Source organism: Sarcophilus harrisii, chromosome 2 (assembly GCF_902635505.1).
Source record: "Sarcophilus harrisii chromosome 2, mSarHar1.11, whole genome shotgun sequence".
Lineage (NCBI taxonomy): Eukaryota > Metazoa > Chordata > Mammalia > Dasyuromorphia > Dasyuridae > Sarcophilus > Sarcophilus harrisii.
This window is the reverse complement of record NC_045427.1, coordinates 36,964,822-37,036,910: the sequence shown is the minus strand read 5'-3', so window position 1 is coordinate 37,036,910 and position 72,089 is coordinate 36,964,822. Positions and strand designations below refer to the sequence as shown.

At 39.7% G+C, this 72,089-nt stretch overlaps 2 protein-coding genes across 4 annotated transcripts; one reads left to right on the top strand and one right to left on the bottom strand.

The window, feature by feature from the left end:
- The first annotated feature begins 13,740 nt into the window (after positions 1-13,740).
- On the top strand, positions 13,741-31,726 carry PRSS54 (serine protease 54). 3 transcript variants are annotated; one of them, XM_031949938.1, is made up of 7 exons: positions 13,741-13,861; positions 14,617-14,719; positions 21,845-22,025; positions 24,122-24,377; positions 25,372-25,503; positions 30,809-31,455; positions 31,644-31,726. In XM_031949938.1, the coding sequence occupies exons 2-6, from the start codon at positions 14,662-14,664 to the stop codon at positions 31,355-31,357; spliced, it is 1,176 nt and encodes a 391-aa protein (XP_031805798.1). In that variant the 5' UTR covers positions 13,741-13,861; positions 14,617-14,661; the 3' UTR covers positions 31,358-31,455; positions 31,644-31,726. The 3 variants fall into 3 exon arrangements, with proteins under 3 accessions (XP_031805798.1, XP_031805797.1, XP_031805799.1); XM_031949937.1 differs by having other exon boundaries at positions 13,745-13,946; XM_031949939.1 differs by lacking the exons at positions 13,741-13,861; positions 21,845-22,025.
- Positions 31,555-63,218, bottom strand: CCDC113 (coiled-coil domain containing 113). Its single transcript, XM_031949940.1, has 9 exons — positions 62,975-63,218; positions 45,582-45,708; positions 44,636-44,797; positions 41,773-41,928; positions 40,744-40,824; positions 38,454-38,609; positions 35,342-35,449; positions 33,600-33,755; positions 31,555-31,746 (listed from the first exon to the last, which is right to left on the bottom strand). The coding sequence occupies exons 1-9, from the start codon at positions 63,082-63,084 to the stop codon at positions 31,666-31,668; spliced, it is 1,137 nt and encodes a 378-aa protein (XP_031805800.1). The 5' UTR covers positions 63,085-63,218; the 3' UTR covers positions 31,555-31,665.
- Positions 63,219-72,089: the final 8,871 nt, after the last annotated feature.

Genomic DNA, 72,089 nt, shown 5'->3' with positions numbered 1-72,089 from the left:
AACTTGGAGTCAGGAAGTTTTGACTGAGACATTATATATTTGTATGACCTCCCTAAGCAAGTCATTTAATCTCTATCAACCTTAGTTTTCTCACCTGCAAAATGGGGATAATAAGGTTATTTTTAAGAGAGTTCTTATGAGGATAAAATGAGAAAACATGTAAAGCAATCTGTAAACCTTAAAGTACAATAAGAGTAGTAGTAACAGTAATAATAATGTATAATTTATTATATCATATATAATATATTAGAGTACAATTACATGCAATATTATATATTACAAAATTATTAATCATAATGGCAGTTAACACGTATATAGCACTTAGTATGTAGCAGGCACTGTGCTAACCACTTTACAATTATTAGCTCATTTCATCCTTACAACACTGGAAGGTTGATGCCTTATTATCTTCTTTTTGCAGATGAAAAAACTGAGGCAAACAGAAGTTAAATGACTTGTTCGCTATCCTACAGAAGACACTAGCTATCATTATTATCATTTGCAAAACTATAAAATGTTATATAAATATTCATTGTTATCATTAAACTATCATCCTCTCAACTATGCTCAAAAAGTTATCAAACTGCTTTGACCCAGCAGTGTTACTACTGGGCTTATATCCCGAAGAGATCTTAAAGGAGGGAAAGGGACCCACATGTGCAAAAATGTTTGCGGTTGCCCTTTTTGTAATGGCCAGAAACTAGAAACTGAGTATATGCCCCTCAACTGGAGGATGGCTGAATAAATTGTGGTATATGAATGTTATGGAATATTATTGTTCTGTAAGAAATAACGAGCAGGATGATTTCAGAGAGGCCTGGGGAGACTTACATGAACTGATGCTGAGTGAAATGAGCAGAACCAAGAGATCATTATACACGGCAACAAGAAGACTATACAATGATGAATTCTGATGGACGTGGCTCTCTTCAACAATGAGATGATTCAGGCCAGTTCTAATGATTTTGTGATGGAGAGAGCCATCTGCACCCAGAGAGAGGAGTGTGGTTCACAACATAGCATTTTCACTCTTTTTATTGTTGTTTGCTTGCATTTTATTTTGCTTCTCTCTCTCTTTTTTTTTTTTTACTGGTTTGATTTGATTTTTCTTGTATGGCATGGTATAAATATGTATGCATATATTAGATTTAATATATATTTCTGTCAAAAAAAAAGAAAAGAAAAAAAAATATCATCCTCCTGTCTGCACTTCAATCTTCTTTCCTATTGAAGGAGAGAATAAAACCAGGTGATTTTTCAGATTTCCTGCAGCTTTGACATTCTGTGATTTTTAAACAATTAATAGAATTTTGAAAACTATAAATTGGTTATCCTTAAAATCTCAAGCTGGAAATTTCTCTTATTTACATGGAATCATTATCCAAAACAATCATGGAATAATTCTTTAAAAAATATATTTGTCCTAGTGAATAGAACCAATATCCTTCTCTTAGTCTAATAAATCCAGCCTTTATTGTAGAAAGGTATATATGGTATTCTGCAGAACACAAAGAGAAGAATAACCATGAACCAGTCAGCTGTGTAGGAATTGACTTAGATGCTGAAAGTAAAAATACTAGCTTCTCCTTATAGATTTAAGCTGCCAGAGTTCTACTGGGCACCTGCAGTTACTCATACGTAGACACACAACATTTCATTTCAACATGAATGCTCAGATTTCAAGTGTCCAAGAAAAAGCCTTAATTCTTGTTTCATTACTATTGTCTAGGAATTCAGATTCAATACTGATCTTCCAGGACCTGATGAAATTTGACATCAGGTTCACAAGTAGATGAAATTCATAGATATACTCTTTTTCAGTTAAGACTGCTACATTTAAAATATGAAATATGATCCTTGAAAATCTTTAATAGTAATTGATTTTCCTTATGAAAGATTAAATCCCTATGAATATGACTTTTTTTTCCTCTCTCAATTAGACTTGAAATTTTTTCTGGCCTAAAGATTTAAGTAGGAAACAGTGCAATTAAGCCTTGACATGAGATGTAATTAATGAATGAATTTTATGTTTTATGTACCCTCTCAGGAATAGAAGGATACTTTCAGAAATGTAATTTTTGGGTTAGTTTGACAGCTTTGAGATTTTTGTTGGAATCTTAGAACCCCTGAGGTGGAAGGGACCTAATTATGCACCCTGGAATGTTTAAGTCGAGTTTCATAATTAAATCAAGGCAACTAAACTTACTAAGTGCCTTCTGTGTACAAGGCATTGTTCTAGGACACAAGGACAAAAATGCTCTTTCTCTGTCTTCCTTAAATAATTTATGTTCTTCTGGGGGGGGGGGAGGAAGATGGACACAATACATGCAAAATAAATAATAGCAAAGTGTATACAAAATGACACAGCTAAATGGCTCAGTGCATAGGTTGAGCCTGGAATCAGGAAAACCTGAATTCAAATCCAGACACAGACACTTACAAGCTGGCTAGAAGTTACTAGCCACTTAACTTCTGTTTTCCTTAATCTGTGAGAGAAGGAAATGGCAAACCACTCAATAATTTTGCCAATAAAACCCTATGGATGTTATTGGGATGCTGTGGTCCAGAGGGTCATGAAGAGTTGTACACAACTGAATAACTGAAGAACAACAATCCAGAATGATGTAAAGTAATTTGGGCAAAGAATACTAATGACTATAGGGATCCAGAAAGGATCCAAAAGGCAGAGGGGAAGAAGGCAGCATTCCAGATGTAGAACTTAATATGCAAAGACACTGAGTCAGAAGTGTCATGTTTTGGGAACAAGGAAAGGGTCAGTTTAACTGGATAGAAGAGTGAATAAAGAGTGAAGATGAAATATGACTGAGGAGGATCAATAGGAGATAAATTGTTAGACTGAGAAGTTTGGATTTTATCCTTTGGACAAGAAGGAGCTATTGAAGATTTCTGGATAAGGAAGAGTGATCCGATCAGATCTGCATTTTAGGAATATCAATTTGGCGTTTGTGAAAAGGATTTATTAGACAGAGGAGAGATGAGAAACCTCTGTTTCCCAATACTGCAATATTCTAGGTAACACATTAATTTTGGATAAGTGGTACAAGGGGACAGGCAAGAAAAAGAGTAAATTAGAAAATTCTTTTTTCCATAGAACTGAACTCTGGCTCTACAACTCCATCCATCTACTTCCATTTGTCTTCCACATGGGAAACTTTGTTCACACAAATACAGGTATTATGTCTTCCTCAATTCTCTTTTCTAAACTCAGAGCCTCAAAAGTCAATGTGTTTAAGGCTTTTACTCTCCAAACCTAAAAGCATTCCCCTCAAGGAATATATCCCACTATTTTTTAAATTGAAAGAGTATATGATTAACCTCTTGGATGCTCCATATCCCCCTCTATAAAATGAGGGATTAAAGTCAAGGTTCTTCCTAGGTCCACATTGTATGCTATGAAGAATTCTCAGTTTGAGCAGAAACACTGATCTAGGCCAGGTCTGGTCCAAATTTTTGTATTTAGTTAAATATGCATGGGCAGAGGTAATTACCCATCCTTTCTTTCCAGATCAGGTCTTTGATTTCATTGGCACAGATTTATTTTTTTAAAAATCTCCCATTATACTGTACTGTCCTTTACAATTTTAAAATAATTTCTGGGGCACTGAGAGTTTGACTTATCTAGAATCCCACAGTTGGTCTGTAAGAAGCAGCTGTTCCTAACTTGGGGCTAGTTCTCCATCCATTCTATATGCTTCCTTTCCCTATCTCAGTGAAATCACCCAGAAATTGAACCTTTGTGTTTTTGATATCCTACATCACTTTGCTGCCATGAAGAAGAACTGGAGGAGAAGGACTTTGGTGGAAGAAGAAATGCCAGACATGTTGAATTAAAGAGTAAAAACCAGGATCTTTTAGGCTTCAGGCTAATCTGACTGGTTTTGGGGAATCGTGATAAAAGAAACACTATCATTCTGCTAGGCTATGTTATAGACTTTGGAAAAGACAAGGAGGGAGAGGAAAGCAGATCTAAAAGGCACCAGAACGTTAATGCAGTTGGATTTAGGTTCCAATGTCCTTATTGACTAAAAAATTGTGGAAACCCTCAGGCTAGTGGTTGGAGTTTCATAGATTTTTATGGGAATACTGCAGTGGGAAAATTCAACCATTATATGATATATATCAGAGAAAGAACAAGAAAGGCAATATGGCATCTGGATCATATCCTTGGCATGTAGTACAGTGTCAGGCGGATGATCAGTACTTGAATGATTGGTGATTGATTGCCAAGTTTTGGAGAAGGTGCCATTAAGTATTGGCAAAGTGCATTTCTCACATTAATTAAGTCCCAGGCAGAGTCAAATGAGTGAAGAGAAGATATATTAGTGACATACCTTGGATTGGACCTTCTGAGACTTCACTTAACTTGAATACTTTCGCCCAGCCCCACCACTAAGGACCACATTTAATCACTCTAAAACATCTGCAAATTCATCCCATTTTTAAAGACCTCTAGGGAATCTTTCATAACATTTAGGATTATAGATTTAGAACTGAGAAAACTTAGACACTACCAAGTCCAACCTCATCATTTTTTGTTAATAATATTTTCTTTTCCAAATACATGTAAAGATATTTTTCAACATTTATTTTTGTAAAAAAAATTTTCTCCCTCACTTGTCCCCTCTCCAAGACAGCAAGCAATCTTGACAGAGGTTAAATATGTGTAACTCTTTTAAATATATTTCCATGTTTCTTATGTTGTGCAAGAAATAATCAAGATAAAAAAGGACCATGAGAAAGAAAAAACAAACAAACAAACAAAGATGAAAATACTATGCTTCAATCCACATTCAATTTCTGGACATGGATGGTATTTTCCATTCCAAGTCTATTGGAATTGCCTTGAATCTCTGCATTCTAACCCCATCATTTTGCACAGACACAGAGATAAGACACAGACAGGTAACATGATTTGCCCAGGGGCCACATAAAGTTAGTAAATATCAAAGGTGGATTTAGACTCCAGGTCTTCCTGGGTTTTAAGTCCAGGGTCCCATTCACTATAATATGCTGTTTTTGAGTTTCTCTTTATTCTGTGCAAGGAACAGTTATGTGAAGTTAGTATATAAAAAAATAAAAACTAATAATCATTTAAAATGTGATTAAATGTCAATCTCATGGAAGGCTTAATGCTAAATATATTCACACCAATCTGGGTTTAATGGTGTGGGGCAGTGGAAAGAGAATTGGATTTGTAGTCATATGATATGGGTTAGAACAATGACTTACTATTTACAATTTCCTACTCATGGGACTTTAGGTATCTGACTATCATTATAGTTTTTTATGCCTCCATTTCTTTCTTTATTAAATGAGGGATTTGAATTAAAAAGTTTCTGAGATTCCTTCCAGCTCTAAATCTGTGATATATATAATTGAGCTTACATATACATTATTATTATTATCATTATTATTAAGTAACCTTAACAACTATGGGTAAGGAAATGAAAAATAATAAGAAATCTCTTGAAAAGTGAAAAACCATTTTACATTGTCTTTATCAGATACATGAAGTATGAAGGCAATGTTAGGTAATGGAATCGGGACCAGAAACCCTGGCCTCTGCAACTGAATTGCTGAGAGTTTTGGATCAAGTCCCAGAAGTACATCTCAGAGCTGGAAAGGACGTGAGAAACTGGCTAATCCAAATGATCCCTCTACAGAAACTCCCTCTATAATAAAATCTAGCACATAAGATTTTCAGGTTCTCAAAGCACTCTTCACATAATTAATGGATTTGCTCATCCCTGCTTTATAACAAATGAAGACCATTAGCAACTGGGAGCCCCTTCCCTCCTAAGATAGCCACTTTGAGTCAACTCTGATGATTGGAGTTGAATGGCTTTGTTCCACCAATAAGTATTTATTAAGTGCTTACTATGTGCTAGCTACTGTGCTAAGTCCTGAGGATACAAAGAAAAAAGCGAACATTCTTGTCTTCGTGGAGCTTATATTCCAATAGCAGAGACAACATGAACTTAACTAATAAGCATATATACAATATATATTTTGTATATATTACATATATATATTTTATATTTGTATTTGATATATATTTCACACAAAGTAAATCAAGGGTAAATTGAAGAGGGAAGACACTGTGAGGGTCAGAAAAAACTTCATGTAAGGCTTGAGCTGAGTCTTGATGTCTCATGGATGTCAAGGTGGAGAGAAAATACTTTCCAGGCCTGGAAGACAGTTAAGAAAAGGAATGGAGATAGGAAATGTAGCATTCTGGGCTCAGAATATTGGAAAAACCAGTATAATAAGATTGTAGAATCTGGGGGAGGGAGTGATATGTGAGCAAACTGGAAAGGATGAGCCAAGGGTAGGAAAAGAGCTAAAGGTCAATCTGGGGAGTGCAGATTGATCCTAAAGCAGGAGTTTATCAAGTGGTGCTATCAGACCTGCCATTTGGGAAAGTTCCACTCCCCTCCTGGATTCAACTCTTCTCTTTTCTGGATTGAACACTCTGGCTCATTCAATCAGAACTTATGTGACAACATAGCTGTAGTTTCCTCCTATATAAAATGGAGGTGGGGTGAGGTGTATTGTTAGTAAATATTTAATTACCAGCTCTCCAGGGGAGAAAATATACACAAGACACACTTTTAACATTTTCTCCATCATTTGTTCCATCATTTTTCTTTTCTTTTCTTTTTTTTTTCAAATAATTATAACTTTTTATTGGCAGAACCCATGCCAGGGTAATTTTTTACAACATTATCCCTTGCACTCACTTCTGTTCTGATTTTTCCCCTCTCTCCCTCCATGCCCTCCCTCAGATGGCAAGCAGTCCTATACATGTTAAATAGTTCCATCAATTTTCAATCACATCCAACTCTCCATGATCCCCTTTGGAATTTTCTTGGCAAAAATACTGGATGATTTGCTATTTCCTCCTCTAGCTCTGATGTCTAGACAATCAACAAATAAATAATAATAATAATAAGCCCTAATTTGTAGTGTCGCCCATGTTCAAGGTAGAAAATTTAACAATCAATTCTCCCTAGTTCAAACTCTCCTGGGAGGGTAGAATGTTCTACTACATTTCTGAGGTCTTTTCTAGATCTAAAGGTGCAAGCGCATTTCAAATAAAGCAATGCTGAATACCCTTTTCCTTAAGAATAGTCTTCCACATTGTGCAAATGAGAATATATACATATGGAAGCTATGAAAACCCACAAAACAAAATGAAGAGCTATTTCCTGATGATCATATTTTTTCGAATTTATTTTTTATTCACATTTATTATCTCTCCCTCTAACGCCTCAAACAATGAAAACAAAACTCTTATGACAAATGTACATCATCCATAAACAAACCCCAACACTAACTATGCCCAAAAATGCCCTTCAAGGTCATCATTTCTGTGGAAGGACTGTGCTTCCTCTTTGGATCCTTCCCTCAGTGGTCCCATTGATCAGGAATCTAAAGTTGTCTAAGATCTGTCAAAGTAGTTTTTCTTCACAATGTTGTTGTCATCATATAAACTACAAAGTCCCAGTTCTGATCAGATCAGTTCTCAGTAGGTCCAAATGCATGTTATACTAAATCCCTTGATTTATAATCTTAATTAAGATAATAACAATAGTGCCTCCTATTTATCTAGTAACCCTGGGAGGCAGATCTTATCAATATGATCCTTCTCTTTTTTACAAATGAAGAACAAAAGCACCTTAGGGGACTGACCTGGGTCACAATATCAGATCTGGGACTTGGGTGCAGTTTTTCCTGATTCTAACGCTAGGAAACTTAAGAGGAAGTTTTGGAGGAAACTTAGCCATTCTATAATTGAAAGAATAAAACCAATTAAAAATTGAATATTTCAGCCATTACACATTATTATAAAAGGCTGCCTCAAGAATTCACTCAGAATGCTATAAGGGCTGAGGATTTTCCCTTTACTCTTAGAATAACTCGTGTGTCACAGATACACAAACAGGCGCACATCCCTGCAAACACTAGTCTACGCTCCCCCAAAGTTCTGAATAAAGTAAAAGGCTCCTGAGCTAATGGATCTGGCCAGTGCTGGTAAATAATTAACGAAATCTCTAAAAAATAGTAAACTAAATATATTTAATTATTAAATATTTTATTAATTTAATTAAATATATTTAATTGAATTATCATTGAACAACCAGCCTTCCAGGGATGGGGAAAGAATGTACATGACTTGAATTGAAGATCTTCATCAAAGCCATAAGGTATCTGCACAACCTTTTTCACAGGATTGTTGTAAGAACATCATAAATATTAACATTATATAAGGATGACTTATAAAATCATTTTACCTATGCTCAAAATATTCATATAATCAGAAATTCCAACAGATGTGTGATCTCATTAAAGTTGGTGTTGATTGCATCCTCTCCATGCTCCCATAAGTTGAACACAAAGAGTAAGATATAAGGAACTTTCCTCCATTTTTTTTCCTGTTAATGTCAAGGACACCAGAGGGGCCCATGGCTGTTCACCTGTCATCCCTCATTCTCATCATAAGACCAGATTGTTTAAAATTCTGATTTAAAAAAAAAATTGATCTAGTTATATGGTTTTCAGTGATCAGTGTTGCCTCCAGGATGTTTCCATTGACTAAGAAGGAATCCTTGGAAGAGTCTTCCCTTTATAATATAATAAATAATATATTATTTATAATTTAACTATATGTTATAGAGTTATAACTATATTAACTATTATGTTATATTATAATTATACTAACTATATATAACTATAACTATATATAACTATTATAAATAATATAGTTATATTATAAATAATAGCTAGCAGACCTGCTCATTTCCCACCCCCACCCTCCCCATTCTTTTTGAGCCTGTGTTCCAAGATTGCAGGGCCTTCCTCCTCATTCTCAACTCTCCCTTTCCTTTGTGACAGTTGTATATATCAAACTGTTTTGATCCTATCCAAGTAGGTGTACTGGCTACCTTCTGTCTTCGTGTTTCCTTCTCTGACAACAGGTCATTATTAGAAATCTGTCAGGTCAGAGACTGGAGAACTACTAGATTTTTGTAGCCACAGAAATGGTCACCACTGGGCTACTGATAGAGTTTGAGCAGTGGCAGTAATACTTCCATTCCCCAGATCTTATCAATTTTGTAGACCCCTGGGCACTGTGATCTAACTTGTTGGATACAACCTATAGATACCCAAGCTTTGCAATCTACCCTTCATGAACCCTTAGTATTTAGGAACCTTTCCATTCACCAACAGACAGACATTTTTATCTGTGTTATCTCTGCCCCTCTGCATCAGCTCCTTGAAAGTACAATTGTTTAGATTGGCTTGCTTGCTGTCTGAGGCAAGAGAGAAGAGGGAGGGAAGGAAAAAAATTTGGAACGCAAAGTTTGGCAAAGATGAATGTTGAAAACGATCTTTGCATGTATTTAAGAAAACAAAAAGTTATTAGAAAAAAGAATAAAACAAAATATCATGAATTTTTTTAAAGAAAGAAAGTATAGTTATACCTTTTACATCATATCTTTCTCCATCACCTTTTTAACATATCTTTCAGCAAAAGAAATTAAATGGGAATTTGGGGAGAGTTTTGTAGAAGCTGCAAATGACATACAAAGGCCAACAAATGACACAGAAAAAGTTTAGAAACTCAGTAATATATAGTATTGTTTATAGAGATGATGTTAATAGAACTCAAATTTTATAATTAGCTCTTGTCCAGCATCCCACAAAAGAAAAATAACAAAAAAATTAAATTTCTTGGGGGCAGCTAGGTGGCTCAGTGAATAGAGCATCAGCCGTGAAGTCAGGGGAATTTGAATTCAAATGTGACCTCAGACACTTAACACTTCCTGGCTGTGTGAGCCTGAACAAGTCACTTAATCCCATTATCTCAGCAAAAATTAAATTAATTAGCTAATTAAAATTTCTTGTCTGATGTTTGGGAAGGGCCAAAAAATGTCACATGGATTTTCTAGATGGAGGGGGCAGTAGTAGGAGTGGGAGAGGAGAAGAAGGATGGTGCTGACCCCTAACTCTGTAATGTGGAAGGAATAACTGGCAATCGTTCCCTTTTTTCTCCTATTTGTACTTCCAGGACAAATAGCTATCACAGTGTTTGCCACATAGTAAACACCTAATAAATGCTTTTTCGTTTATTCATTTATTTACCCATCAATCACCCATTACCTTGCTTTGTACAAGCATTTTGCCAAACACAAAGGGTAAAAAGGAAGTGCCAAAATATTCTTTGCCCTCGGTGAGCTTACACATTAATGGTGGAGATAACCATAAAGAAGTTGGGGCAAGATGCCTTCCAGGAGAATCCATGAAGAAGGGAAGTGATTTTCCTAAGGAATGTGATCCCAGAATCTAGCCTGTGAACAGAGGGGAAAGATTCCTTGAGCAGCTCCAGCTTCGGGAGCTACCTCACACGTAACCCACACATTTAAGAGTTTGGAGACTTGGTCTTCTAGAGAAAGAGTCCTAAATAACTTCCTCTTGGAGAAATTTTATATGTGTATATACACACACATACATATATAGACCATAGATATCATATATATCACATAGATTACCAAAAAGATCATCACGCTCTCTCTCTCTCTCTCTCTCTTTTTCTCTCTCTGTCTCTCTGTCTCTCTCTCTCTCCTCTTTCTCTTTCTCTCTCTCTCTTTTTCTCTCTCTCTCTGTCTCTCTCTCTTTCTCTGTCTCTCTCTATCTGTCTCTGTCTCTCTCTCTCTCTCACACACACACACACATACACCCATTAAATATACAAATCAAACATTCACTGATAATAGACCATAATTTCAAGACCCCCCACATTCCATATGTGATTACAACCCACAGTTTAAATGTGTATAATGCTACAATGCTCAGCTCAGTCTTTTTTCACCTTGCTTGCTATTGTCTTAAAGGAAGATTAAATTTAATCTTCTACCTCGAGCACAATAAAACTACTCTCTGTACTTGGCTGGTTGGAAAATGTTATCACTCAAGATGAAACAAGCCTCAACTTGAGATCTCCCCTTGTGTCACTATTTCCCAGTGATTGATCCATTTTCATTGCAAAAGCCAAGACACATGGGAAAGATGACAGTGCTGAAGGATGAGCAGATTGTTTGAGTCACTGGGATTGAAGTCTAAATTTCAAAAAGCAGATAAATGTCATGTACAGTAGTTTCTCCTAATACAGCCCTCACAGTTAGAGCTGCAAAATTCAATGCAGTCTTTGGCCAGTGGGGACTTCCTGAACTGTAATTCTTGTGCCTTAGGATCTGGAAGGAATCTCAGAGCTCATCCAGTCTAGCCTCTCTTTCATAGAAAAGAAAATGAAGGCTTACGGAGTTAGTGACTGATCCAAGATCACACAGATGATCAATAACAGACCTGAAATTTGAACTTAGGTTACTGACTCTTTCAAGTTTAATATGCTTTTTTCACTATCAATGCAACATTTGTTAAATTATATGCAAGATACTAGGTAGAAACTGAGGACAGAAAGACAAAAACAAAATCATCCCTGCCCTCAAGGACAACTTTAGGAGCTGCCCATCAGAGAAATAGCATGTCCTTTCTACCAGAGAAATAACATATATATATATATATATATATATATATATATATATATATATTCACAAATAAATGCATTATGTAATATGTGTATATATTCATAAATAATTCCCATATCTGTGTATGTTGATATTTGTGTGTATACAGATATATATGAATATATACAATCCATATATATTATTTATATATACACACATATCTATGAAACAAATAGAGTTATCCATTCAACATCATAACTTTCCCCATCACAGTTTCAATATACAGAAGATCAGAATAAAAAATCAAATAGGAATTTAGGCGGGGAGTTTTGCAGAAGCTACAAATGACACACAAAAACATAAAAAAAAACCTTAGAAACACAGAAATGCATAAAATATATGTATAGTATTATATAAATATCAACATATTTTATCTTTTAATAACATAATTCTTCAGACTTCTTCTCTGGTACAAAGGAAGGGCCAAAAATTTTCCATGGATTTTCCAGATTGCAGGGTGATGTTGAGACCCTAACCCCAAAGGTATGGAAGGGATAACTGATAAGATAACCCTAGAACGAAAGATAGCAGTGTCTTAGGGGGCCAGGAAAGGCCTCTTACCTAAGGCAATGCTCAAGTGGAGTGTCAAAAGAAGCCAAAAGATGTAGAAGTAGAGGAATCTGAGGGTTTGGGGACAACCAGGTCAAAGGTAAGAAGGTGGAAAATAGCATGCTGAGCATGAACAACAGGAAGTAGGTCAATATGACTGGGCTATAAAATGTATGGAAATAATCCCTAAGAAGGCAAGGGGTTTAAATGCCAAACAGAGGAATTTTAATTGGACCCCGGAGGTGATGGGGAGCTACTGGAGTTTATAAAGTAGGGGAATGACATGGCCAGACCTTCATTTAAGGAAAATTACATTTTATGGCTCTGTAGAGTAGGGAGATGCAACAATGAGGCAGCCATTATATTACACTATACTCCCATGGTTGTTCAGAATTGTCATTCTCTCTTCATTTCAATGCCATTCATATGCTGCTGCTGAGAATATCTGAGCATATTCATGGCCAAGAAACTAAACTATTTTATATGGTAATTAGTTTTCTAAGAATGTACCATGCATGCTAAACCTCCCTAGATGGTAATTATTCTATTTTTTTTTTTTTTTGTATTTGAGAAGTAATTACCATTGAGAAGTAATTTTTTTTTTGCGTTTGTATATTTTATATTGTATGTTCTATAATATAATCTTTATAGGAATATGGGATTGGAAAGAACAGCTTGGAAAAAAAAATGGGCAAAGTAGACTTGTCATGGAAAGAGCCGTCCACACCCAGAGAGAGAACAATGGAGACTGAAGGTAGATCAAAGTATAATATTTTCACCTTTTTGTTGTTATTGTTTATTATTTTTTTTTCTTTTTCATTTTTTCCCTTTTGATCTGATTTTTCTTGCACAGCATGACAAATGTGGAAATATTTTTAGAAAAATTGCATATGTTTAACCTATATCAGATTGCTTGCTGTTTAGGAGAGGAAGGAGAGAGGAGGAAGAGAAAAAAATTTGGGAACACAATGTTTTGCAAAGGTGGATGTTGAAAACTATCTTTGCATGTTTTCGGAAAAAGAAAAAGAAAAGAATAGACCAAAATGTTGCCACGCCTAAAGTTTACCTGAATTCAAAGTGTGATGGGGACTTTGTTCCAAAGTATCTAAATCTTGATGGCAGTGGGTGATTGGGACTTTGGTCCAAGATACCTTGGACAGCAGCATAGGAACAACTGGGCCCAGAATTATATAATAGTAACTCAATAAAGAAGTTCCTATTGTTTCCTTCTCGTTTGCCAAACCTCTCTTCCCACAAGCTTCCCACAAGCTCTCCTCTCCGCATTGCTCAGCTCCACTCTGTTCCCCCATCTCTATCAGAGGCTTCAGCAGCAGCAGCTTTACAATGTTCAAAGGTCTCCTTTCCTCCGTTGAATTTGTCTCCAGAAGTTGACTTGAGGGGGGCGTTTGGGCTCTGCCTGAATCTATATTGAAAATAGAAATCTACCTATATTTCTGATCCTGACTCATTCTGTGCCCCTCTTCAAGTTCTGTTTATATGGTGATGCCATAGTAACAGCGATGGCACAATTGAACATCCCTCCATCTTCTGCTTAAACAATTCATTTGTGGAACTAGATTTTTTTTAAAAATTCAGTCAAGGTGAAATCCTTTGTGTAGCATCAGTAAACTTGAAAGGTTCAAGGAAGGGTTCTGAGGATCATACTGGGAACAGGAAACATGTGGTGACATGAAAGGAACAAGGTGACTTACAAACCGAGTTGGAGCAAGGCAACTTATTGATCCTTTGAAGTTTAAAACACATCTCCAGGACAGAAAAGCTGCTGAGGTGATAAGGAAAAATGAAGCATTATTCATAATAGGGGAGCAAAATGACAGGGCTAGAATAAAGTCTTCCAGAGACCTGAGACCCCACAAAGAAGTTACACTTGGAGGGAAGTGGCTTAAAACCCCAAGTGTTTACATTGCCACATGCTCCTTCCCCTAAAAATGGAGTGTGGAAATAGGGTGACACAAGGGTGGGGATCTCGTTTTGAGAAAAGACCTGAGAACAGGCTCTCTCTAAAAATCCCAGCTCTGTCTTAGGTTGAGGAGAAAGGAAACAAGCGTTGGGCATTTTCTCCTCCCATGGATCTTGTGGGATCACTTAGTGGATGGAGCAAAACATGCCTCAGACATAAAGTTAAACCCTTAAGTGTACCCAGCCTCAGTTTCTCCATTTGTAAAAAAAATAGCAACAATAATAGCACCTTTCTTTCTGATTTGTTGTATCAAATGAGATAGAATATGTAAAATTCTTTGCAAATCATAAAGTCCTCTCTGAATGCGAGCTGCTATGGTGATGATGGTCGTGATGATGATGGTTGGCTTTCTAGACACTGAAAATGTGCTTCTGTCAAAGATAAAAAGAAAAAATAAATAAAACAGATTGGGGTGGAAAAAAAGATATGTGTGAGCTGAGCCAAACGACTGAATCATGGGTGTTTTTTTTTTCACAGCTGTCCTGGGTTCTCAGCTGTCTCTCGCTGTGGTTCTCTTTCAGGATGGCAGTGAAGAGAAGGCCATTTTTTCTATTATTATGCATTTCACACTCTCTTACTGGTGAGTAATTTCTGTTTCTTTGGGGATAGCTCCAACAGGGGATGGTATCCAGAAACCATCAACTCATTGGAAAAGATCCATTCCCACAGACAGTCTTAGTCTTCTTTGAAGCTCAAAATGATTTCTTTCACTGACAAAAGCAGGTTTCTAGTCCCCAGAAAGCTTTTGCCCTATCGGCAAAAGGAGTTAAGAGAGCGTTTGTCCCTATCTGCCATTAGACTAGAAACTGTTAATAACTGAAACCACCAGTGAATTAACATAGGTACAAAAACTGTATTTATGAACAGAAGACCTGAGATTGGTGGTCTTGGGTAATCCATTCACTGAGTCTCTATTTTCTCAATTATTCAATTGGGAGTAGTTTTGATGATAGTTCATCATGGGATAATGGGATGAAATGAGATTATGGCTGTCAAGTGCTGAGTAACCATAAAGCCTTCCATCAATGAAAGCTCTTGTTAGTGTGACCCAGAATACTTGGGTATTCAAGGAAAGCCAGTGACAGTAAATATCAAAGGATATAAACAATCTGACAGGAGCCTTTGAACTGAACAGTACATAGAAAAATCCTATAGAAACACCTCCCCAGCAAAGTGCATCAGTACTAGGACTCGATGCACCCTACTGCTCAGATCATTGATTCACCATCCCCTTCCCATCTTTTGGCCGCTGGCCCAAATTGGCTATAGGCGAAGAACATGTTTATTTGCTTAGTGGGCTTAGAGAAAAGAAGCCATCTTATAAGTCGAGGGGTGGAGAGGTTTGTAATATAGGACAGAAATTCTCTCAGTCCCAGACAGTTATCCCTCTAGGATTATTTTTTTCGAAGGCAACGTTTCCTTCCAGCCTTAGGCCTTGGTTGCTGATGCCAGGTCTCTTGGATTTGGGAGCCAGGTCCTCTGTTGTTTGAAACTCTGAGGTATATCTAACATTTTAAACATTTTAAAATAAGCCAAATATGCTCATTCTTGAAATATATGTGTATGAAATATGTATATATACATACATATAATATGTATGTATACACATATATATGAATAAAATATATAATGTACATTATGTCCCATAAAATGTTATTGCTTTTCATTTTTAAAAAGGGCCAAAATGACAGCACTATGTTAGAACCGAGTTAGAGTATATCCAACTGTGGCTGATCAGACCAATGAGAGTTCTCTATGATCTGCTACAGGTCAGACAAATTGTCCCTATGGACATTTAAGGAAACCACTAATTTTGTGTATTTTGCATTTCCTCTGGAATAATTCAATTCTGCTTCACTAATAGAGCACAGCCCCTTCTCTGATGAGGGCACGCCATCCCGGAGCCATCCTGGGGCCATCCCGGGCTGGTGCCTCCCATGTCATACAATCAATTCTAAAGTTCTTAAGAGAGACCTTGAGAGTGTCCTTGTATCACTTTTCCTGACTACCTTGTGAGAATTTTCCCTATGTCAGTTCTCCATAAGGTAATTTTTTTGGCAAGTGTACATTTGGCACTCGAATATTGTGGCCAGCCCAATGGAGTTGTGCCCTCTGCAGCGGAGCTGGAATGCTGGGCAGATTAGTCTGAGAAAGAACCTCAGTGTCTGGTACCTTATCCTGCCAGGTGATATTCAGAATTTTCCTAAATTACAACCAAATTTGGTTTCCCAGGGAAATGTCAGTTTCATGATGGCAAGCTTGCCCAATTCTGTATAATGGGCTTTCGAGCTTTCCCAATCACCAACAGAGTGAATCAAGGCTGGGTGCTCCATGACATGCTTTTTAGCATGATGTCTTCAGCCATGTTGTCAAACACCTTCAATGAGAACAAATATGGGATCAAAGTCAGCTACCATACTGATAGTAAATTCTTCAACTTAAAAAGGTCCACAAACTAAAACTAAAGTGGAGGGAGTGTTTGCAGATGTTTGGGCACTCAATGCAGCCTCCAAAGCAGAGATGCTTGAAAATATGGGTCATTTCTCTACCGCTTGTGTTCATTTTGATCTAACAATTAAGACCAAGCACCAGCCAGCACCACACCATCCATATGTAGAACCTTCGGTTACAGAGGGAAACTTTTGTTCTTCCCATTCAATTGCTTTTCTAACTTCTTTCCCCTTACCTAGTTATCACCCTAACAGATCTACTTCCATTGCAGATGTCAAGTTGGGCTGTGAAGGGAGGTACAAATTGTCCCTAAGGTACTATTTTGCCTGAGGCCAGTGCTAAAAATAATGCTTTGATTATCCATAACTGATGACCCAATCCATGCTCAAACGATGGATTTTTGTTTTTAAAGCTTTGCCTTTAGGAGTCAGAAGACATAAGGCTCCAACATTGACTCTTCCACCAAACTTGGGAGCTGGTACCAATCATCCAACAATTCTGTATCTTATTTCCTCAGCTGAAAAATGGAACTAATGACACCTTCCTTATCTCCCTTCCAGAAATGTAAAATCAAATGAAATAACAGATAAGAAATAACACTTTGAGACAGAAAAAAGTTCTATATTTATGCAAAATATTTAACTGCTATTAACATATATTAACTTCTATTCCATTACATAGTTAAGAAATAAGATGATCTGGTTAATAAAATTTCCTAATAGATATTATCTTATCATATATATGTACATAAGTGATCACTTGCCAAAGTTTTCAGCAATAAAATATTTTAGAATATTCCCTTGCCCCCATCACTCCCTATTTTGTAGAAGCAGGTAGGTGGTACAGTGAGCCTGAAATCAGGAAGACAAGAGTACAAATCTAGCATCAGACACAAGTCATGTCATTCTAGACAACTCCCTTAACCTCAGTTGTAAAATATAGATAACACCTTCCACCTAGAGTTGTGAAGATTAAATTCAATAATATTTGTAAAATGCTTAACACAGCCACTTAATAAAGATTTGTCTCCCATCCTTCCTTATATTATTAGTATCTTGAAGAAAAAACTTGTTTTGTTTTGCCTTTGTGTCTTCAGCGCCTAGAGAGCACAGAGGATTCTTACTAAATGTTTGGTGAATTCTGTTAAATGCCATTCAGTCTTAGATGATTCAGAAGATACTCCACTGGACTGGTGAATGTTGGAGTGTCCATTATGTATAGTCTCTAGCTCATAATCCAAAGGACAATGGAAAGATACATGGTAGGCCTAGACAGGCAGCAGCTTGTTACTAAGAAAAGATTTGCATGCAAGAAGTGAGATAAAAGAGATTATGGAAGATTCATCTGACCAGAAAAGGATGTGGGCTAGCGAGAATGGAAGTCAGCAGATGGGCAGCTCAAGCAGAATACCCAAGATAACTAAAAGAAGAAAATCTCCAGGGGGTTAGCTAGGATTTCTATTAGGGATTTATGGGAAAACATAGTCAAGAATTATGCAGGATGCAAAGAGAACATGTGGCAATGGCAAGAGGACCCCACGTTGCAGATCTTTCAAAGCAGACCATTGAATAATATAATATTTAAAACATCATGACTATTGTTAGATGAAAGTTTTTGTGTGGGGGTGATCTCCAAGGACTCTTTCTCCTCTTCTAAATCTCAGTTGTTCTTCAGTCAAATTCTGTCCAAATCCTATGGAATTGGTTTTAAGCCAAACACAGTCCATAAGTTCTAGATGCCCAAGTTCTAGATGCCCTGTGATATTTTTGACCTTGACTTTTTTTTTCAGAAGAATAAAACAAAGTAGGACTTTTTCCAACATCCTCTTAGATTTTTGTTTTAACTCTCCTCATAGCTGAAATGAGGATGGTAATGGCTTTTCTCTCTCGAGTAAATGAGTTAGATACCAATATCAGGGGTCTCCAGATTCAAGAGATCAGAGTTTGATGGACACCAAGCAGTTAGAAAGGAAAGGAGAATGAGAGGAAGTAAATACATGTGTAACAGAGGCAAGACAATATAAACATGGAACCAGGAGACTAAGGAACAATGGAAGCTTTTTTTCTCAAAAAATTTCTTTATGGAGTCTAGACTGGTAACGAAAGTAAGCTGTCCTTGTGTTCTACCCTACATTTCCAGCCTCTCCTTCAGTTGTGTAGAGAAAGCAGGTCTGTGTATTTACCTTAGAGGACATCTAAAGGTCCAAGAATGTTCGTGCTGTATCTGAAAGTTCAACTAATATTTAACTTAAAGTCAAGACAAAACAAAACCCAGACTACCCTAGATACCTGTAATTCAGGGTGATTCAAGCCTGTACCTGCCAGAGAATACAAATACACTGTAGGACTTGGAAGCCATAGAGGAAAAACACAGAAGCCTTGTTCATTAATTCCATGAATATTTATTATGCGCTGTTCACAAGGCTCAAGCAGGCCATTATGATTCCTAGACCTTTTGCAAGGAGAGTGTAGATTTAGAGGAACATGGGATAGAAGGAGGAATAGAGGAATAGAAGAATAGAAGAGATGGTGAAATGGAAAAAGGGTGGAAGGAAAAGGTAAGGAGCAACCTAATAAGGACCTGCAAATGGGACAAGATGTTCAGGTCCAAAGTATTCTAGTTGGATTGACTTCAGTCAAGTTGGATAAGTTCAGTTCATCCTAGGATACCTCAGTACACCTCTCTGCTGTAAGTCGACCAAGACCATGGTACTCTCACACTAATCCTTTGGTGTTGTCCTTGGTGGTACAGAGAATCAGAGTATTAGATCATTAGTTGAAAATACATGAATATGCCGCTAGGTGATGCAGTAAACAGAATATTAGCCCGGGAGTCAAGGATCTGAATTCAAATCTAGACTTGAACACTTACAAGTTATGTTACTCTGTTCCAATTGATCAATGATGGACAGAAGTAGCTACACCCAGAGAAGGAACACTGGGAAATGAGTGTAAACTGTTTGCATTTTTGTTTTTCTTCCCAGGTTATTTTTACCTTCTGAATCCAATTCTTCCTATGCAACAAGAAAACTGTTTGGTTCTGCACACATACATTGTATCTAGGATATACTATAACATATTTAACATGTATAAGGCTGCCTGCCATCAAAGGGAGGGAGTGGAGGGAAGGAAGGGAAAAGTCAGAACAGAAGTGATTGCAGGGGATAATGTTGTAAAAAATTACCCAGGCATAATGTTCTGTCAATAAAAAGTTATAATAAAAAAATATTAAAAAAAGGTATGTTTCTCTGGGCAAGTCATTTAACCCTGACTGCCTCAAAAAAATTGCATACATGTAATCCTGAGCAAGAGAACCTTCTAAGAACCTATGATGTACACAGTATGATGAAAAGGGAGCAAGCTTTGGAATCAGGACGCCTGGGTTCAAATTGCTTCTCTGCTAATTACTATCTATTTGACTTGGGTCAAATCATTTCTAGACCTCATCTAAAGCATGTGACCTGGGAAAGAACTTAGCTTGAAAAGACCAAAGTTTCCTCCCATTTTCAGGACCATTTCCAATCATCCTGATCCATATCTGGCCATTGGATATAGATGGCTCTGGAGGGGAAAGGTGACCTTGCACAGCTCTCCCTCACTTAAATCTAATTCACAGCATTACCTCCCTGATGTCATAGTCTTCCTTGAGAACAAAGGACAAAAAATTACGTCTCTAGAGCTCATCTAAAACACATACTAGCTGGCCTTTAAAAATCCCTTCCCATTCTAGGCTATATCTAACCATCAGATGGAATAGAAACCATCTCAGAGAGAGTATTAATATTCACTGGGAGTTGAAATCAAACAGTTAAACTGAGATCTCAGGACAGAAATCTTCTCTTAGCCTATAAGGATATCACACACATGGGTCTAATGACTGATTAATTGTGAGCATGAATGAAATGATCAGAAGTTTTTGAATGGAATGTATCCTGGGCAATACACAATAGAAAAGAGAGCCAAGCCCCAAATATTGGACCCAGGGAAGCATGACAAGCAGGATTATGTAGCTATGGCCTGAAGGGCAGTTGACTCAAGTCCCAAGGTGCATAAGAAGAAATAGGCATTCAAATATCACAGGTGAAAATAATATTGAACAGCAGCCAGTGAGTGCCATTTTCCTTTCACCACATTCACAATACAATGTCTAAAAGGACATTTGACGGCTCTGTAGATAACTATTAAACAGTGACATAAAGATTGTACCAATTCTATCAGCATTCTGCTAGCACAAGCTTCTCTTGCCCTCAGCTGTGCTAGGAATACTGTTACAAAAGGGGCATCCCATCTGTATGAGATGGGTGGCACAAAATGTCCTGAAAGCCGTATCTTCACTCCACACACGACAAGAGGAAGGAAAAAAACCTCAAAGTCTATCTAATCTCAAAATCTCATGAAAGGGCGGCTTCTGGGAGAAAGGCTTTTATTTACATCTTATAAAAGATATTTGTCCTAGTGGAGATATTCTAGAAAATATTTGCATGATTTCTTCTCTCCCCCCTTCTTTCTCTCTCCTCTCCTTCATTCTCTCTCTTCCTCTCTCTCCTTCCTTCTCTCATTTTTCTCCCTCTTTTCATTTCCTCCTTTTCTCTTTCCCTTTTTACCCTCCCTCATTCTTTGTCTCTATGTCTCTATCTCCCCCTCCCTTCTTTCCTCCTTCCTTCTCTAATCTTCTTTCTCTTTCCCTTCCCCTTCTTCTCTCCCTCACTCTTTGTCTCTCTATGTCCCTGTCTCTCCCTTCTTCTCTCTTCTTCCCTCCTTCTCTCTCTCATCTTCTCTCTGTTTCTCTCTCTTCTTAATCTCCCTCATGCTCTGTCTCTGTCTGTCTCTGTCTCTCTTTCTCTCTCTCTCTCTTCCCCTCCTTCCCTCTTTCTTCTTCTCTCCATCCTTTTCTTCCTCCCTCCCTCTCTCTTCTCCCCTCTCTTTTCTTCTCTTCTTCCTTCCCCCCTCCATCTTAAAGCAAACCTATGTATACCAAATAATGCTTATCTTATATCTTATTCATTCATGTATTTATTTTGTTAATACTATGCATTAAACTGAAAAGAAAATTTTAATTTCGAAATAAATAATAATGCCTTCTCTTATGTGCAGCTTAAGCTGTTCTTGTGACACAATTTATGTTCTGTCCCGGGTGCTAAGAATTTGGGGGCAGGAGGAGAGGGAAGAGTGAGAAAATAGAGAGGGGTTCAAGAAGTTTTTGACTCTGCTGCCCCAGGAATTCCTCTGAGAGCTTGACCTGCCTTTGCTTGCAGGTTGTTTGATCGAGGGTGGCTTCATTTCTGCTTTTCTCCCCAATGATGGTGATGATTTGGCCACGGTGGATTCGTTCCCTTGGGTAGTTTCTCTGCAGGATTCACAATACACTCCTTTGACTTTAGGATGCATCCTAAATGAGTTCTGGATCCTAAGCATCGCTTCCCGTTTTCAGAACAGGCCAGTATCAGCTGTTTCCTTATTCCTACACCTGAGCTACCTCAGATAGAAACAAGGACCTGGGACAGGGAAGGGATTGGGGATGGGGAGAGGAAAGGCCAGAGAGTGTTTAAAGGTGGTCTGTTGGCTCTTTTCAACACTGAGGTGATTCAAGGCAATTCCAATAGACTTGTGATGGAGAGAGTCACCTGCATCCAGAGAGAGGACTGAATGTGGATCAAGCATAGTATTTTCACCTTTTTTGTTGTTTACTTAGTTTTTATTTTCTTTCTCATTTTTTCTTCTTTTTGATCTGATTTTTCTTGCATAGCATGATGAATGTGAAATATATTTACAAGAATTGCACATATTTAACCTATATTGGATTACTTGCTGTCTACATGAAGAGGGGGAAGGAAGGAGAAAAACTCAGAAGATCAGGTTTTGTAAGGATGACTGCCGAAAACTATCTTTACATGCATTTTGAAAAATAAAAAGTTATTACTTTAAAATTTTTTTTAAAAAGAGACAGTTTGGGACATTGTGCCCACCCTCTGTCTGGAGATCACAGTTCATCTCTAATCTTTGGCGACAGGAATTTGACAGATTCAATCCTTCTCATACCACACGGCATGCTGGGTTCTAAAAATCTTCAGCCTCCAAAGGCTTGACTCAGCGAGAGTTGGCTGGGCTGTTTTATTTTTGTTTTGTTTTGTTTTGAACCTGCATGGGAAATCTAGTAACTAGGCCAATTGAAAAAATAACATTCTACCTGAATTCTGGAGAAAATGTTTTAATGATAACAAAGCACTGGCTTATCCCACAGGAAGATGCTACTTCTTCCTTATTGGTTCAGGACCATTTCCCTTTGATGCCATCATTATTACTTTTGATTAGTGAACAATGTGAGAAATCAGGTTTCTGCTCGGGAGAACTGGAAACTAGTTAGATGTGCCCTAGCACCTGTGAAGGTATTTTCCCTCCTTCCCTGTCTCCTCACCCACTATCTACTAGCCAACAGTGAGATTAAGCCTTTTGGAAGAGTGGGTTCCTCTCTCCCTCCCCCCTTTCCTCTCTCTTACAGAGACACCAAGCTAGGAGATTACTATCATTCCCTATAAAGTTGTTATTCCTGCATTTGAAAAACTTTTATTAAGCTCCTATTATGTGTCAAGCATGTGACATACAAAGACATTAGTGAAATAGTTCTTAATCCCAAAGTGTTTATATTCTATTGGGAAAGACCAATATATGTAGATAAACACAAAATATACACAGAAAATAGCACTGACAACTGGAGAAAGCAAAAAAGGTTTCTTGTACAAGGTGGCATCTGAGCAGAGCCTGGAAGGGAGCTGAGGATATTAAGAGGCTAAGAGATGGCTCAGTGGATTCAGCACCATGGCTAGAGTCAGCAAGAGCCGAGTTCAAATCTAGCTCAGACACTTACTACCTGTGTGATTCTGGGCAAGTTACTTCACTCTGTGGGCCTCAGTTTTCTCGTTTGTAAAATGAGCTGGAAAAGGAAATGGCCCACCACTGCAGGGTCTTTGCCAAGAAATCCCCATATGAAATCATGGAGAGTCAGACATGATTGAACAAGGTGAAGGGGAGAGTTACTTCTGTGGCCACTAAGAGAATTTATTTTTCTTGACTGAACCTATGTGTTAACATTTTCTCTTTTCCCAGTGGTGAGGTGAAGAAAAATGGGGGTAGAAAGGAGGAAAAAATAAAGGCTTGTTCACTGAAAAAATAATTCTAATTTTTTTTAAGCAATGTCGTGTTCAGGGAATATAAAGCAGCCCAATATTGGCTAGAACACAGTGTCAAAGGGGATGTGTTGTGTAATCAGTGATTAAACCCAGGGATTCTTGGGTTTGCCAACAAGAAGCCTGCTCTGTTCAATGTTGCCTCCCTTTTTTCTTTGGCACTAAGGGTTTGTCCCCACAGAGCAAAACTTAGCGTGTGTATGGAGTGGGAGGCACAGTGTGTGTTGGGGGGCGGATTGGGGGTGCAGTGTATGTGGGGGAGAGATGGTGGCTTCCCTTCTTCCTGGCTGTCGGTGGAGAAGCTCCCCCAGGTATTTTTGGCTCATTACCTGCTTTGTTTCTCTCCAGGAAGACGGTTTTGGCACTGGTGGGTATTACGGACATGAATGCCAGGAGAAGAACCCAGCCAGAGTATCTCATCACTGTCATTCTCAGACACGAGGGCTTTAATTCCATGACCATGGAGAATAACATTGCTCTCCTGAAGACCTACACAGCCATAGAGTTCAATGACCAAGTTCAACCCATCTGCTTCCCCAACAGGAACCTGGCCCCAGGAATCCTGGAGAACTGCTGGGTGTCAGGATGGATTCACACTGCTGCAGTTAATGCCTTTATTCTAATAAAGGAGGGTGTGTGTTGGAAATGGGCTTGACTTGCACAATGATCTCAATGTTATCTTAATTATTCCTGCCACTTACAGAAAAAAAAAAAAAGGTTGGGCTGGAAACCTGGCAGGTGGCTCAGTGGATATAGATCACCGGGCCTGGAATCAGTTCAAATCTGGCCTCAGACATTAGCTGTGTGACTCTGAGCCAGTCACTTCATGCTGTCTGCCTCAGTTTCCTCATCTGTCAAATGAGCTGGAGAGGAAAATAGCAAACTGCTCCAGTATCTCTGCCAAGAAAACCCCAAATGAGGTTCAGACAGGACTGAACAATATCAAGAAACTTGCACACACATATACATTAAACAAAAGGGGGCACGTGGGCCTGGTACTTTCTTGGAAAAAGCCCAGTTTTTCCTCAGCTACGTGTCTCCATGAATAGAGCACTGGGCCTGGAATCAGAAAGCCTTGAGTACATTTTAGCTAGCTGTGTGAGCCTGGCAATGGGGATAATAACAGTATGTACCTCACAGGGGTGTTGGGAGCATAAAATGAAATATTTGTAAAGTGCTCTATAAATGCTATCAATATCATTAATATTAATATTATTAATTCATAAATACAGGCCCATATAGTTCCTTAAGCAATGATTTCTTCCAATCCCAAGTTGATTCCAGTATTCCTGAAAACTGGTATCAACTTATAGGAAAAGGGATTGATCGTCCCTTCGACTCACCCAAGCTGATGTCAGTATTCTCTTAGATAAGCTATCACAGTAGACCATGTCAAGCAAAAAGCACCAAATGTGGTGCTGTTCCAGGCAGAGGCCTTGGGCTCAAATTCTAATTGTATTCTTTGCTAGAAAAGAGTTTGAGAGATTGAAAGTGACATTCCCCATGCCCTGCTATTTTAGCATCTTTATTCAGATAGTCTGAGCAAAGAAGGAGGACTTTGTGTTAATGTGTACTGGGCTTGCTTTTTCACGGTCCAGAATAGAAAGAGAATGAAGATGGGCGTCCTAAGGAAGCTCCCAGTGGAGGAAGTATGGCCCTGTTCCTTAAAGAGACCCTGGGGAACTGCTTGCTACAGCGCTAAGGAAGAGAACAATATCTTTGGATGCTTGGTAAGAAAAAAACAGTGGGAAGCACGGAATGTAAAAATATGGGAGAGGAGCTGTGGGCCACATTAAATCACTTGACACATTTTTGGTTTAAATTAAAATTATTGATGACTGGCATCCTTGAGAGACCTCAACTCAAGTGAATGAAATGAGCCTTTATGAAGAGCCTCCAATGTATAGAGGGCTGGGTTGGGCTTTAGTAGACTTAATCATGAACTTATTTTTATCCATCTTAACGTCCTCCAACTGCTTAAAATAGATAAAAGTTCTATGAGGACTAAACTTTTTTTTAAAATAGAGGTCTTTATCACCTGTTTAGGAGCTTCAATAGCTGAAAGGCTAAGCTTGGAGTCAGGAAAATTGAGTTCAAATCCTCCCTCAGAGACTTAATAGTTACGTGCTCCTGCTCTCAGCCTCAGTTTCCTCATCTGTAAAAATGAAGGGCTTAGAACCAATGATGTCCAAGATCTGCAATCCCACAAATTTTCCTAAGTAAAGTCTCCCTAATTATACCACAAACCATGCTTATTCTAAAGGCTGCATAGGTTCTTGGCTTATTAAAACTTTAATCAGATTTTCCCTCTAAATAACATTCAGAAATCCTAAATGGAAACCATAGCTAGGTCCCAATTAGTTCAAGTAAAATCCTTAGAAGTAGTTGAAAGCATTTGAATTGATAATTACATAAAATATGGTATGGAATCCAGTTCATTGGAATTATGTAGTATAGTTCCACTTCTCAGAGACTAATTTTTCTTTTTAATAGTACTTTTTCCAAATATATCTAAAGATAAATTTTAACATTCATATATTTAAATTCTAATTTCAAAATATTCTGTCTTCCTCCTCTGCCCAAGACAGTAAGCAATTTGATATAGGTTATATATGTGCAATCAGGTAAAACACATTTCCATATTAGTCATAATGTAAAAGAAGAAACAGACTCAAAAAATTAAAGTAAAAATAGTATGTTTTGATCTACATTCAGATTTCATCAGTTCTTTCTCTGGAGGTAGCTAGAATTTTTTATCATGAATTCTTTGGAACTGTCTTGGATCACTGTATTACTGAGAATGGCTTATTCAGTCATAGTTGATTATCACACAATGTTGTTACTGTTTACAATGATCTCCTGGTTCTGTTCACTTCTTTCTACATCAGTTCATGTAAATCTTTCCATGTTTTTTCTGAAATCTACCTACTCATCATTTCTTATAGCACAGTAGTATTCCATTACATTCATATACCACAATTTGTTCAGCTATTTCCTAATTGATGGGCAAGGGATTCACTATCTAAACTAATTAGATCCATCTACATTTTAAGGAGAAAAAAAGATGGGATGTCAGACATTCAAATTGAGAAAACAATTTTACATGGATAAATACAACACAGACCCAAAGTTATGAGACTCCTCCAAGGAGGGAAAAGGCTTTTTGTTGAGCATGATATTTGAGAGAGCCTTTCTGGATGCCAGAGGTTCCAGAAGGCAGAGGGGAAGAAGGACTCTATAACAGGAGTAAGCAACAGAGCAAAGACAGGAGATATAAAGGTCATTTATAGGGAAAAGCTAGAAAGCCGGTCTGGCTAAAAAGTAAGCTGTATCCATTTTGTTATATTATATTATATATTATATATATCCATAATATTGCCCTCCTCACAACTTCATTGAATAGATAACACAAATCCTTATTGCTTCCAAAGTGAGGTTCAGAGAGGGAAAGTGATTTTGCCCTTTGGACACAATATGTGTGGGAAGGAGACCTGAATCAGGTTCTGGGACTACCGAGATAAGGGCCACTTCCATCAACCCCTCCCCACCACTGACAATCTCTGACAATACAGAACCTGGAATCAGGAAGACCAGAGTTGAAATTCAACCTCAGATACTTAATAGTTGTATGATTCTGAGCAAGTCACTTAACTTTGTCTGCCTCGGTTTCCTTCTCTTGAAAACACAAATGATTAAAAACAAACCACAGATGATACTATTGCTGTTACAAGTAGGAACTGAGTTGACATATGCAAAATTTTTGCAAATTTTAAAATGATATGTAAATGCTAACTATTGTTCCTGGTTTGTACTTGAGGGAATATACAGATTGAGCATGTGGACTTTGGCAAATATCTAGTTAAGCTATGGATATATAATATGCATGAAGAGTGTAAAGTGAAATAATGCTAAAGCAGTAGATTATAAAGGACCAGAAATGTGGGACTAGGGGGTCTGCATTTAGCCCGGAACAACAGGGAGTCACAGAAAGTTATTGAGCTAGAGAGTTACAAAATCAGACCTCTGCTTTAGGAAGATTTATTTTGAATTGGAGAGGGAAAATTCTGGAGACAGGAAGATTCAGGAGGCAACCTGAGATAAACATCTTAGCTACTGGCCATTCAAATCTTTGGTATCCCATAAATGACTTTATTTAGAAAAACTAAAATTAGGGGGTTCTGAAAAGTTGACATTTGAACAACATTTGAATAAAATTTTCTAGTTGGTCCCAGATAGGATGAATCTCCCAACCTGTAAGTCAAGCAATCCCGTTTTGACGACAAAAAGCATGGACACCGGTTTCACAAAGAGTGTTTTAAGTCACAGAGAATGAGGTCATTTGAAGCTGTCCTCACATTCCCAGTTCCAAGATATTTTTGGCAACAGTTGCTTTTTAACACTTCTTTTCCCCTTGCCAAAGCATTCATTCATGCCATCCATGTAGAATAAAATAAATCACCACCATCAAACTGATTAAAAGGACCAACGTTTTGTTAGAGGGCTAAGTGGATCAGACAGGGGGAGCAGAATAATTAGAGAGATGAAATTTTCCATTAATATCCTACTACGTATGAGCCAAGACAGAGGCATAGATTATTTAACAGGACAATTAAAATTCAATGTAATCTGGGCTTTCAGGAATCATCTCTGAATTTCTTGGGGTGAGGGTGAGGGGCAGATTCTGGAAACGATCATATATTTGAACAGGTTAACCCTTTTAGTGCCCAAGCATTTAACTGCTTTGGGGAAGGAAAGTTATGGAGGAGGGGGTTGTAGAATTTAATGGAAATATTTCCAAGATGGATAGATACTTCTCTGCTTCTTAAACAGAGTATAATGTACCAGGCGTAACCTTTTCTTGATTACTCAAGGTCATTGTTATAAATCATCAGCTATTATGATGTTTAAAAACTGTAAAGATAGCACGAGACAGGATTGAATGAGCAGTGACTTGAGAAGTAGCTTGGACTTTTTTTTTCTATTCTAGCCCTCTTTTTAGTTATTTCTCTTGTAAAAACTATGAAGGATCTGTTGTGAGATGACCACTTAGCATTATAATATGGCTCTATTCCTAAAAAATTAGTAAATTTGGAGTTCCCAAATGAGTTTGGTGGTATTTTCCTCTCAGGGATCCTCTGATCAGATCAACAAAATCTCTCTCTCTCTGTTGCTATCTCTATTACTCCTGTCTCTGTCTGTCTGTCTCTCTCTTGTTCTTCCTGTCTCTATCACTCTGTCTCTATCTCTTTTTTTCTCTGTCTCTGTCACTGTCTGTCTGTCGGTCTCTGTGTGTGTCTGAGACTTACTGTCTCTCTCCTGCTTGGTAAAATGAAAGGCAATCTAGTCAACACCATGCATTTATTAAGCATTCACTGTGTGTACCACTGATTTCTAAAGTTCAGCCTCAGTCTAAAGCCCTAGACGCCATTACCTGTGATGGCAGCTGCATTAAAACGATGGTGACAGGGACTGCCCTTTCATCCATCTCACTGACGGTGACTTTCTGTCAGATCTCACAAGCCTCCCTCCTTGCAGGTTTTGTCATTTAATCTTAATTTGGAGCCTGTCAGTTTCTCATCGACTGAAATTTGGTCACAGATTCTTCCAAGCTCTTTGACTTGCAGCAAAATTCCAGAAAGATGGTTGGTCGGTTTGTTGCTGTCCCCCGTTCTCAAAGAGGAGCACTGACAATTGCAACATGTCTGACGATGGCTGATCAGTGAGCTCTGAATGCTCTACCACAGGTCACACCAAATAGTCCATTTTTCATCTAGAATGGAGATGTCTCTAAATTTGTGCATCTCATTTTTCTTTTGGGCTCCTGTGATTCTTCTTTGCTCTTGGAACATGGCACCTTCTTGGATGAGGGCACGCCATGGTGTCCATGTCGTGCCATCAATTCCAAACTTTTTCAGAGTATTCTTATATCATTTCTTTCAGAAAAATACAACATGGATCAACTTTATTCTCAGCTAAAGCTTATGAATACACTTGGGGATTGATTCTTTGTTGTCAAGGGAGAATAATGCTGAGTTGACAAGTCATTCTGGGAGCTTCTGGGTTTTAAACAGTTGGGTCTGGGATAGCTTTAGTTTTTCCAGTGAAATCTAACAAGCATTTATTAGTCACACGCTGTATACAGGACACTATGCAAAATACTGAGGATATAAAGAGGAAACAGGCTCTACCAGCAAGATGACTTTTCCTATATATTTAATTTTTCAGTGTTTTGGAAGGGCTTTTAAAATCCCACTTGATTTTTTTTTCTGAAGCTGGAAGAACATAGTTGAGTAAGCATACTATACTTAGTGGAGTCCTGCTGAAATAAAAATTAAATCGGCATTTATTTGGCTGACTCTCTGGAATTGGCTGAAGCAGAGTAGAAACTGAACAGGTCGTGTGTCTAACAAATACCCCGCTTCCCAGAATGTGAGAGTATCCCGCAAGGCATGTAGGGAAGCAGAGTTCAGAGACTCCTCAGGCTGAGAAAGCAACAGGTTGTTCTCATTTAAAAAGTTTGAGATCAAGATGAAAAAAAAAAACTTTGAGAGGAAGGTTGCCAAGGGTGCCGGAGTGACTCGTGGGAAGCTTTCTGCGAAAGGCCGGTTCTCAAGCCACTGAATCTCGGGGGCCACACTGCTGCGGGAAATGCTCTGGCTTTGCCGTCCCATCTCCGCGGAGCCCCTTCCGGGAAGCCTGCAGCGAACCCCTCAGTTTCCTCGCCTGGAAACTGCAGGCCCTTCCAGACCCAGAGGCGATAGAGGAGCCGAGAGAAAAAGCATAGGGAGAATTTCTTTTTTTTTTTTAAGAAAGGAAAAGCCACAATCTGAAATTCTGGACATTCAGGAAAATGTTAATTGGCGAAACTAAAAGATGCAAGTTTTGCGACGGAAGAAAATCAGGATTAGGTAGTTTGTGGCCACAATCCCGCGGCCGGCAGCGGGTCAGACCAGGAGCACGACGGCGCAGGGGCGGGGAGAGCCGCGGAGGGGGGGGGGGGCTTGCTAAGGCCTGAAAGCGGTTCCTTTTTCACAGGGAGACCCCGGGAACCCGGTGATGTGCCAAGCCAAGGAGACCAGGCTGTGGGTCCTGAGCGGGATCCTGGACAAGGGGGGCGCGAGCTGCGGGGGGCCCTTCCTCTGCACCAAGCTCGCCTACTACGGAGACTGGATCTCCCGGAGGATCACCAGCGAAGGGGCCAACTTTTGCCCGGTCTTCAGCTGGGAAGAGCTGCCGCCCCCAGCCTCGCCCGCGGCGGGAGCCCGGCCGCCGAACGCCACGCGGGCGGCGCTGGCCCGAGCCTTCTCCCCGCCGCCGCCTCGGAAAAGGGGCCGCGCAAAGGCGCGCAAAACACACGGCCGCCTCAAGCTGCGGCCGCTCAACATGGCCCCGGCCGGCGAGGAGGGTGCTGGGAGGCCGGAAGCGGAGTCCCGCCGGGAGCCGCTGGAGAGGGCGACCCTCACGGACGCCTCGGAGCCCCTCTATTACGACTACTACAGCGGGGAGGACGTGCCCCTCGCGGGCCAGGCCGGGGCCGTGACCTCCGCCCTGTGCACTCTGACCCTTCTCTTCGGACACGTCTGAGCGGGAGGGAGCCGGCCGGCCCGGAGACTCCCGCGCCCTTGGGGCGGAGGAGGCAGGGCCTGGCTCGTGGCGGCCGGGGACGGAGGGCGCGCTCAGAGGTCCCCGCCGCCCCCCCCCCCCCCCGGGCCTGGAAACCCGCCCCCGGGGGGCCGCGGAGCCGCCTCTGGCCCGTGTAACCAACCCTCTGCGAGACTTTGTTACTAAAAGGGGATTCGCTACTTTAATAGTTTGGGGTTTTGATCACAGAACTATCCATATTAATTTCTTTCGTTTTCTTGATTATTAGGTCAGACTTCTCACGGGCCACGTTACAGCATAGCACTTGTCTCCAGCAGGTTACTGGCCATCTTGACTTTATTCCAAGCCTTTCGGTATCCTTTTAAAGACATCTGGGGGGAGAGAGGAAGCCGTTAAGGCAGCCCCGGCGTCCCTGAGCGGCCGCGTGGCTATGGTTCGCAGAGGCAGTTGGGGTTAAGTGACTGGCCCGGGGTCACACAGCCAGGGAGTGTTAAGTGTCTGAGGGCGGATTCGAACTCGGGTCCTCCGAACTTCCGGTCTGGTGCTCTCTCCACGGCGCCCCCAGGGCCCCTGTGCAGCCTGGTTATTAACGGGCTGCGGAATTGGGAGCTTGAGCCCGCTTCAGAAGCCGTTTGGTGCAAGACCCAATGGTCTAGAAGGGGAAACTGAGACCCAGCGGTGATCTGCCTATTGTCCCTCCCAGAGGGAGAGGAAGCTGGGCTGGGCCGGGCTGGAAAGGAGTCTTGGTCTATTCTCGCTCTTTCTCCCAAGCCTCTGCATCTATCCCCATACAGCTCCGATAACAGCCTCCTGGCATCCCTTTGCCAGAATTCCTTTTGTTGGTAGGGAATTTTACTTGTGATTTCCCCTTATGAGAAATGAGGCAGTTACTTGGCAGGGCCCCCACCCGTGAGTGTCATCTAGGCTGGGTGGAAACTCTCTGAAAAGAGAAGTCCCAGCTTTGGGCCCTTGTCCAGGGCTGCCATGAGGGCCTAGAGAGGCCCACTCGCTCTAGTGCCTGGGTCCTGGGTGCAGCGAGGCTGGTCCTCCCAGCTCCATGCTGTCACAGCCACAGCATCCACGGCTCTCACAGCCACAGCATCCACAGCTCACACGATCACTGCATCCATGGCTCACATCACCACGGCATCGACAGCTCTCACAACCACCACAGCCATGGCTCACACATCCACGGCATCCACAGCTCACATGATCACTGCATCCATGGCCCACATCACTACTGCATCCACAGCTCTCACAACCACCACAGCCACGGCTCACACATCCACGGCATCCACGGCTCTCACAGCCACAGCATCCACAGCTCTCACAACCACCACAGCCACGGCTCACACATCCACGGCATCCACGGCTCTCACAGCCACAGCATCCACAGCTCACATGATCACTGCATCCATGGCCCACATCCCTACTGCATCCACAGCTCTCACAACCACCACAGCCACGGCTCACACATCCACGGCATCCACGGCTCTCACAGCCACAGCATCCACAGCTCACATGATCACTGCATCCATGGCTCACATCCCTACTGCATCCACAGCTTACTCGGCCATCACATCCATGGCTCTCTTAGCCATCACATTCACGGCTCACACAATTACCACATCCAAGGCCCTCTGCAAATGTTCCAGTGATCTTTAGTCCTGTGGAAATCCCTCTCTACTTATGGAAATCACCAGGCTGTTTTCAGTCTCTTTAGCATGAACTAAATCAATTTTTCTTCAAGGCATAAAGAGTACAGATAATATTGTGTTTCATGATTTATACTAAAAATCCTGGAATTGGGGGACTGGGGCAAGGAAAGTGGAGGAAAACTCTTAAAAACAAAGCCAAAAAAAAGCTGGAGCCAGAATTCAAATGCATGAAGGCATGTGCTGAACGTCGTTTTAAAAAAGCAACAATCCCTTGGTAAAGGTGGGCTTTGAGTGTTTTAATGTGTACCGTGTGTGTGTGTGTGCACCTGCCTGTGTGTATGTGCCCTATGTGTGTATGTGTGAAACAGGAAGGAAGTCCATTTGACTAGCCTCTGGGGTCCATGAATGGGAATGATGTATAATAAGACCGGACATGAAAAGGCTTGAGAAAATTTGTCCTAGAGCTAATAAGGGGCCACTGCTTTAGACTTGTACTCTGCTGTGGGGCTCGGGTTACTCAGGAAGCTGGGGCAACAAGGGGCAGGTAAAAGGACGTCTGGTCTTACCTCTGCAATTTCCACCTTCCTCTCCCACGTTTTAATATTCTTTTCCAGCTCAAAGTTGGTAACTTTCTCATGGACATACATCATTACATGAGGCACTTTGTAAGTCGCTAGTTGCTTCCTCAATTTCTTATTCAAAACTTCTGCTTTAGCTCGGTCCTAAGGCAGGGAGATAAAAGAGAAAGCTCTCAAAGCTTTATCGCTGTTCTTTCTATTGCTGCTAATGGCCCTGTTCTGTAGCGGTTTCATTGCAGAACCAAAATACTTTTTAATCTTTTGCCGTCTGCTTTGAAAAATAGAATCTGCAACCTGTAGACCAGTGAGCTTGACTTTGACTCCTGGCAAAATTCTAGAATGATTAATTGGAGGATGGGTTAGTGACCACCTAGGGGAAAAAAAAAAAACAAAAAAAAAACAAAAACATTTCTCATTCATAATCAAGCACATCGAGAACCAGAGGGTGCAGAACCAGTGTATTTCCTTCCTTAGAGTTTCTAATCTAGATAGATAGGCAGAGGGAGGGCTGGCACTCCATACAGTTTGCTGAGAATTTGGCAAAATACTTGACAAGGCGTCCTATGTGCTCCTTGTAGAAAATGGACCACACAAGAGTAGAATGTGTGGCCCCAGAATTCAGCGGTCACTGATCCAACATCAGCTGGGCAAGAGGCCCTTGAGAGAGAGTGGTTCCAGCCTTGGGCTGTTTAATATTTTTTTTATCAATTATTCCATGAAAGATCTGGATTCCATTTGTGGTGATACAAAATTGACGATAGCCACAGTGGAGGAGAGTCAGGATCCAAGAGGTTGGAAATCTGATTGAATCTCACAGGATGAAATTTAATAAATACAAAGTCTTATATCCAAGTTCAAAACACTGAACTTACAAGTCTAAGACACTTGAGACAAAGTTAAATTGTAAAGATGGGGAAGCTTACAAGCTCCAAGTACACCAGTAATGTAATAAATAGGGCAGTTGAAGAATAGCTTCTGGACTAAAGAAGCTGGATTTCTGCCGAGCACTGCCTGCACTGGTTAGGAGTTCAGGGCTAGGTGCTAGCCCAGAATGGACGGCCAGAGGAGGCTGACCAGCGTGGTGATGATCAAGTCCTAGGAAGACTGGCCAAGAAGATGCTCAGCCTGGAGAAGAAGGGGCACACGAGTACAAACATAGAAAGGATGAGGAGGCGAATGAGGAACAAGACTTGTTCTTTTTGGACCCAAACAGCAGAACCAGGCGCTGTGGGTGGGAAGTTCTGGAGACAGATTTTCTGTTGATATCAAGGAAAACTTCCTAAAAATTAGAGCGACCCACCAGGAGACTGGCTGCCACCAGACAGAGTGGTACCCTCTCACTGGGGGCCAATGGAGAGGTACCCTCTCATCTCCAGACAGAGTGGACAACCGCCTGTAGGGCAGTCTGGAGTGGGAGCTTTTCCAAGGACAGCTGCTGAAACCCAACTGAAAAAGTGATACTTAAAGGGTATTTTAGCTTTTGGCAATATACGGCTTCCCTTCCTAATCTAGACAAACCATTTTTAGAAGATCATAGACTTAGAACTGGAAGGAAAATCAGAAATCACTTTAGTTCAAGCTCATTTTACTTATGAGTAAACTGAGGTCCAATTAACTCTACAACTCCCAGAGATAACAGGAGGATAAGCAGCACTTGAAATCAAGACCCTCCTCAACTGCTTTACTGCCCCCAAGATATCACAAACCTACAGTACCTGCCACGGTCTTACCTCTTCTGCTTGTATGGTTTCCCTCTCAATCTTCTCCAGGATCTCCTTCCTCAGGGAGATCTCTTTTTCTATGTTGCGGGTTGTGTCTGTTGCTCGCTGAAGCTTGCTCTAAAACAGGACGGTACACCACAGACAGTGAGCCAAGACACTCTCCTGTAACTGTGGAGGAGGGGAAGGCTCTCATCAGGAGGGTCTTCCTTACTCCAGGCCCTTCCAAATGGGAAGGGGGCCCTCAGCCATGGGCCATAGGCCCAGCCTGCCCCAAAACTAAACATGCAGAATGGCCAAGGACCTTTAAATGCCATTCCCTGCCTCTTATTAAAAATAAGAATTTCATATAAAACACAAGAGTCAGCTGACTTGGAATTTGGGAGAATTCAATTAGACTGGGTTGAAATTTCTTTTTATTTTATAAAAAAAAAAAAGATGTCCTAGAAAAATATAATAGCATAAACAAATATTTCAGCCAATAGAGGGGGATGCAATAGGGCACAGTCTGCAATCCAGAAGAACTGAGTTCAAATCTAGCCTTAGACACTTACTAGTTGTGTGATCCTAGACACTTAATTTCTGCTAGAGTTTCCTTGACTGTAAAATGAGGAGCATAATAGTATTCACCTCTCAGGGCAAGGATCCAATAAGATATTTATAAAGCATTTAATACAGCACCTGGCACCTAGTAGGTGCTATATAAAGTTTATTCCCACCTCATTCTCTTTAGGACAACAGGACATTTAAATGCTGTAGAACTATTCATTTATACATGACTGATCACAAATCAATCTTTACCTGTCAAAAACAAATCCCTCTGCTATTGTTTTGTTAGGGTTATTTATTATTATAACCTGTAAAATAATAAGTTATATTTATTTTTTAAAATCTCCAATTCAGATTATTCTTTTTTATCAACCATATCTGAATAACAAAATTTTACAGGACAATTTTGGGAAGAAAGGGACTAGACCCAAGATTTGTCATTGAGAACAAGAGGAAAACTCCCTTGCTGACAGCAGATGGGCATTTGCTCAGCAATCCATTAGCCTAACAAAGCTGGTGAGATGATGGTGGCTGCAAAGTTCACCATCTCACCCAAGGGTATCTGGCCAGTGCATCTAAGGGACAGGCTTTGAACACAGGTCTTCCTGACTAGAAACCAGCTCTCTATCCACCAAGACATGCAATGTCTCAGTATTTTAGAATTTCATATTAAATATTTTTTCAACAGTTGATATTTGGGATCATTTGGAAGCCCTGAGTTCAAGTCCCATCTGTGGGCCTTGGAGCTCCCCATCCTCATTTATAAAATGAGGGGGTGGATATTCCATTCTAGCTCTGACCTTCTATGAAACTGGAAAAAAAAAGAGCTATTCTAGCTAAAAATAGACCAAAGAAGCACAGCAGAATGTTTCCCTTTTGTGGCTAAAAGGAATATTCTCTTTATCTCTGGAGGGCACATATCCCAGACAGTCCTAGTTTCAAGAAAAGATTAATGATCAGATGGAGGAATACTTTTCATCAGATTTTGGAAACATCAAAGGAATCGCCCAACTGAAATATAAGATATCGACTCCTATGTATCCTCCAGTAATAATAATTAAGTAAATATAATTAATAGGGATATTTCAGGTGCAAAGTCTCTGATGACCTAGGAGTCTGGCTTCTTAAGCTCTCCCTCCCAGGACTGCACAGGCCTAGGGTCAGATGGTAAGAAGAGACTGGAGGCTGTGTGGTTTCACCATCTAGTCAAAGGGCCTGGTTAAATCTGTAAGCTGGTCATTCTCCTTGACTAAGGTAATCAGGCAATATGGAAGCTCAGCTACACAAAACATACAGCTCATGAATGGAAGAGGTGACTAACATTGGTTAGAACAGGGACCAGAAAGATCATTCTTCTCTTTCCCTGCCATCTCAAGGTCATCTTCAGTCACCTCAGGACACCCCAAACAGTCCCATGCACAGGGGCCCTGGGTACCATGGCTAGTCCCCAGTCATTGTTTCCTTCACTTTCTACCAACAAATACTGTCTCACGGTTGCTTGGACACCATGTTACTTAAATTCTAGGACAAAGACTCTGGAAACCCTGTGGGATTGGAGAAATCCTCATTTCAGCTGAATGTGTTTAGACCACTGAAGTTATGTTACATGGGGTGAATCCATGGGCATCCCTGTACCCCACACCCTCCAAAAAGAATTCCTGTCTCTTAAGTCTCTCTTTTCACTGTCCATAGTCTTCAGGATGTTGTTACTGACGTCAGTTAATATTTGAGAGCACAGGGATGGGTGAAGTACACCATTTTTAGGAAAGGATAAACATCTCTCCGTACTATTTGCAGAAGATGCTTCTGTGACTTGAAACTCTAGCTCCTGTTTGCACAACATACACATGGAACGTGGACCTTTTTCTCCCCCTTGGCAGATAATCATAAGGGAGGCTAGATGAATTTTGGGATGTCTGGCAATGAAGAATAATGAAAAAAACAGGCAACGGTGAACAAGAATAATATTCATAACATTATTGTCTAATGTATCCTTAGCACTCTATCAGTTTCAAAGGGATTTTCCATACAGGATCTCATTTATTCCTCAAATTTGTCTTGTGAGGGAGGCAAAGACAGGAATAATCATCTCCATTTAACAAGTGAGGAAACTGAGTCTCATATGGAATGTGGACCTTTTTCTTCTCCTCAGCAGATAATTATAAGGGAGGTTAGATGAATTTTGGGATGTCTGGCAATGAAGAATAATGAAAAAACCAGGCAACAGTGAACAAAAATAATATTCACAAGATTTTGTCTGATGTCTCCTTTGCACTTTATCAGTTTCAAAGGGATTTTCCATACAGGATCTCATTTATTCCTCACAACTGCCCTGTGAGGGAGGCAGAGCAGGAATAGTCATCTCCATTTAACAAGTGAGGAAACTGAGTCTCAGAGAGACTAAGTGGCTCATCTTATTCAGTTAGCACATAGTGGTACTCAAGCAAAGAAGGATATCCTGATGACAGATTAAAGGATCTTTACATCAGATGGCTCTAGTTCTCATTAATCTAAGGAGCTTCTGGTAACCGAAGTGGGCCAGGTGTGCCCAGCTATGTGGCCCTGTCACTCTTACTTTGTATAAATTGAGAGTATGGAGAGCATTTCCCGCTGTAAGCTTGAGCTGTATCAGTTCTCGATTTCGTTGATCAATATTCTCCAGAAACTGAATATTCTCAATCTTTAGCTGCTGAAAATCCACATCATGGAGTGACTCCCCAACCTCTTCCTTCTACAACTCAAAAAAAAAAGAGATAGCCAGTGACCATTCCAGTGGTGACTTCCATTAACCACATTTTGGTAAATAAATTAAAATATTAATATTTTCTTGGTAAATATAAGTAATCTTAGAAATACATTTGGTACAGTCATTTCTATCTTTAAAAACTCAGGAAAGATGGCTCCTAAAATTTACTGTGATAGAAAACCTTGTTTAAAATCCATTAATTGTATAAATATGTATGTATATATTGGATTTAACATATATTTCTACCGGGTCTAACATATATTGGATTACTTGTCATCTAGGGGAAAGGGTGGGGAAAGGGGAGGGAAAACTGGATCACAAGGTTTTGCAAGGGTTAATGCTGAAAAATTACCCACGCTTATGTTTTGAAAATAAAAAGCTATAATTAAAAAAAAAGTAAAATCTATTTTGTGCTTTGTTTTTTTTGTTACAGCCCTTTTATTTCCAAATATGTCCCTTCCTCTCCTCAGACAACTACTTCACTGGGTAATAAAGATTTAAAGAAAGAGATAAAAAATATGTCAGGTAAAGCCAAGGAGGAAGTGGTATATTTCTCAACTTCTCTCTGGAGTTGAGCTTAGCTATTGTCATTCTGAGGCAGTTTATTTTTTTTTTCTATTTACATTATTATAGATGTGTCTATTGGAGGGGAAAAAAACCTTCTCACATGACCCAAACATTTCAGAGTCCTGTTATAGCCCTGACTCACTGGACAGAACTCCATGATTCACAACAGTGCTCGTGCATTAGCTTCTACCAGGTTCTCATGATAAGGTTATAGGAATAGGGAACCCTCCAGCTCAGCTCATTAGAGCTGAGTGAAAGTCTAGCCCCTTCTGTAGGCACATGGGCAGCCAGAGGCTCCTATTTGATCCCCTTTCTCTGTCACTGAAGGTCATCGGAAAATGACTGGTGACTGAGCAAGAGGGGCCACCCACTCTCTCCTCCTTCGTCTTGGGCCCCCTGACAGCTCTCCCCTGGCCTTCTGGGGAGGGTTTCCCTCACACTGCCCAGCAACAGCAAGGTGGACCACATGAACATTCAAGGCAGGAAAGCTCTCCAGGCTCCAGCAGTGGCCTCTGCTCTGTTATTTCTCTGAGCCCAGATCCTAAGGTAGAGTGAACTTGGGAGGTCCATCGTCATTGAGAAGGTTGGGCCCCAGGGATTCAATTAGAGACAGTTCCTGGTGCTATACTGTTCTCAGAAGCGATGACCAGAGGACCGGCCACTCATCCCTGGCTAATTGGATCACTGGAACCTTGAGGGGGCTGCACAGTGACCTGCCTATTGAGCAGTCCCTCCATTCTCCTGGGAGTCTTTCCTACCTTCCAGGAGAGTAACCAAGGACTGACAGATTTCTGTTTTCATGTTTTAAATAGCTGTCAGTACATATTTAGGAATCTTTTGTGTTTAATGCATTTGTGTATGTCTCTGTGTGTGTATGTGTGTATTAGAAGAAATAAATGGCTTTGCACAATTGAGTTACTTTTCTAGAAGAGACATTTTGATCCTTTTTGGAGAGACTTTAGACATTAGCCAGACCTAACCTTTGTTTAAGGAGTTTTTCCTGGAAAAACTCCAAGTGGGAGCCAGAGAGTACTAAAAAAACCCTGATCCCTCCCTTTGGGATCAAGTAGGACTGAGCCAAATCTGTACAAGTTTAGGGTAAGAGCCCCTGAGTAGGAAGACAACATCCCGAGGCCACAGATTTTACAGTAATTAATATATACATATACATATAGATGGTGGATATATGTCTATGTATGTGTGTTTATGTATATATACATACACATACATAGAAACACTTATATATGTGTATATGTTTATATATGAATATAATGCAAATACATAGGCATATACATGTATTTGTGTGTATGTATATATCTATATCTATGTATATCTATATATATATATATACACATATACACAAATATATTCCTACATACACACACATAAATATAAATATACATATAATATATATAAACTCACATGATTTGTCTAAATAACACCTCAATATGCCTATCCCCTGCCCTCCAGGACACATTTCCCAGCCCCTTCAGATCCCCCTCCAAAAAAAAGCACTACACCTGAGACACTGCCATGTATCCACATCACATACCTGTCTCAACTGCGTCAGTATTTTTTTCTTCTGGACTTTGAGGGAAAGATTTTTCAAACGTAATTTGTCCTTCAAAGCTTCCTTTAAAATAAACAAACACATATTTTTCCTTTTTTTCTCCCCTTTTCCTTCTCCCACCACACATCTTGAATTCCGATGGACCATAACACTCAACCTCCTTTATTTTGGGATGCAGGTAATTCTACCCACATGGCTACAGTCACACTTTGGTCAAGAAAATCTGTCCTCGATTCATTTTAAGGCTCCACTGCATAGGGGATGGTCCTGCCTGGGCTTTGGCGAGGGGCTGAGTAGCTGCATTTCTGGAGACTTTTTGGACTTTGGTTTTTCAGACGCTTGCTATCGGCTTTCCTAAACCAGGTCTCCCAGGTCCCTCTTTGAACCTTCTAGGAATCCATTAGCTACAAACAGTTACACAAAAAGCTCTCTCTTCCCCAGAGCCTTCCCAATTGAAGACATTTCCTCAGTGTCAACTGAAAACGGAATAAAGAAGAGAATAAAACACAAAGAGAAGAAAATTTGCCTGTCTGTACCCTATGTGGTTTTTTAGACTAAAAATTCAAAATCCACATATTTTTCTTTCCCTCCCTCCAAAAGAGTTTCATATCTTTAAAGAAATTATAAGGGGCAGCTCAGTGGCACAGGGGATAGAGCACTGACTCTGAGTTCAAATACTTGACACTTACTCTGGGCAAGACACCTAATCCCGAATGCCTCCCAGTAACCACCACAAAAATAGAAATAAAAGCTAGATCAAAGACATTATATGAACAGACATTTAGATTTATAAGTACCCTGGGCCTTGGGGTTTCAGGCTCAGGTTCCCCACTAAGTCAATTTTCTCCTCTATAAAATGGGGCACCTGCCCTACTGACTAGCCCCCCAGGAAGTCATTGTGTAGTGGTCACTGTTGGTCATTGTATAGGATAGGAGGGTCTCCAGCTGGATGCCGACCTTGGGATGGCTGAGCATGTTGCTCCCCAGCCCCAGCACCCCCCCCAAGCTCACCCTACGAATGTTCCTGTCTTCCACGTACTTCAGCACCCGCTGGGTGGCCACAGCACTGCCCCGTTTCTTGGATATCGTGTTCAGAATCTCTTTCTCAAAGTCCTGCCCAGCCTTTTTCACTTCGCCCCATCGGATCTCGGCTTCTTCTATAATAGCCTAGAAAAGTCAGGTCAGAGCAAAGAGTCTGAGGTTCAGAGCTTTTGGCGAGCTACGTGGCGTCCGTGCATGGCTTCCCGTCATGAGGGCCCATTCTGGGTGTCCCTGATTGGGGCTGGCCCGCTGCTCCCTGACCTCAGCATTCCACCCAAGCTGTCTCCCTCCCCCCCCCTCACCTCCACCCCACAGAATCAGTAATTCACTTAAACTAAAATTTTAAGTTACTCCTTCAGGTGTCAATCCAAATACCAAGGAAGCCTTTCTAGTCTTTCCAATTATTAGCGGTCCAGATTGTTCAAAGGATCTTGGATTTGTCTACAAAGTGTATGTTGACTCCCCCACTAGAATAGTTTCCCAAACCTTTCTCCCTGTGGGAGTTTCCCAAAATAATTGGGAATAATGGAGTTCTCACCAGGAGACAGGACAGGGCTATCTGATCTGCCCCTGGTATTTTGGAGGGGATGGATGGAAATGAGCTTGGCCATTTGGGTTACATCTGCCACCTTGCTCCTATCAGAGCCCCTTCTAGCATGACAGCATTTCAGCTCTGCCAGAAAAGTGAGCACATGCCCTGAATACTAAGAAATAATGGTGGGCCAAACCGCACTTAGATAGAAAGGGGCACAAACCATGCAGGTGGTCTAAAAGAAATTTATGGGGAAAAAATGACAAGCTTTTGGAGAAATTGGTGCTCACCTGAGGAAACCTGAGAGTCTCTTAACTACAGGATACAAAAGACAAGAGTTTTGGGTGGAATCTATAAGGGGGGAAGGGGAGCAGATTGGCCAAAGTAAATAAAAACAGAATCCAAATAAATGTTTTAGGTCACGGTGAGTTTTCTGCAGGCTCAATGATCTGGGGGAAATAACAATAAGGTAGTTTTGGCGTAGATGAGGTATAGAAAGAGACAGGAAGCTAAGTGACAAAAGCAGGAAGTCCTGAACTCAAATCCAGTCTCAGACCAAGTCTGTGGGCAAGTCACTTAACGCGTTTACCTCAGTTTCCTCATCTGTAAAATAGGAATCATGGCGCCTACCTCCCAGGATTGCTGTGAGGATCCAATGAGATCATATTTGTAAAGTGTTTAGCAAACCAAAAGTACTATGATGACCATTAGCTATTATTAACTAGTATTATATATTCCCATGTTTATAATGCAAATGTGTTGAAGTAAAATCAGTCTCTAAAGTAGGTGTATATCATGAAGCTTGTTAGTACATTGTTCACAATCTCGATTTCTTGTAGACCACATTCTTTCTGATTAGTCACAGCTATTTTAATTGTTTGACAGGGAATTAATACTTGGAAGTAGAATCTCCTGAAAGAGATGATAAATTAGGAATAAAGTCAGATGATTGGTACTTGACAATCTACTTTTCTTATTCATCAGGATGCTGCAATGGGTAAAGATGAAGGAACTCTCCAAGAAGTAGCTTGCTAGCAGTAACTCACAGGAGAACCCCATTGAGAAGACCAAGGTCCTCAGAGCAGCTGAAGAAATCAGAGGGACAATTTCCCTCACTGTGAAGTTGTCCCTTTGATTTTTATTGATGTTTATTTGATGTTTTATTGATGATCCAAGATCATTCTAGAGAAGTTGCCTTCTCGAACTGCCTTCTAGAGCCAAAGCATAAATTCCTCCCCTCCCTTGCCCACCCCAGAGGATGCTACCCCCGAAGGTGTCAGGTCGCCATTCTCTCAGTCACCCTTCATTTCTTGTGACCCAGCCCTCTCTCCTTCAGGATCTTGTAAATTACTGAATCCTGTCAATTCTTCCTTTGAATTTCCTCCAATTCATCCTCTTATCCCTCCTTTATCCCACATCTCCTCTCTTATTTTCACCTCTGCTCCTCCCACCTGCCCTTCAGTTGATGGTCTGCCCCTTCATTCACTGGTGCTTTTGTTCTGCTCTAGGCTAAAACCTCAAAAGACTTCTTAACTCCTACATGTGCAAGTTGGACTCTGCCTCCAGTGAGCCTGCCCAATCTAATTTTATTCCTCCCACCCCAACTCCCCAAGATGCTCCCTTTAAGTAGGCCAGTCTCCTCACTGTCCATTCCTTTGTGTTCTTATCCTTGCCTGGAATGAATGCACTGCGGTCCATCCCGCTGGGCCCCATCCTCGCTCCTGAGCCAGAAAACTCCCATCTGCCCAATCCAGGATTCCTTCCCTCACTCCCCTGGCCCCCATGGCTCCTCCCTAAGCCACAGTCTGTATCACACACTTTGCTATTTAATTGTTAACTGGATTGTGTGGTTTATTTTTGGGTCACCTGGATGAGTCCGGTCTATCCAATTAAGTCATATGTGTCTTGAAGACAGCAATGGGTGTTTGCTGAACAGCTGGACCTCTCCTTTGGCTGCTCTGCCTCCTGGGCCCCTTCCCACAGTTCAGACCCCATGTTGTGCGGGAGATCTTCCCTGGCCCTTCTTCCACCCTCCCTGCCAGAACCCTTCCTCCAGACGTCCTCTCCTTCACACAGTGTACATCTGGTATATACCGAGCTGCTTGCCTGTTGTCCCCCCCATCCCCTGAGACCGTGAACTCCTAAAGGGCAAGGACCTTAGCACAGCATACAGTCGATGCTTAATAAATGCTTGCTGATTAACTAATGGATGCCAAATATAGATGTGTATTTATTAGCTAACTGATTAATTAGCAATGATTGAGAAAAGAATTATACTGACTATTCTTGAGAAGATGATACCTCATACCGCTGAAGTTCCTTCTCAGAATTTGCTCTCAATTGCCTCATTTCTTCTTTGACATCTTCTAGTTCCCGCAGGGCTAGGTCACATTTCTGATCCACGGAGAGGAGTATTAGCCGATCTGTGGTTACCCGGGATCTGGATTTCCGCCTGCCTCGAAACTGTTGGTTAAGAGACTCATGACATCATCAAGCTGGAACCAGGTAAATAAAGGAGTGTCTGGGGCCTGGAGCCCCCCAAGAGGAGGACCCAACATGGAAACTCCAACCTAGTCTAAGCCATTAGGAGCAGTATAATGGAAAACATCCCCATGGCATTCTTTTCAGAAAAGTTCAAAAATGATTCATAATGTATATATTTTTTAAATTAATGTACAAGGAAAATCAGAAAAAAAATTAAAAAAAACTTATTTCATATATAACTGGGAAACAAAAAAAATATTAAATAAATCTTAAAAAGAAAAGTTCAGGAAAAAAAAAGTCCATGAAGCTCCATCTGGACCAAATCTGAAGTCAGAGCCAGGACCTCAGGATTGGAGGTTGGGGGAGTGGGGGTGGGTAGGGTCAGTTTCAAATGTAAAGTGCACCTGGTCCTGGAAGGCCATTAAAAACTTTTCTAAATTTAATTTATTCATAATTAAAAAAGAAAAAACTTTTCTAGCACCTGTCTCTCTCACCTTCCATGTATTCAAGATTCCAATGTAATACTGGGAAGCAGGATCTACATATTGAGGAAGGTTCTCTTCTATCAAAAAGACTTACCAGTAACTAAAAATACCTTCTTCCACACCAATTAAGAAAGAAAGGAAAGGAGACATTAAAGTAAAAGCAGGGAGAAAATGACAAGGCAGTTTCTTGGAGAAAGCGGTGATTTACAAAGCAGACATGGAAAAGTCCCGAAATATTGGAATAAAATGGTACAAATGCCTTGCACTGAACTAAATACCTGTGTAAAGTCCATTGTGGATGACTTGAAATCGGATAAACGTGGGAAGCGCTGATCCCGAGGTTCCAGCTTATTGTAGTATTTCTCAAACATCTCTGTTTCGATTTTGAGAGAAGAGTTTCCATAGCTACAAAAATGGAAGATGACTGAATAGATTTCACTGTATGGTTACTCTTGAGCCAAAAAGGACAGTGGTCAGCATCAAACTAACTTAAAGGACCACAAAATTCAGAGGCTTGCAATTGAACTATGTGTTATTATGAAGATAAGACTATCTAGGTTTCACCTTGAAATTTCTACTTTGTCAAATGTAAATCTCCCCAATTACTATATTTTTGCAATTACACACGTAGCACAACCTTCAGACATTTCTCCTGGTTTATGTGGTTTTTTTTTTTCTCAGTTATTTTATTTCCAGCACCCAACAGATGGAATATCTACTGGAAATTCATTAAAAACAGAAGTAAGTTTGCAACAGATGGTTCTTAAAAAGTTTGAGATGATGAGCGATATTCATCATGTGCCTACCCAAATAATGGCTTTCTAACCTTCTCAAGGGCAAAAATATAAGCTTATGCCAGTATCGGGAGTATTTCTGCTATTGTCCTGTTAATACAGACAGTAGAATTTATTACTTTGGTGAAAAAACAGTTGTAAGATTCCTACTGTGTGCAGAGCCCCACTCTTATGTGTGGAGGAGGATATCAAGATGATACCCTCCCCCACCCTCAAAAGCATTAACAAACTAGGAATTAGAAAGAAAAACAAGAACAAACACTAGATTTTTCTCCCACTGAGGAATTTTTAGGAATAGTGTGCAGGGGAACTGATATCTGACAGCGTCCTTTTAGCTCAGATGACCCAGAATATAATCCCAAGGTTTTAAAAGATGCCCTGATTTTTTTTGTGATATGACATTTCTCTGGTGAAATTAAAGGGAATAACTTAATCTGGAGAGGCAGTAGTTCAATTGGTGGGAGTTTCCTGACAGTAACAAGATCCCTGAAAGGGAATCATTCTTTAAGAGAAGAGTGTTTCTCTTCTCCCTCAAACACATCACTTTGAAGAGATGTGAGGTACTTAATCCAGAAAAAGGCAGAGAGCAAGCTCCAGGAAAAAAAACACACAAAGAGAGGCTATTTCATGAGAAAGAAACAGCAGCTTCACATAATAGAATCCCTGGAAACAGAGAAGAATGGTAGCTATGAAAGAGAAGGTCTTGTAAGCCCAACCCATCCAGCAGATATAATATATCCAGGTTTGAATGAGGAGTCTACAAAGACAAAAGAACTTAGCCAGCTCTGCAATCGTACCAACTATACATGTACCTCACTACCATGGCCTCTAAGTTTGAGCCTATCCTTACAGTAGCCACTGTGTGAAGTTACGTGTGCCCAGGTCTATGGAGTGATATTTTGTAGCTATTATTTCTTATTATGCCAAAAGTAAATGCCTTTACTAAGACTTAATTGTATCTACTGGCTCATTGTTCATGGGAAACATGCCAGTAGGGGTTCATGAGCTACAATGTTAAAAGTGCCACAGAATGAATCCCAGAATTCAGGACCCAATCCTCAAGTTTGAATGAAAGTTGGAAAAATGGCCCCACACTAAAAAATGGAAATTGAAATCTTTTTTCAATAACACATTACTTTGCCAGAGTACTTAAATTCCCATCTGGACTATATATTCCATCCTAATCTTTCTGCTCTAGTTTTATTTCCTGCCTGTCATGGTTTTGAAAGTGTAGTCCTGGGGTTCTTAACATAGGGTCCATGGATAGATTTTAGAGGATCTGTGAACTTGGATAAGAAAAAAAATTACATTTTTATGTTTTCACTAACCTGTATATGAAACTTAATATGTCCCTCAATTATTTAAAAGCATTATTTTGGTTACTTTATAGAGCTAGGAAAAAATAACAAAATTCATCTGAAAGAACAAAAGCTCAAGAATTTCAAGGGAATTAGTGAACAAAATGCAAAGGAAGGTGGCCTAGCTGTACCAGACCTAAAACTCTATTACAAGGTGACAGTCATCGAAACCATTTGGTATTGGCTAAGAAATGGATCAGTGGAAGAGGTCTCCCAGTCTGCATCAGTAGTCTCAGCCAATTAGCCAGTCAGCAGTACATGTAATGTAATGTCCTGCTTTCTAGAGCCCCCAAATTGGGGGTGACAAAATGTACTATTGTTTTCTAGAGCCCCCACACTGGGGTGGATTAAAATATAGTGTCCAGAGTAGCTCTCTGGAGGACCTTGGGACCAGCCTGAGTCCTTGGTCTTAGTGGAGAAGTGATGAAGGCAGGAGAGCCACCATAAGGCTGGTCAAATCTTCCCTTCTGTGGCTGAGTTTGTCCCCAGTTTATATACTCTATTACAATTAAGTCAATTCATTATACTGAGTATAAGCCAATCATTATATCACTAAGGAACCATTATTTGTTATAAGATTAAATCAATCATATTAATGACCATGCTAAACTAGATAACCATTGTATTATCAATTCCACTGAGTTAACACTTTGTTGTAAGAATCCTTGCCTCAAGTATATTTCTCCAGAGTTCTGGCCCATTACAAGTAACAAGATTATGTGATGATCAACTGTGATAGACTTGGCTCTCTTTTATAATGAGGTGATTCAAGGCAATTTCAATAGACTTGTGATAGAAAGTGCCATACACATCCCGAAAGAGAACTATGAAGACTAAATGTGAATCAAAGCATAGTATTTTTACCTTTTTTGCTGCTTGTTTGCTTATTTTTTTTTCTTTCTTGTGTTCTTTTTCCTTTTGATTTAATTTTTTTGCACAGCATGATGAATATGGAAATATGATTAGAAGAATTGTACATGTTTAAACTATATTGGATTGCTTGCTGTCTTGGCAAGGGAGGAGAACTAAGGAGAGGGAGAAAAATTTGGAACACAAGGTTTTGCAAGGGTCAATGTTGAAAACTATCTTTGCATGTGTTTGGAAAAATAAAATATTAATAAAGACATAAAAAAACCTTTTCTATTGATATCTTCTGTTTTATAACACTTATATTCCCTAGTGTATTCCTTCCTCTTCTCCATTACTCTTTCAGAAAGTCATCCATTAAAACATAGATTCTTCAAAAAAATTTAATACATCAAAAAAGTCACGTTGATGGTCTTTCCACCTCTGAAAAGAAAAGAAGGACATGCCTCAGGGGAAAAAATAAGGCAGAAGACTAATGCCAAAGAGTAACTAGCAAGTTCAGTTACTCTGAACCTGCAGAGTCTCACAGTGGGTTAACAGTGACTTAATCCAGCAAAAGTTTATAAAAACTTAACTCACTTAAGCCGATAGACCCAAAACTAGGACAGGAACATGTAAACCTCTGACTTCTTCCTTAATCATATCATTCTGGAAGCACTGAAAACTTGCAAGCCCCCTGAATGAGCTGTGAAAGTAGCAGAAACTCAAGCCAATCATCCCCCAAGAAGTGAGCAGAGATCAAAATGAACATAAAGTCCAAAGTCAAGAAGGAAGCTGGAAAAATGAGAAAATTTAAAAAAAGACTTGACCATAAAAAGCTACAACAGTAAGAGGGAAGCTCAACATGACAAAAGACAATCACTTGAAAACATCTATAAGCAAAGCCTCAAATTAAAATGCAGATTGGACAAAAACCCAATAAGAATTTCTTAAAATGCAAGAACTAAAAAAAAAGAATTTTAAGAGAGTAAAAAAAATTAAAAGGAGAAATGTGATATGAGAGTGAGTGATAAATGAGATAAGCATAATAGATGAAAAATAGGAAAAAAAATGAGAGCTATGAAAAAAAGTCATGGAAAAAGAACTAACACTACACAAGTAATAACTCTCTAAAATTCATAATTGGCCAAATAGAAGCTAATGACTCCATGGGAGAGTAAGAAATAATTAACTTCCCTATTTCTCTTGATGGTTGACCATCCACTAATCCAGGTGAATCATCTTTGACTTTTCTTTCTTCCTTCTTTACTTTTCCCCCAACATTCCAAAATCCCTTTTGGCTAGGAAATTTGGTTGTTATTGAAAGACTTCATTGAAGTACATATGTCTCTTCAAACTTTTCAAGGTCCAAAATGCTTCTTAAATATTTGTTTTTTACTTTCATACACTATACTGTCACAGCACACATTAGGCATAAGATGGACTTGTGATTTCATCAATGTAAGAACTTTCTTGTGAAGTTTGGAACTCATCTAAAAGTAGTAGTAGATATGTCTTTAGAGTGTTACCCAAAGCTCAAAGTGAGGAAATGACTTGTTCATGATCACAAAATGAATACCTAGTAGCAAGAGGGATATAAACCCAAATTCTTCCTTGCCTAAAGCAGGTACTCTCATCACACTACCTCTCTTGGCTTATGCCATAACACAATCAGTTGTCAAACTTCTACCTCCTCTATTTAGAGTATACTCTATAATTACAATGTCACTATCACACTGGTAGGCATTCACCTTCTAAGGGATAAAACTGCCCTTAACGCATGTCAAGAAATAATTACATGTTCTGCTTTGACCAGAAAGATCTAGCAGATGTCTGGATAACTGAAGTCCTCATCACAACTATACCTTGCCTCTGATGCAGGCTTGTGTTCAGTTTTCAAAGTTGATCATCTATTTCTTCTTCCTACCCAGTTGATCACTGAACTGATAAGAACCAAGTCTTTCATAGTTGATCATCGCACAATCTCACTGTTATTGTGCACAATGTATTCCTGGCTCTGCTTGTTTTGCTCAGCATCAATTGCAAATCTTTCCAAGCCTTTCTATAATCAGCTTGTTCATCATTTTTTATAGAACAATAATGTTCTATTATCTTCATATACCACAACTTTTTCAGCCATTCCCTAATTGATGGGCAACTACTTATTTTCCAATTCTTTGCTACCACAAAAAGAGCTGCTAAAAACATTTTTGCACAAGTGAGTCCTTTCCACTCCTTTTAACATTTCCTTGGGATATCAACCCAGTAATGGTACTGCTGGATCAAAGGATATGAAGTTTTATAGCCCTTTGGGCATAGTTACAAATCGCTCTCCAGAATGGTTGGACCATTTCACAATTCCACCAACAATGCACTAGTGTCCCAGTTTTCCCACATCTCCTCCAACATTTATCATTATCTGTTCCTGAAATCTTAACCAATTTAAGAGGTGTCAGGTGGCACCTCAGAGATGTTTTAACTTTTTAGCAAGTATTCATTAAGTACTTATTTTGGATTAAGGATCAGAGTGGATGCTAAGGATATAAAAACTAAACACTAAAAAATTCCTGCCCTCATAGACCTTCCATTAGGGGAGCAACAACATATAACACATAAATAAATATAAAAATGCATACAAATTAAAATACTTTCATGGGAAAGGAATGTAGGCATTAACAACAAGAAGAAACAGAAATAGTCTCTTAAAGAGATGGCACTTGAGTCAAACTTTGAAGGAAATTATATATTCCAGAGACAGAGAGGAAGAAGGTATTTCAGGATCACTTAAAAACATTATGGAAAGCAATGTTAGTGGGAAATGGAAGGTTGTATTAAAAAATAGCAAAAAAAAAAAAAGCCAATTGGATTGGAATATGAAATAAATAAAGGGCAACAGATAGGAAATTATTTTCAAAGGGTGTTGATTAGTTGGAGCCAGATTATAAAGGTTTCAAATGACACTCAGAAGGATTATGTATTTTATTCTAGAAGTCATAGGGAGTCACTGAAGCTTGCTGAACAGCAAAATTGCATGGTCAGACCTGTGCTTTTAAGAATATCAATCTGAATTTCTAGTTAAAATTCTTTGGTCTATTCATATTTGTCCATAGGGAAACAGCCAGTAGAAAGGAAGAGATTAAAGATAAATGAGAGTGGAAATGATAGAGAGAGCAATGTGCTGGAGAAGATATGTTGAAATGGGGTCGATTGTTTCTATTGAGTTCTGCCTTGGCAAGGGAGAGGGCCACCTTTTCAAATAAGACAGTTGAAAGAGGAGGAAGGGTGATGTGAGTTAAGCAGGAGGGGAGAAGAAGGAGCTCTCAGTGAATGACCTTTTTTCAGTGAAATATATAAGGCAAGGGTTTAATTGGGAGGTAAAAAATGAGGTTTGAAAAAGCTTGAACAAAACCATTTGTGGTTAGCGTAATGGTAAGTCACTAAGTAGGAAAGGATTGCCTTGCTGCAGTGAGAGCCAGGTTGAGATTATGTAACACAAATTGATAGTGGACCCAGTCAGCATAGTTTCATGATTTTTTCCAGATTCATTCATCAGCTTGTATGAAAAGCAAAGGCAGGAGAGAGTGGAAGAAATTCAGTGTTGATGCTTGTCAGGGCAAGATACAAAATCTTGCAGGGTCGATGTGCTTACAGCTTATGTTTCTACATTTTTTTTTATTCTAGTTTTGACTATCTTATCATCACTGAGAAATCCACTGTAATGATGTTCCTTGGGTTCTTAATTGTCTTTCCTCTTGAAGTTAGCAATTATAGTGCTGATTTTTCATTATAACGAGCCTCAGAAAATTGAATCTTGCATTCTTCTCTTTGGGGATGCAATTTCTTTTTATTCAAATTGGGTTTTTTTTTTCTGAAAACAATTTCCTTGAATATAATTTATTTTTTCCTCATTTCCATCCTCCTTATAATTTTTCACCTTCTTTTATTTGTGCTGATGTGTTGTTTTGTTTTTTTTTTTTTAACAGTGTTGCTTAATTAACTTTTCTTTTGTCATTTGATCCATGAACTGGGTTACCAAGACCAAAAATTAATCAACAAATGGCCAACATCCCAGCAACAAATCTCTCCATAGGGAACTTGGCTGGTCCTTGAGACCTTTCCAATGTGGTAGAACTGATAGATCTTGTGGAGTTGGCAGAGCCTTCAAGAACTCAGAGTCACCTCTGCATTAAAAGGAGGCATCAAAATACCACAAGCATGATGGAAGATCCTTTTATGCAAGACTGATACAAGAATATATATTAAATGTGACTGCTTGGAATGAAGCAGCATGGTTAGTCTGTAATCTCATTAATATGATTACAGACCACACTACAATTACTATAAGCATTCAAAGACACTTCTCAGGGTGTATCCCATCTGTGGGTACTTCTGTTACTTTAACTACTTCAGCTGTCAGTCATATTTCTAAAGGGGATAGACTCTTGCTCTTCACTTTTATTTCCTATCTAAGTGAATTTTTACTTGCTTATGTGGATTTTTAGCTATTTTTCTTCTCCTTGTTTGTTTTATTGCTCTTTAAGGAATATGTGAGGGGCCATACTCTGTGAAATTCTTCAATTCCAGCCTAAAGGCCACATCTTTCATTAAGCTTTTGATGGTATCTTCTTCCAGAAGGAAGCTCTCCCTCTCTGTTCTCCTACAGCCCTTTTGACCATTCTTCTTCAATGTTCTTCCATTTTTATAGCATTCTCACTATTTCAAGGTAGTTTCATATGTGTTATTACATTTGATTTACCCAACTATGCTAGGTACACAAATGGGATCCCCCTTTTACAGTAGAGGAATGGAAAATTCAGGCCTGGAGGATAGATCACTTGCTAGCTGCATCACACTAGCTGCAAGACATCAAGTAAGAGAACATGATCTACAATCTGCAAACTCCTCTTCATCCTATAAATGGGAGACATTTGGGGCCTAATGGGAGCCCATAACATTCTGCTTTGCATTAGTCTCTCTCTATATGTCTGAGCTCCTCCACCCCACCCCCCATCCTTCCTGTCATTCTAAGTTCCCTGAAAACAGGAATTCTTCTTTATTCATTTCTATATCCTCCACACTGCACGGCACAATGCCATGCATGGAAATATCTGGTGAGTCATGTACAAAAATGTTTGTAGCAGCTTTTTTTGTGGTAACAAAGAAATGGAAAAGGAGTGGACGTCCATCAACTGGGGAATGGCTAAATAAGCTGTTGTACATGAAGATAATGGAATATTATTGTTCTATAAAAAATGATAAACAAGCTGATTATAGAAAGGCTTGGAAAGATTTACATGAACCGATTTTGAGCAAAACCAGCAGAAACGGGAATACATTGTACATAATAACAGCAGAAATATTCAATGATCAACTATGAAAGACCTGGTTCTTCTCAGTGTTCAATGATCCAAAGGAATCCCAATAGATTTTGGACAGAAAATGCCATCTGCATCCAGAGAAAGAACTAAGGAGACTGAATGTAAGGCAACACATGCGATATTCACTTCTTTTTTCTGTTTTTTTTTTTGTTTTTTTTTTATCTCTCCCATGGTTTTTCCCTTCTGCTCTGGTTTTTCTCTCCCAACATAATTCATAAAACAATGTGTATTTAAAATATCTGATGAGTGATTGATGATAAATATATGGCACTTCATATGCTATTCCATACATTCTCACTTAGCATCTTAATCTGAAAACACAGCACTGCAACTTTGTTATTGTTGTTTGTTCTTCATTATCTAAGGGGACCATTATGTCAGGGAGCTGATGCTATGCCATGAAGTGAATTGGATTCAAGTGAGGGAGGGCTGGGCCCTCTCCCCCTCCAGAGCCATCTGAGTTCAATGGCAAGCTATGAATCAAGACGATTAAAGATGGCCCTGGATGTGTCAAAGGTTTAAGATCACAGAGATGAAAGGAAATATCGAATCCATCCACTCCAAGCTCAATCTTTGCATAATATCCCTCTGCAAGTGACCCTCAAATGTCTTTTAAACTCAAGGCCTATGGCTTAAAATCTATTTGTTTCAACCACATCAAGAGTATAGTTTATCAGAAGTTTCTCTTCAAGCTGAATTCATAGCACAGACACAGATTCAGCAAATACTTGTATACTTACAAATTGAAGCACAAAAGTTATAGCAATATTGATTTTATTATTATTAATCAAAAATATCATTAAATTTTAACATAGATATTTTGGTCCTGCTTTCCATATTCTCTATGACGTAGTTTCTAAAGTAAGTGCATTATAAACTGTTAGAAAATCTGATATATTTTCTAAAACTGTTTCTTTGATTTGTTACATGAGACAAGCAACCACTTCCTATATTTAGATGGTTATATAAAACAGATGGGAAATCCAGTCTCCAAATGGACTTGTGACCCTGACCTTGTACTTGTTATTCAGAGAATATACAACTCCTTAGGCTTAAATAATTATTTCTCATACCAGCAATAATAACAGACTTTTTAAAGACATGAATATTAGAACTGTTGCAATTTTTATTCTTTTTTTATATGAACAAATGAAGTTTTCTAAACTATCTAAATTCAATATAATCCTAATATTAAAAGTATCAAATAATATTAAATGAAATCATCAAAATTAATTAAAATGATTATCTCCTTAGAAACTTTTATTTTTTATTTTTTTTCTCAAAGCACTTACTGGGATACAAATTAATTCAATACATATTAATTCAACTTTAGTATGACCTTTCATTTTTTTTCAATCCTTTGTTAAAGATATTAAAAGTTTCACAAGCTTAATGAAAGAAAAATCCAATTTAAGAGCTGGCAACAACCTTAATGATTACAGAATCCAAACCTTCACTTTATAGTTGGGGAAGATGAAGCAATGGGAGGTAAAAAGTCCAGCCTAATGTTTCCAACCTAATAAATACCAGGAGGTTTATAGCCAGGTCCTCTCCCTCCAAATTTAATGACCTTTTGAAAATATCATGATGGCAAGGACTAACCCTTTCCAGCTTATCCCTGGCCCCAGTTTTACAAAGGGGGTGGGAGCGTTTCCAGATTAGCATCTCAAGGTACTCTGTGAGCTTTAATTTGGAGAGGGAGATTTGGGGAACACTGCATGCAAGGGAAAGAGTCAAGCAGCCTTTGAGTTCCTGGGGTAGGGCTGAGGACCTTGGCCTGGGTGGTCAGAGGTAATGACAGGGTCCTGCACTCAAGGGGGCTCCTCTACAACCTTCCCAGCAAGGGATGCCCAGCCTCCCCTCGGGGCACCCTTCCCACTTGGGGGCAGCCCCAATTATTAGCTTTCCGGGACACCGAACGTGCTCCCTATTTTTGCCAGCAGGACTCGGGCTTCTGAAGCTTTAGCCTCTTGGCTCTCTCTCCTGAGGGACCATCCAGATCCAGGTGCCACAGCAGGGGGTGACCAGGAAGATATAATTGGGCGGCTCTCTCAAAACTGTTACCCCTGGCCCAGGAAGCTCTGAAAGCTCTACAGGGAGGACCAGGGAAACCATGAAAAAGGCTCGGGAGACATCTCGGGCCACTTCATTGGCTCCCAAGCTGGACTCTGGGGACCCTTCCCCTTCCTTGCTCTGAAATTCCCCCTCAGTAAGGGGTCCTGATCCCAGTCCATTCTGCCCACCTCTCAGAACCACACTAAGCTGGTGCGATGAACATCACAGAAAAGGAGATTATTGTGGAAAGGGGACTCTCTATAAGACTTGGATGCTGGCCCGTGAAACAATGCTTCAAAATTGTCCGCATGGGTGTGGACAGGAATTGTTTCTGATGTGACCTTGACCCTGCAGGATTCTGTAATCCTTAGCCCTGGCATTAGGCTCGGAGCCCTAACAATGTTTTAAGTGCCAGGCACTTAAATCCTAGTGGTTACCACCGGGCCTGGAGGCAGTGATCCCAGTCAAAAGCCCTTCTGGACACTTCCCAGCAGACTCTTTCCTGATGTCTGCCTCAGTTTCCCCAACTGAAAAAAGTGCCTACCTCCTAAGTAGTTGAGGATAAAATGATTTAATGTGAGTAAAGCATTTAGCACTCTGCCTGGCTATAAAAATGCTCCCCACCATCATAGCTAAACTACTTTGGGAAATGCTGGAGTAACCCCATCTGTGTATGTACAATAGAAACTTTATAATAGACTTTTACTGCACCAGAAGGTTAGTAAGTTGCTCCTGATGCAACAAGAATGACTTCTGAAAAGAATACAAAGAGCTTCCCAACTGTGAATCAACATCACTGGCTTTGCTGTGGTCATGTATAAGCAGAGGAGTTTGTACTCTTATTTATTGTTGGAATATTAAGAAATATAGATATGCAATTGGATTGCTTGCTGCCTAGGGGAAGGGGTGGGAAGAAAGGAGGAAAAAATTTGGAATGCAAGATGTCATATGAGGGAATGCTGAAAATTATCCATGTTTATATTTTGAAAATAAAAAGCTTTAAAAAAAAAGAAATATGTAATTGGAATGCTTGCTATCTGGGGAGGGGTTGGGGAGTAGGGAAGGAAAAAAATTAGAACATAAGATTTTGTAAGGGTGAATGTTGAAAATTATCCATGTGTATATTTTGAAAATAAAAAGCTTTAAAATATATATATATATATATATATATATTTAATTGAATTACTTGCTGTCTAGGAGAAGGGGTGGTAGGAAGAGAGGGAGAAAATTTTGAAATACAAGGTTTTTGCAAGGGTAAATGTTGAAAACTATCTTTGCATGTATTTTGAAGTAGTTATTTATTTTAAAAAAGAAATACATATGTATTATTTATTATGTTTAGATAGCTATAGGTATCTTAAGACCTTGGGCTTAACAAATCCTGCACACACACACACACACACACACACACACACACACACACACACTCTCTCTCTCTCACACCTTCTACTTTGGCTCTGGCAAATTTTTCACATTAAAGAAGAAGGAATAAAAAGGCTCAAGCTCAGCTTCCATGGGCCCAGGTTGCTGGCTGAAGCCCTTTCTCTGCCATAGAGTGGGAGGTATCCTACCTCAAGCATTTATTAAGCACCTCCTGTGTGCCAGACACTGTGTTAAGAGCTAGGAATACAAAAGAGGCTAAAGACAATTTCCTGCACTCATGTTCACAATATAATGAGGGAGACAACAAGCAAGTGCATGTGTACAAACAGAATAAATAGGCAATGACTGGTAGTGGGAAGGCACTAGAATTAAGAGGGGTTGAAGAAGACATTAGGAAAAGATGGGGACTTAGCTGAGACTAAAAGGAGACCCTTCTTGGCGTGGGAAACACTTAGAGAGAATGTATGGAGCTAAGAAAAGGGGTGTCTTGTTCGTGGCCTATCCAGGAGGCCAGAGTAACTAGATTGAAGCGTTTGTGTCAGAGAGGGGTAAAGACTGTGAAGATATGGGGATTGGGGACGCTAGAATATAAAAATCTTTAAACTTGTAGATCATGTAATCCAGTAATGATAAATAAACATTCTTTAGACTAATTATAGCCATAATAGTCCAAAGAGCATTCTGAACCAGACTTTTTTTTTTAAGAAAAATTCAAAATATATAAAAATTAAAAATAAAAAATAAAGAGCTTTGATGTGCAAAAATGTCTGTAACATCCTTTTTTTGTAGTGGAAACTGAGTGGACACCCATCAGTTGGAGAATGGCTGAATGAGTTATGGATGTTATGAAATATTATTGTTCTATAAGAAACAATCAGCAGGATGATTTCAGAGAGGCCTGGAGAGACTTACATGAACTGATGCTGAATGAAGTGAGCAGAACCAGGAACACATTGTGCACAGCAACAAGATTATACAGTGATCAATTCTGATGGATGTGGCTCTTTCTAACAATGAGATGATTCTGATCAGTTCCAATGATTTTGTGATGGAAAGAGCCATTTACACGCAGAGAGGACTATGGGAACTGAATGTGGATCAAAACAGAATTTTCACTCTTTTTGTTGTGGTTTGCTTGCATTTCATTTTCTTTCTCATCTTTATTTCCAGTTTGATTTTTCTTGTGCAGCAAGATAATTGTATAAATATGTATGCATATATTGGATTTAACATATATTTCTTTTTTTTTTTTTTTTTTTGCTGAGGCAATTAGGGTTAAGTGACTTACCCAGGATCACAAAGCCAGGACGTGTTAAGTGTCTGAGGCCAGATTTAAACTCAAGTCCTTCTGACTTCAGGGCTCTCTATCCACTGCACCACTTAGCTGCTCTGTATTTAACATATATTTCTACCATGCTTAACATATATTGGACTATTTGCCATCTAGGAAAGGGAATGGGGGATGAGGGAAATTGGAACACAAGGTTTTGCAAGTTCTAATGTCAAAAAATTATCCATGCACATGTTTTGAAAAATAAAAAGCTTTAATTTTTTTTAAAAAAAGATCTTTGAATGCCAGAGAGAGCATTTTGTATTTGCTTCTGAAGCCAGCAGGAACCACTGTGGTTTGCTGAGGAGGGGGTGACATAGGCAGATAGGACTTTGGTAATTTAGCGGCTGAAAGGAGGATGGTACAGAGTGGGGAAGAGACTAGATTAGGGCAGCTACCAGGTGTGAAGGGGAGGATATATTGGGAAGGTGAGGGAGGCTGGAGATGCTGGCAAGGTGAAATAAATGGGCTTGGTAAGAGCAGTCCAAGAGGTAGGAGAACCAGGAGAATGCCCGGGGGCATGTGCCAACCTAGACAAAAGAAAGTATCTGGAGGAGACAGATGGTCAACATTGTCAGGGGCTCAGAGAGGTCAAGGAGATTGAGGACCGAGAAAAGGCCACTGGATTTGGCAACTGAGATCACCGGTAAGTCTGGAGAGAGAAAGGCTGGCAGAATAAGGTCAGATCTGGATTGGAAGGAGTTAAGTCAACGAGACCAAAAAATGGAAACACTGTTTATTAACAGTTCCCCTAGGATGGAGGTAAAAAAAAAAAAAAAAGCTGGGGAGGGGAGAATAGTTAGCCAGCTAGGGAAGGGAGGGAAGTGGTCTGGGGAGTAGTGGGGTCTGTACCCAGCAGCTTCCAGGATTCCAACTGGGTTGTAGAAGAGCAAGAACTTCAAAGGCAGCACCGAGGAAAGACTTCAGGAGAATGGAGGAGTCCAGGAGAAGGAGGGAAGGGGCTTGCGACTCCAAAGGCCTGTATGCAGTCAGCTTACTTCTGGATCCAGACCAACTGGTGAAAATGGGCTCCAGAGGAAGCCAGCCTCTTTTCACACTTAGTCACATTTAGGGCCCTTGCTTTCCTTGTTTGGGACAGGTATTTCATGAAGGATTTTTTAAGTCTTTGGATTTGATTTTTTTCAGGCAAGAAACTCTTCTCCCAGTTTTGGATCAGGGTAGGAGGAAATGGGAACAGAATTCTTTCACCACAGTAACCACCTAGTATGACAAGGACACAATTTTTTGGTCCAAACTATTAGAATCTCAGAGGGCTAATAGAGCCCACATCAGGACCACAAACCCTCCTACAAGATCCCTGGCATTCTAGTGAGGAGGGAATACATAGATGCCGAAGGCAGCACAAGGCAGCACAGTACACTTTGGGACTGATTAAATGCCTGTTTGAAAATGTTTCCTGAAAGATCATTATATACTTCAACAACAATACTATATGAGGACCAATTCTGATGGACCTGGCCCTCTTCAGCAATGAGATGAACCAAATCAGTTCCAATGGAGCAGTAATGAACGGAACCAGCTACACCCAGCGAAAGAACTCTGGGAGATGACTATGAACCACTACATAGAATTCCCAATCCCTATATTTTTACCCGCCTGCATTTTTTTAATTCCTTCACAGGCTAATTATACAAGATTTCCGAGTCCAATTCTTTTTGTACAGCAAAATAACGGCTTGGACATGTATACTTGTTTTGTATTTAATTTATACTTTAATATATTTAACATGTATTGGTCATCCTACCATCTAGGGAAGGGATTGGGGGGAAGGAGAGGAAAAACTGGAACAAAAGGTTGGCAATTGTCAATGCATATTGCCCATGCATATAACTTGTAAGTAAAAAGCTATTAAAAATTTAAAAAAAAGAAAAAAAAGAAAATGTTTCCTGAAGTTGGTTGTTTCCAACAATGAGGTGATTCAGGTTAATTCCAATAGATTTGGGATGTAAGGAATCACTTAAATCCAGGGAGAGGACTATGGGGACTAAGTGTGGATCACATCATAGTATTTTTATCTTTTGTTGTCCTTGTTTGCTTGTGAGTTTTTTCTTTCTCATTTTTTTTCCCTTTTTGATCTTATTTTTCTTATGTAGCATGATAAATGTGGAAATACGTTTAGAAGAATTGCATATGTTTAACTTGTATTAGATTACTTGCTGTGTAAGGGAGGAGGGTTGGGGAAAATGAGGGAGAAAAATTTGGAACACAAGGTTTTACAAAGGTAAATGCTGAAAACTCTTTGCATATATTTTTAAAAATTAAAAGTTATGACAAGGAAGGAAGGAAGGAAGGAAGGAAGGAAGGAAGGAAGGAAGGAAGGAAGAAAGGAAGGAAGGAAAGAAGAAAGAAAGAAAGAAAGAAAGAAAGAAAGAAAGAAAGAAAGAAAGAAAGAAAGAAAGAAAGAAAGAAAGAAAGAAAGAAAGAAAGGAGGGAGGGAGGGAAGGAAGGAAGGAAGGAAGGAAAAAAGAAAGGAAGAAAGAAAGAAAGAAAAAAGAAAGGAAGGAAGGAAGAAAAAAAAGAAAGGAAGGAAGAGAAAGAAAGAAAGAAAGAAAGAAAGAAAGAAGGAAGGAAGGAAAGAAGGAAGGAAGAAAAAGAAAAAAAGAAAGGAAGGAAGGCAGGAAGGCAGGAAAACAGGAAAGAAGGAAGCAAGGAAAGAAAGAAAGAAAGAAAGAAAGAAAGAAAGAAAGAGGGAAGGAAGGAAAGAAGGAAGGAAGGAAGAAAAAGAAAAAAAGAAAGGAAGGAAGGAAGGAAGGAAAGCAGGAAAGAAGGAAGGAAGGAAGGAAGGAAGGAAGGAAGGAAGGAAAGAAAGAAAGAAAGAAAGAAAGAAAGAAAGAAAGGAAGGAAGGAAGGAAGAAAGGAAGGAAAGAAGAAAGAAAGAAAGAAAGAAAGAAAGGAGGGAGGGAGGGAAGGAAGAAAGGAAGGAAGGAAGAAAGGAAGAAAGAAAGAAAGAAAGGAAGGAAGGAAGGAAGGAAGGAAGGAAGGAAGGAAGAAAGAAAGAAAGAAAGAAAGGAAGGAAGGAAGGAAGGAAGGAAGGAAGGAAGGAAGGAAGGAAGGAAGAAAGAAAGAAAGAAAGAAAGAAAGAAAGAAAGAAAGAAAGAAAGGAAGGAAGGAAGGAAGGAAGGAAGGAAGAAAGAAAGAAAGAAAAGAAAGAAAGAAAGAAAAGAAAAAGAAAGAAAGAAAAGAAAAAGAAAGAAAGAAAAGAAAAAGAAAGAAAGAAAAGAAAGAAAAGAAAGAAAGAAAGAAAGAAAAGAAAAGAAAGAAAGAAAGAAAGAAAAGAAAGAAAGAAAAGAAAAAGAAAGAAAGAAAAGAAAGAAAGAAAAGAAAAAGAAAGAAAGAAAAGAAAAAGAAAGAAAGAAAAGAAAGGAAAGAAAGAAAGAAAGAAAGAAAGAAAGAAAGAAAGAAAGAAAGAAAGAAAGAAAGAAAGAAAGAAAGAAAGAAAGAAAGAAAGAAAAGAAAGAAAAGAAAAAAATGCTTCCTGATCAGTTTAAATCTGTCCCATACGACTTCTACCCATGGCTCTTACTAGGGTTTCCGAGGTCAAGAACGAGGGCTTCGCTTTGCCAGGATTAGCACGGAGCCCTGGGCTGACCCTGGCTCTGATCTAACTTCTATGTCCCGTCCTTGCTCTCTGGGGTCAGGCAGAGCAGGAACTTCCACCTGACAGTGACGAGGGTGGAGACCTCACCAGCAACCAGTGCAGTGGGGATGTGGCGCCAAGGCCATGGTCTTGCCCAGTTGCCTCCTTTGTGCGAATGAGAGGGGCTGGGCTGGCGGATCTGTTCCTTTTCAGCATGGAAGCCTCGGGGTGCAGCGGGGGCGGGAGACGCCTTGGAGACGCTCTAGTCTAACTGGGGTCTGGGAACTCGTGTTGTGACAGGCACAAGGGTTGATTGATTGACAGCTCAGTGGATGAATAGGGATGGACATAAAAACAGGTGTGGACCGACGCCCTGCCTTTAAGCAGCTGCTGGCACAGTAGAGGCCCGAGGTCTGGGGGATCAGAATTCAAACCCACTCTCAGACGCTCACTGGTTGGGCGATTGGCCCTGCCCACGTCGCTTGAAGCGTCTGCCTCAGTTTCCTCTACGGTAAAACGGAAGCAGTAACAGCACCGGCCGTCAAGCGGAGTCACTGTGTGGCTCCAGAGAGATACTGACAAAGTTCCTGGCACACAGTAAGCGCTACATAAATGCTTATTCTGATTGCCTTGCTCTCCTTCCCATGCATCACAAATGTGATTCTGGGAAGGGGTCTGTCATCTTTACTAGTCTCCAAAGCGGTCCGGGCCATAGGAAGGGTCCTCGTTTCACGCGGGCTCCAAAATGGGAGGTGACTTATGCAAGAGCGGCGAGGGGCGCCCGGCTTCTCTGGGAATCTACGCTAGGGCCTGCGTCCCGAGGAGCGCCGGAAGCGGGGGGGGGAGGGGGCCGAAGAGGAGCCCCCGGGGAACCTCCCCCGCCCGGCTCGGGCGCGCGGGCCTCGCCTCGGGGCGGAGGCGGCCGGTACCTGAGCTCCTCCACCAGGCCGCAGAGCTGGATGATGGGCAGCTCGATCTCCTCCCCGAACTGGGATTCGGAGGTGAACCAGCTCTCCGTTTCGTCTTCGCCGCTCGCCATGCTGCTGCTGCTGCTGCTGCTGCTGCTGCTGCTGCTCGCGGTCCTCTCCCCCCCTCCTCCTGCAGCCTCGGGAGCCGCCGCCTTGGACTTCGCGCGCCGCAGAACGCGTTGCCGGGGCAACGGGTGACGTCACTGGCTGCGACGCGCGGAGGCGCGTTGCCGCGGAGACGGAACGCCGCGTCGCCTGCGCCTGCGCCGCGCCTCCCCCGCATGCTCCCAGCCGGGTTGCCCGGGCCCCCCAGGCTCTCGGGCAGTAGGTGCCCGCAGGAGAAACTGGGGGTCTCCGCCGGGGTCTCCCGCCGCGCCCCACTAATCCACAAACGGCTTTCCGTCCCGTTCCCAGCGCCCCAGGACCGAATAAACTAGGCTCGCTAAAAAAATGGTGCTGGGTTTGCCCGGGTCTTTGTCCCGTCTCCGACAGCCCTTACTTCTTAGCCGCCTCAAACCTGGCCTGGAAGGACAGCAACCACAGCTACAACGGCTTGGCGCGCCCGAGGGGCCGCTCCCTCCCCCTCTCCTCCCCTGCCCCCTCCTCCTCCCTCCCCCTCTCCTCCCTCCCCCTCTCCTCTCCCACCCCCTCTCCTCCCCTCCTCCCCCACGTCCAGGATGGTGGGAGGCGTAGGGGAAGAGGACACGTGTGTGCGCAATGTACAGAGGGATCCTCACGCGTGGCTACTCAGAGTAGCTACAAGGCGATTTAGGGAGGAAGGCTCCGGAAAGGTCCCGCCGAGAGGTTCACAAGAAACTAGGTTCTTTTTTTCCTTTTTTTTTTTTTTTAAATAGCCTTTTATTTACAGGTTATATGCATGGGTAACTTCACAGCATTAACAATTGCCAAACCTCTTGTTCCAATTTTTCACCTCTTACCCCCACCCCTCCCCAGATGGCAGGATGACCAGTAGATGTTAAATACATTAAAATATAAACTAGATACACAATAAGTATACATGACCAAAACATTATTTTGCTGCACAAAAAGAATCAGACTCTGAATTATTGTACAATTAGCTTGTGAAGGAAATCAAAAATGCAGGTGTGCATAAATATAGGGATTGGGAATTTAATGTAATGGTTTTTAGTCATCTCCCAGAGTTCTTTTTCTGGGTATAGCTAGTTCAGTTCATTATTGCTCCATTAGAAATGATTTGGTTGATCTCGTTGCTGAGGATGGCCTGATCCATCAGAACTGGTCATCATCATATAGTATTGTTGTTGAAGTATATAATGATCTCCTGCTCCTGCTCAAAGAAACTTATGTTCTGAGAGGCTGACGTTGAAAGAGGGCATTATATTCAAGGACACGCTATCCAAAGACAGGATGTTATGTTTGAAGGATATCGGTTATTTGGATTGGACAATGGAGAAGAACATGACTGGAAAAGTAGCTTGAAGTCACTATGAGAACCAAACGAACTCCATTTTATGAACAACCTCCATTTTGCTGTTTTCCTGAAATACAATCGCCTGATTTTGAGGAATTCCACCTGCTCGCTCAGCTCAGAAAATGCAAAATTTCTCCTCAAAGAAGAAATCAGGTTGCCCACTCCTAGATCCTGTTTTCCATCCAGTTTGTTGTCTTATTGTATAAAAAGCTCTGCAAAATCTGTATTGGATTCTTGCGCTTGCTGAGAGACCCTGGATCTGTTTTGTTCTGCAACTGCACACCTTGCAAATAAATCACTTAATTCAGTCTTTTGATATAAATCTACTCATAATACCAGGTCATGGAGGGATTTAAATGACAGAGGAGTTTTTATTTTACCCAAGAAATAATGAGCCATTGAAGTTTTAAAAATGAAGAGAGAATTTGTAAAGTGATTATTACTATTTCTGGCATATAGTAGGTGCTATATAAATATTCGATATTTTTATTAAATATTCAATGTGATCACTTTGCATATATGTATGTATGAAATTTTCCATATCCATATTGATCCTGACTCCTGGCTTCCTTGACTTCCTTTGAATCATAGCTAAAATCCCACCTTCGATAAGAAACCTGTTTTAGATCTTCTTAAAATAGGGAATGTCGTCTCTCAATTTATCAGTGATCTCCCACTGTTTATGATGTCACAGGAGGAGGTGTTCACAATGGTGATGCTATTGAAGACTTACTTAAATCTGATTACCTTGTTTCCTTGGAAGAGAAAAATTTGAAACAGAAGCCTATTTCAGCTACAATAAGCTAAAAGTGCAAAGCTAATTAAGAACTCTGGTAAATCCATAGTAAATTAGGTTGGAGTCTATTGAAACATTTACCCTGTGAAATAATTAACTTGTTGTTGGGTTTGGGAGCCTTGGGCTCCACTACTAATACCGTGTAATATTTTTATTTTATTTTATTTTATTTTATTTTTTTATTTAATAGCCTTTTATTTACAGGATATATGCATGGGTAACTTTACAGCATTAACAATTGCCAAACCTCTTGTTCCAATTTTTCACCTCTTACCCCCCACCCCCTCCCCCAGATGGCAGGATGACCAGTAGATGTTAAGTACATTAAAATATAAATTAGATACCGTGTAATATTTTGTGATGCCCTGACAGAAATAAGTGTTTATTGAGTTCATCCTAATATTTTTGGGACATTTTCTCTTTCTTTGGGATGTCAGAGATCTTTGAAACTACCATCTTTTTTTTTTTTCTTTTTTGTTTAAAGCTCTCATCAGATGGAGAAGGAAAAGACTTTGAGAACTACCCTTAGATGTAGTTCCCATTGTTATTTTGGGGAGCAAGTAAGTAGGTTGGAAGATTCTTAAAATACCATTTTCATCACATCATCACCCTGCTGAAAGGCCTTCAATAGTTCCCCTTTATATGTAGATAAAGTCCAGACTCTTTAGCCTGGCATTTAATGTATAATTACCTCTAGGGTCATACTACCCTAAATGTATATATGATCTGATCTTATATTAGGACCGTATGAAAATAAAGTCAGTTTTAGTTAATACTTGGATATAAACTATTTTAGAAAATCAGGCTTTTCAACTGCATCCAAAGGGCAAGTGGGTGCCCTCTTATTAAAAAGTCTTCAACTAAATGCAGGCCTGTTGTAAAGGGAATTTCTGTTGTGGACTGCAACATTAAATGACCTCTATTATCCTTTCCTAGTCTTGATTCAATGATACAGTTCCAACCTTATCTCTTTCCACACTAACCCCAGGGCATATCCCTTCTGCCAAACATACCCTGGCTGTTGCCTGTGTCCATTTTTGGAATGCCCTCCCTAGCTCCTTTGTGGCCTTCATCCCTGATTATTTTGCAATAATACCTAACTCCTTTCGGAGTCTATAATAAGTTATTGCACATATTTAACGTATATCAGATTGCTTGCTATCTTAGGGAAAGAGCAGGGAAGGGAAGGAGGAAGAAAAATTTGGAAAACAAAGTCTTACAAAAAAGAATATTGAAAATTACCTTTACATGATTTTGGAAAAATAAAATACTACTAAGGAAAAAATTTAAAAATTTTTAAAATCAAAAATTAAAAATAAGAAAAGGATCTGGTATTGATTTTTCTAAAAGTCTTTTCTAAAGAGGAGGGGAATGAGACTGGGAGAGGGGCTGCCCTAAATTCTCCCTTTCTCTTTTTTTCAAATTTATGGAATAAAACAAACATTTCCATACTATAGTACACTTTAAAAAAAGATAGTTGTATATTAAACTACCAATCTACTATACACAACTGCTATATCTCTCAAATATACAACAAAATTACCATGTAAATTTTTTTCTTTTTTTCCTCCCTAGATTCTTAAGAAACTAAAAGAAATCCTTGGACTACAGGTCATCCAGTGCCCTCCCCCTGTCAAGTGTGTGTATGTGTGTGTGTGTTTGTGTGTGTGTGTGTGTATACATGTGTGTATCCATATGTGTCTTTATTAGTATATACATGTAACTGTGTATGAACACGTGTATATACATGATAAATGTGTATTTGTGTTATGTATAATTACCAACAATGTATGAGTGTCCCAGTTGTCCCACATCCCCTCCAATATTTATCATTATCTTTTCCTGTCATCTTAGCCAATCTGAGAAGTGTGAAGTGGTAACTCAGTTATCTTAATTTGCATTTCCCTAATCAATAGCAATTTAGAGCATTTTTTTAATATGACTAGAAATGGCTTTAATTTCTTCATTTGAAAATTGTCTGTTCATATCTTTTGAATATCAATTGAAGAATGGCTTGTGTTCTTATAAATTTGAATCAATTTTCTATATATTTTAGAAATAAGACATTTGCCAGAACCTTTGGAGAAGCATACTTTTTTAATTTTTTTGGGGGGGGGGGTCTGTTTTCTTTCACAAGATGACTATTATGGAGATGTTTTGCATGAGTACACATTTATAACTTATATTGAATTTCTTGCCTTCTCAACGAGGGAGTGAGGTGAGAAGGGAAAGAGGGAGGGAGAAAATCTGGAATTCAACGTTTTAAAAACATGTTAAATTTTTTTGATGTAACTGGGGAAAAATAAAACAGTGATTTTTTTTTTTAAATAAGAAGGTAACCATAGTAGAAGATGTCTGAGGGATGAAAAGGTGGGCAGAAGTGGGAGCTTTCATCAGATGGCATCAATGTTTGCAATGAAGAATAAGACAACCTTTTCAGCTGAAAAGATGGTAGGATAGGCATGGGGGAGCTATAGGAAGCTGAAAAAAGAAGAAAAGTTTTGGAATAGTCACTAGGGTGAGCAGGAGAACAAATCTAGAAATGTATAAAAAGATTGCCTTTCTGCAATGAAGACTTGATTAAAATTATATAACAAACTCATCAACACCATTTTATGTCTTTAATTTCATTAATAGTAATGAAGGTGGGTGTAATACATTTGTTTTAGCAGGGCATGATGGCTGAGTAGACAAGAAATCGGGAATTAGAATGTAACTATAGAGTTGAATTGATTCACAATTCAACAGATAATGAAAAATGCTTCTCTTCCCTCAGTAGAGAGGTGGGGAACCACGAATGTGAAATGGTACATACACTATCAGGCACACTCAACTGTTTGGATTACCTTTGCTTAAAACTTTTTCATACTTTCCAAGAAAAGGTTCAATGGGGAGAAGGGAATGTTTTTGGGAAAAAATGTTACGTTTTCCATGCTACCATTGTATTTTTTTTGGCATTGCTATATGCTAGTGGGACATTCAGGATTATAAAGAATTTTCAGGATTTTCAAGAATTAGAATATTACACAAAGGAAAATAGAGTGGAATACTGTGGTTGGATGGGAGCAGGCTACAATATAAGACTCAGGGACACCATTAAGAAAGTGTACACTAGGAAGAGAAGACAGGTTGGTTACATGATAAGAGCAAAGATTAGCAGGTAGACAGCCATAGGGCTTCACTGATACCCTCTTAATGTAAGAAAAAAGCAAAGAATAGTTTTAGCCCCTTGGTTTGGGGGCCTATGTTGAACCTCAGGAAGAACAATAGGAAGAAAGTAGAACAGAAGTATGGATTGATGGGTTGCAATCTGCACTGATGAAATCCTGAAATCAAATTTGAGTTTTTTGTGTTTTTTTGTGTTTTTTTTTTTGTTTTGCTGATGCAATAATTGGGGTTAAGTGACTTGCCCAGGGTCACACAACAAGGAAGTATTAAGCGACTGAGGCCAAATTGGAACTCAAGTCCTCCTGACTTTAGGGCTGGTGCTCTATCCACTGGGCTACCAAGCTGCAACTATATTAACATTTACCAGATTTTAAGTTTGGAGCAAGTTTCTGAAAAGATTGTGCCCACCACTTTATTTCTGATTCTCTGGTTTTCTCATCCCTAAAATAAGGACAAAAACACTTACTCTATGTCTCGGGGTGTTTGTGAGAAAAAGCATTTCATAAATTGAAAAGTGCAATATAAATGGGAGAGAGTTGCTATTATTTTCCTAAAAGATGACTTTTTCTTCCCCTCTTTAAGCAGCTGAAAATAGACTCAGTCCCAGATTTCCTGTAAGATTTATAATGGCAGGAGAATACTTCCTCCTACCTTAGCCCTACTCTTTTGGATATCTTTTTATTCTCGTCCCTAAACGCATCATTCCATGCTTGTAATTTAATTCTGCTGTCTAAAACAGTGCTTGGTACATAGTAAGCACTTTATAAATGCTTATTGGTTGATTGATTGTTGATTTAAAGGTCCCTGGATGAAGGGCAGTAGTGGCAAATCAATATATATAAACCACAACCATAAATAATAAAGATAATAAAAATTGGATAGACTTGCTCTCCCACAAAGAGGTTCCAAAGTAGAAAAAGACCATCTGTCTAGAAAACACTGTCATTTGTCCTGAGCTGGTGATTAAGAAGTTATCTGCAAGCCAATACCACAGGGATGTATTTGTGCTCAAAAGCACTTTTAAAAATTTCCCATTATTGTGATAATGTAATTAGCATACTAGAGGCAGAATAAAATTTAAAGCAGACAAATCAGGCGGTCAGTCATCTAGCATTTATTAAGCATTTACTATATGTCAGGCACTATGCTAAGTGCTAGAATTAGGGTTAAATAAAATAGAAAGTATTACCTTTCCATTGCCTCTGGGAACAAATATAAACTCTATTTAGCACTTAACACCCTGATCCTTCTAATATTTTCAGCCTTCTTACATCTTCATGTTCTCTATGGTTCAGCCATACCTGTCTATTTTTTTTTCAAATCTAAAATAGTATTTTATTTTTCCAAATTCATACAAAGATAGTTTTCAACATTCACCTTTGCAAAACCTTGTGTTCCAGATTTTTTGCCCTCTCTCCTCTCTCCATCCTCCCCAAGACAGTAAATAATCCAATTTAGATTAAACATGTATAATTCTTCTAAACATATTTCCATACTCCATATCCATCTATTTGCTTGTTCCTTACACATATGATATGTCTCCATCTCTGTGGATTTATGTTGACCCTCCCCCATGTGGAAAATGCTCTCCCTCCTCAGCTACATTTCTTGGAACCGATTCGGTTCAGACCACCTTCTCCTAGGGACCTTTTCTTGTCATAGCAAAAAGTGCCTTCTTCAAACTTAATTTATATCTGGGTTTTTTGTGTGTCTTGTATATACTAATGCAGGTGTGTGCTAGAATCATCTCATACCTGCTCAAGTGAGGGGATTGTTAAATATTCAATGTGAGTTTTTATATCTCAAAACCCAAAAAATCTACAAACCAGAGTTTGATTTACTGTTTTGTTCTCTTTTGCTTTGATTTTTCTCTCCCAACAGGATTCATAGAGCAATGCGTATTAAAAATAAATAAACTTACTACAATTAAAAGATTTATTATTTTGTTGGTTGTCTATAGCCCAGAAGGTGAGAGTTCAGCAAAATCAAATCCTGAATCTCTCATCCTACTTTTGTATAGTCCTTGAGCTAACAATGATTTTATTTTTAAATGTAAAAACCACCCAGATTTGACCTGGGGCTTTAGTGTGCTAACCTCTTCTTTAAAATTTAAAAAAAAATGAGGAAGAAAATGTTAATAATGCCAATTAAATTTAAAAGTGTGTCCTCTATTCATTTTTCCCCTTGGAGAGATGGTTGGTAAACTTTTAAGTACACAACTTGTCTATATGTCTACAAGATGTAGCCCCCATTATATTATAGTTGGCTCTTCATTTGAAAATAAAATAAAATAGTGATTTTTTAAAAAAAGAATGGAAACTTCCTGAAGATATTTGCCCTTCTATGTCCAATGTTCAGCACAATGCCTCCCACAGAATAAGCACTTACTAAATGACTCATCAGAGCACATCTTTTCACTAGTAAAAAGAAAATCCATTGATTTCAGAGAGGCCTGGAGAGACTTACATGAACCGATGCTGAGGGAAATGAGCAGAACTAGGAGATCATTGAACATGGCAACAAGAAGATTATATGAAGATCGATTCTGATGGACATGACTCTTCAACAAGGAGATGACTGAATCCAGTATCAAAAATCTTGTGATGAAGAGAGCCATTTACACCCAGAGAGAGGATTGTGGGAATTGAGTGTGGTTCACAACATAGCATTTTTCACTCTTTTTGTTGTTTGCTTGCATATTTTTTTTTAATGAGTTTTCTTGTGCAGCAAGATAATTGTATAAATATGTATGCATACATTTAACATATATTTCAACATGTTTAGCATATTTTGGATTACTTACCATCTAGGGGAGGGGGTAGGAGAGAAGGGGGGAAATTTTGGAACACAAGGTTTTACAAGGGTCAATGTTGAAAAATTATCCATGCATATGTTTTGAAAATAATAAGCTTTAATAAAAAAAGAAAGAAAATCATAATCCATTCATACCTTTTCATTCTATGAAATTCCTATGTCCATCCATAAATCCTCCATATCCAAAATACTGGAGGTCTCCTTCTAAGTTTTTTAATCTATTTCAAGAAGACCAGAGCATCACCCACACAATTCATCTGTTAGGCTTTGTTCTCACTACTTGGCCAGCCCAACTCTTTTTCCAGTCTCCTGTGTCCTTGAACATGTATTTTCTGTCACTTCTTATGTGCACAAATCACATTGGAAATATGCTACAACCTACTCACATCTACTGTCCTTTGCTTCTGCTTTGGGTCCCCTGCAATTTTGAATCTTTTCTTAAATTATGACTTACCATTATTTGAAGGTATGTAGGATCTTAGCCAATATCTTAACAGGTCTGTGATCTCATCCTGTAGGGCATATTGCAACTCATTCACTCTTTGTTCTGTCAATCAGTCACGGAGTATTTATTAAGAACTTATTTGGGAATTTAAGTACTTACTCAGGGAATGTGCTAAGCACTAGAGATACAAAGAAAAGTGAAAGATGATGTAGCTAAAGCACTAGCCCTGGAATTGGAGGATCTGAATTCAAATTTGATGTCAGATACTTAATACTTCCAAGCTAAGTGACCCTGGGGAAGTCAAATTTTTTTTCATTTTTATTTTTAATATACATTGATTTATGAATCGTGTTGGGACAGAAAAATCAGAGCAAAATGGAAAACCCATCGGAAAGATTAA

Coding starts and splice junctions, on each gene's coding strand:
- PRSS54 (XM_031949938.1), top strand. CDS start 14,662: ATGGCAGTGAAGAGAAGGCCATTTTTTCTATTATTATGCATTTCACAC. Junction 22,026..24,121: donor GCTTCCCGTTTTCAGAACAG/GCCAGTATCAGC, acceptor GTTTCTCTCCAG/GAAGACGGTTTTGGCACTGG. Junction 25,504..30,808: donor ACAATATCTTTGGATGCTTG/GTAAGAAAAAAA, acceptor CCTTTTTCACAG/GGAGACCCCGGGAACCCGGT.
- CCDC113 (XM_031949940.1), bottom strand. CDS start 63,084: ATGGCGAGCGGCGAAGACGAAACGGAGAGCTGGTTCACCTCCGAATCC. Junction 40,825..41,772: donor AAGACAGGAACATTCGTAGG/GTGAGCTTGGGG, acceptor TTTATTTTAAAG/GAAGCTTTGAAGGACAAATT. Junction 38,610..40,743: donor TACTGACGCAGTTGAGACAG/GTATGTGATGTG, acceptor TTTGAGTTGTAG/AAGGAAGAGGTTGGGGAGTC.